This window comes from Chanos chanos, chromosome 8 (assembly GCF_902362185.1).
Source record: "Chanos chanos chromosome 8, fChaCha1.1, whole genome shotgun sequence".
NCBI classification, from domain to species: domain Eukaryota; kingdom Metazoa; phylum Chordata; class Actinopteri; order Gonorynchiformes; family Chanidae; genus Chanos; species Chanos chanos.
The window spans coordinates 31,316,861-31,388,019 of NC_044502.1; the positions used below are offsets into that span (position 1 = coordinate 31,316,861).

The window sequence follows — 71,159 nt, forward strand, 5'->3', positions numbered from 1 at the left end:
CGCTTATTAGGCTACCGTCTGTGCGGGAGGGGTTCGCGCACACATTGAATCTGGATGGAAACTGCAATTAATGCATTTGGCTGAATCTACAAGACGTTCGTTATACGAAGAAGGCAGTTTTCACTTTATTCTTTCTGACGTCTTCGAGGTAGCTGTTTGTTTTAATATAGATCTGTTATTGTTATTCTTGTACTTGAAATATTGTCGAGTGCTGTTTTACCTCTGACTTGACATATATTTCTAAGTGTATCGCCTGTTGGAATATTTGAAATATTCAGTGCCTGTCCTCTCCAAAAAAATCATTGGGACTCTGTTAGAATATTAATAATAATTCAAGTTCTAATGTTTGGGAGGAATGAATTTATAAGATCTTTTTTATTTAAAGTCAATTTCGTGCACTCTTTAAGCTATTTTTAAAGAATGGCCATCAATACAGATGCTGCGTTTCCAAAGGACGCCCTCAACGAAACTGGAGCCTCACATCCTTCTGATTTCAACGAAACGCATAAACTCCTATCCGTTGCGACGACGGAACCAACCGAAGGATACAAGCTTAAATCCTCTAACTCACCCAGAGGTAGTGTTAAGTCGCTCAACGTGGACCAAAAAGGACAAAAATCACCTTTGAGATCACCGTCTGCGAGTAACATCACAGTGCCCCCAGTCTCACCTTCTCTCTCCCAGACTCGTCTTAGTTTCAGCCGTCAATCCCCAGCACCGAACGCGCCCGAGCCGCCGAGTTTTCTGTGGCTCGCTGTACTCTCCTGTTTCTGTCCTTCCCCGATTAGCCTCTTTGCCCTTTATTTTGCGCACACGGTAAGTCTAAACGTAATTTTGCTGAAATATGGTAGTGTTAAAATACAACCCCAGATCCAGTGTTTGGGTGCAACTTTATCTTAAGTAACAGCCTAGATATGTTACCTATCTGTTTATGTTTTAGCTGCTTTTTATACTTTTCATAATACTTAAAACTCACAAAGTGTCATCAGTATTCTATTCTTGTGTATGTGTGTTTTACTCTCCATACAGTCCCGTTCCTTGGTGTTGGCAGGGGATCTTGATGGAGCAAAGAAGCTTGGACGTCGGGCTTTGTTTTTTAGCCTCCTCGCCATTGTAGTGGGCCTGGCTATTCTCCTCTATCTTGGGCTTTCAAGTACTAATACACATTTCCACAAATACATACAATGTTGTTTAATTCTTTCTTTGTATCCCCATAATGCTAGCTAACAACCTTAAACTAATCTCTCTCTCTCTCTCTCTCTCTCTCTCTCTACTATAGACAGTTGAGAGTCAGCATGCTTCGGTGTGTGGAAAGACATCATATCACTCTTTGGAACAGGGCAGAATACGTAACCTGTATTTGAACGCTCGTACAAAAGTGACCAGAGGAAGAGAAGAAAGACACGAATTACAACACAGTGAAATCTCAGAAGACATTTTGTGCTCAAAATCAGACAGTGACCAGTATAAAAACAGATGTACTATTGTATATGATTGTGGATATGCTATTTGTATTGTGCATCTATCTTAGTAACCACAAGAAAAAGTCTGCAGGGATAACCTGAACTGTTGCTATTTTACTGCTTGACTTTATAATGAGAAGTTCAGCAATACAGCTTGAAAAGCTTATCTGGCCTTTTTTGGTAAGTGGACATTTTTGATATGTGTGTAATCTCGATGGAATAATCTTTCGTTTGACTTGCTCTCTCTGTCATAAGACAAAGTTAAGGTTGTTTCAGAGGAATGCCATAAAATATCAGAACTGCATATGGCAGTTTCACTCCCTTGGCACTTTAATAATTCCCTTTTACTCTTCAACTGCAAGAATATGAAACAATGCTAATGTGTCAGAAAAATAAGGCGAGAGATTCTAAACTCCAAGGTATCATGGAGACAGCCACTCATATAATTATACATCAAATCCATTTTTAAGCCTGTAACGGTGCTATTGAAGATGGTGTAATGCATGAACCTTTTCATACACTCAGTTGTCAGCACATGCATGAGGCATGGGGTTGCCATTTCTCTGGTCATCTGATTCTCTCTCTGCACATCTCACTGTGTCACAACTTTGATCATGAAATAAATTATGATTGAAAATCAATTAATGATTGTACTGTGATTTATAAAACTATCTCAGAATTAAATGGGATGGGGTGAGTGGTAAATTGCACTGCTCCTCCACTCACCCCCCCCCCATCCCCCCACCCCCACCCCCACCCACATACACACACAATCTCATGGGTTTTGAGTTCAAATCTCATCACTAAGAATGCAACCGGCCATGTGTTGGGAGGGTGAGCTGGACAGGGTTCTCTCCCTGTCATCATGTATGGTAGCAGGCAGGTCTGGGGAAATACTATGGTCCTCTATGTGCAATGCATTTGAACAGTGGTGCCTTTACATGGAGTAGCTGTGGAACTAAACTGCAGTTGCTTATATTGGAGGATATGTGCCAGTCTTTGTTCTCTTGTATTGATGCAGAAGGAACTGATAGTTGAAAAATGGGGGGAAAAAGTTAAAATCCCAAAGAATAAAGGAAATCATGTGTGTAGTGAAAGCATATGGATATACAACTCCACCCACAATGCTTTTGTAAAAAGCATATACACTGTTGGTTATTATATGGGATAGTATAATACCATATACACTGTTGGTTATTATGAGGGATAGTATAATACCATATACACTTGGTTATTATGTGGGATAGTGTAATACCATATACACTGGTGGTTATTATGAGGGAAAGTATAATATTAGCAAATCCCCAAAGATTATGAGGTTAATTAATGGTCTTTGAACCCAGCCTTTTGCATTCTCAGAAATTAAACAATCAAACAATTATTTAGAAAAGAGAATGAAAACAGAAAAGAGCCTGTAATAGTTAATTATTTTCATGAGTGAGTTTGGATTCCAATAATATGTCATTCACATGGATGACCTTTCACTTTATCTTCAAATTGTAGGATCAATCACCAAAAACAGCTCAGAAAGAGGGGGTGACAGAGGAAGGGGATGGTTCTCTTAGTGTAATTTATCAACTCTGCCATCATAAAAACAGAGTCAAGCAGAACATTTTATCCACAGCACTCTTGATGTTACAACACAACAGCAAGGATGCTTATCTCTGGGCTTACTAAAGAGAATAACAGTGACCAGAACAACTGTCTGCATAACACCATGGTGCATCCTGGGCAGAGTCCCCTTCTCCCCAGTGCCGCTGCAATAGTTACACTGTATCATTATCTACAACCAACAATTAACTCTAAGGGCCTTTATGTATAAGTTTCCCAAGATATTCATTGTGCTCTCTGCGTGCATGCATCAGTCCCTAGCTCTGTAGTGCAAACTCTGTCATAGGGTTTGAGGCCAGAGAAAATATGTCCAAAATTTAAAATAGGACAAAACATTTCCTATAACAGGGTTGATTCCACATCTTTTGAACTTTTGGTGAGTCTAGCAGATCTTCATTAGTTATTAAGAAAGACAGGTGGAGAGTTTGCCTGATGTCATCTTACACGTGTATGAAGCTGGTCTGGTTGCCCCGATGGAATTATATGTTTTACCAAGGAAACATTTTTTTCATGACATGAATTTTGTAACTGCATGCTGTAACTGCACCAGTATTTGAACTATATGCCTACATTTGGTTTAACCACAGCTTTGGGGTAAATGTAAACTGTAATAAAACATTTCTCCTCTGTAGGATTGCTTTTGAAATTACAGTAATTTTACAAAGTAATGGATTTGTGAAAGAGAAATTTGGGGGGGAGCTGGAAAGATGTTTTATTCTTTAAAATAATGAATAAAATAACAAGTCAATATGTTGTTTTAAATGGTTTGTGTCAAACTGACACTCACAAATCAGTGGTTGATTCTTTGCACCAGCTGAGTTCTTATGCCATGGTCCCCTTTTTTGATGGTGCACCCACCTCCAGTTTGGCACACAAGGACCTACACTAAAAACCACACTTGTGTAACCCCTTGTTTTCCTGTATTTTGTGTATTATGTATTTTGTGGTGCTGTGTTGTCCTTGTGTTTTTTTCTCTGTTTCTTACTGTATGCATGTCCACACCTGTGCTCCAGTACTATTGGTGGCATGTGATGTGTCCTCTAGGGGGTGTGTCACATGATCTGTGGTGAGCATTCAACATTCTATATAATGGTGCCAGTTGACCTCTCTCTCTTTCTCTCTCTCTCTCTCTCTCTCTCTCCCCTACTCTCTCTTTATTTACATAATCAATAGCAGTTTATATGACCATTTCAGTTTTCATTCGTGTTATTTGTTATTTTGGCTGCAGCATGCAGGTGGTGTGTAATTTTGTTTACCTGGACATTTTCAGTAAGAGTAAACCGTTCACACAGTTTCTTTATGCTGGAGCCAGATGAGATCCATATTTAAGACCAGGTGAAATCTTAAGTATCTTGTGGTCCAACTCTGACAGTCATCATCTGCCGCCCCCCCCCCCCCCCCTTCTTCTTATGTTGCAGTTGCTTGTTTTTGTTTTGTTTTGTGTTGGGGTTGTTTTTTTTTTGTAAATAATAAATACTCACTCAGAGCTTGAGAACGTAAACTGGCATGATGAGGTTTTATATCTCAGGCCACTAGTTTAACCTCTGGCTACTATAATGCAGAGGGTTTGGGGCCATAATGCACATGAAAGTGTTTTTTTTTCCCTCTGTACTGTGGCTTTCTGCTCTGCAGCCCACCTACTTTGATTGATTTATTTGCCATTTACTGGACCATCAGATCAGTTGATTGGTTGCAAAGGTGAATTGGGGTAATAGCATTGATGGTAATTGCAGTAATAGTCTGAGTAGTGAATGCATGCACGGTACATTGTGAGCTTCTAACATGTAATGCCTGTGCCCTGTGCATGCAGTTGAAATAGTGTAACAATACAAATAGGGAATGGAGGAATGGAGACAGAAGGAAAATACTGAGAGGATGGGACTATATTTGTAAAAAGTGAGAGGAGTATGTGTACTCAGCAGTTTGCTTGATCTCGTCTGGCTATGGACTGAGTAATGTGGCCTTCGTGACTTCATCTGCTGCATTTGTTGAAATGTTTAAGCTTGAATTTTAAAGCAAACAGTATGGAGTATAGCCTGCAAAAGTAAAAATATATATTTTGCACCAGTGGTAAGTTCATGATCTGGTGGTTCTGGTTTAGAAGCTGCATGCATCAAGGAAATCCTGAGAAGAAGAGGAAGAAGAGGAAGAAGAAGAAGAAGAAGAAGCAGCAGAAAAAGAAAAAAAAACTAGAATGTTGTGTTAAAGAGAAAATAAACTTAACGATAAAAAATAATAGAATGTTCAGTTTTGGATTTCATAATAATAACTTAATGATAAACAAATAAATAAACACATAAATAAATAATTTCTGACTCAAAGCATATCTTTCCAGTTTTTTTTTTGTTTGTTTTTTTTTTGCCAAGACTGTGGGTGGGTGTACCTCAGCTCAAATATGTCCTCCAGGCTCACTCTATCATCGTTTGGCTGACTGAAGATGACACAGAAAACATGAGAAACAGAAAGGGTAGAAGAGATGGAGAGAGAACCCCAGCGATCGATACACTGTCTCCATAAGTGCATGGCTTTCATATATTTGCCCATCCAGTCATTAGCAACCTCACGTCGAGGTTAGCGACATGATGGAATGGAAATTTCTCGCTGAGAATCTTATCATTGCTCTGTTTGCCAAGGAATAGCCAGTATTAAGATGTATTCAATATAAGTACAGTAGCATAATAAATTTGGTAGAGAAATATATGAGATTATTATGAACAACATTTTCAGTATTTAATATTGCTTTTAATTCGTCATTCATTAAAAGTATTTGTTACATTACTAAATACCGCTGAGTAAGGACTGGGTCTTGGTAATTACTCCTCAGTATAGAGCCAAGAGAATGCGCTGACCAGTTATTTGAAAAATCACTGTGTTATAAATATTCATATAAAGTAACTGTACATATGTTTAAATCGTTACAGGCTGCGTTATTTTACCTCACTTTTATGTGTACCACTGAACACAAGCATTAAAGCTTTTCTCTGGGAAGACCAGCGTTATGCTGAGTGTCAGACTTTGAAACCACAGGGTTTCTGAATGACTCACGTCTATAAGTGATCTTCACTTCCACCCTCAGCATATACATTGGGCAGAGCTGTGATGCTAAGAGCATTGAGGGTTTTTTTGTTTCTTTTTTGCAATCATAATTACTATAGGAGCAGGAGGAGTGGGACAAACTTTTAAAACTTTTGTTTTTCTAAATCAAGCAAAGATGATTTAAGTTAGGTTAGTTATATTTTCGTATGATCGTCATACACTGGTACCATTAGACACAAACTATGCCCCACGTCCCAATCCCCAGCACCATCACCACCGCGTTACCATTTTTCTCATCCTATTCTCCTCTAACTAGTTGCACGATGCAGACAAGTTGCAGTCTGTTTTTTCCACATCTGAATGTGTTTTAATTACATTGTATTCAGAAGAACATAAACATTATGTAAGGGTTCCATTAGAATGAATGCTGACACTCCCTAAATTAAGCTTATGAGATATCAATGACATGCCAAGCATAGACATGGACAAATGTGTTTCCAATGCCACTGGAGGCTGACATCACAGTTTTCAGTCATTCACTTTCTATCGCTCATTCTGCGAATAGAAAGTCAATAAGAGATGCTGCTTGTCATTTTTTGTGATTTGTGGTTCAGTTGTGACACATTGAGAAGCAACTCATAGCATGTGTACAGACTTTGAGACAACATGACATCCATTCACCAGAAATAAACATTATGTATGTTTGGATTCCCCAATGTACAAACACAACACATCAAACACATCCAAACACACTTCCAGATAAGTTAGTTAAGGTATAAGCTGTAACTATTTTAACAAGATAGTTACAGCTCTTCAAGCAATTGTGATTAGCAAATATGTCTCCTGAATTTTATTTTATAGATTCATGTTATGTCATGCCTTAAATAGTGAGACCTCCCACACACACCAAGGCGTATGAATTCGACATGGTAGAGAACATGAAAAAGGAGGAAGAAAATATCTAAAATTCTTCTGAAGTCCAGAGTGTTTAAGTATAGCAGACATCCTGTTGTTTCAGACCAAGTTCTGAAATCAATAGCACTCTGCCTGGCAGGCTCATTCCTCGCAGGAAGAAAGCCCTAGAAGGCTCATGGGAAAATAACTGACTGCGTTCACTCCGCTGTACTCATTCGCACTCTCAGAGTGTATTCCTCTTGTGAGACGGGGATTTCACCCTAAGAGTAAAGATCACCAAAAAAAAAGCAATACGTTCTGGATGTTCAATTATAGATCTGGACAGGGATTAAATAAAGCATCACAGCAGTTTTGCACTTACAAACTTACCATATAACCTTCTCAAATTGAATTAGAAACATTTGCATTAAGTTTTTTTGTTTCTTTTTTAAACTGTCTGGTTTGAGGGTTTGAGTTATACAGTTTGGTTGTTGCACTATTTGCTGAGCTGTATGCTTCGGTCTTGTTCTTTATTGTTGTTTTTTGTTTGTTGGTTTGTTTGTTTTTTACCGTGAGACAGGCGAGTGTGAACCGGCCATCTGAAGAGAAAACAAAGCATGGTAGCGTTGTGGGTGTGAGGCAGTTACCCTTGATAAACCTGTGAAATCATTCACTGGTGAGTGAAATATGCTTTGATAGCTTTAGCAGCATATTTATGTGTTCTTTAAATAACATATAACCTTAAGCCTCTGACATGTGAGTCGTTAAATACAGCACAGAACCTTTTTGTGCCCCAATAATCATAACACAGCTTTACATATCTCGGTTAATGAAAACTGTACCTTATTTCAAACTATTAAACATCACACTGCTGAAGTTAAAAAAAAAAAAAAAACCTGAAAAAAAAAATGAAAAAAACCCACCTTACAGCATACATGGAATAATGAACAGATGAATCCCCCTCCCCCTTCACACACACACTTACTGGAAATGAACACTATTGGGACTTCCTGAATTACAGCCATAAGAGAACTACCCTGGTGCAGCCCATCCCTGCTCTTTATGATTTATCACGACAGAACAGCATGACTGAGGCTCTACATCACCAGTATTGTCCTAAGACTTCATATTTTATATTTCCTCTGATTTTTTTTTTTAAATAGCCACTGAGCAGCTAAACAGAAACGGCCTGGCTAAATCTAAAACAGGAAAGGAGAAGAATAACATTGACATTCACCTCATGCAAGAATTTATCAACCCACATTCCAGATAGAGTTAAGGGAAATAGATCATTTACTTATTAAAGAAATAATTTATTGTATTTATTACTGGACTGTTATATTTATAATAAGAGGTGGAGGTGATTATTATGGAACATTCATGAGGATTTCATTAACTGGGATGTCAGTAAGGACTGGAAACCAAATAGATTATCCATACTAAATAATATAAAAAAAATATAAAGATGACTGATATAAGTCAGCCCCTAACGCGTCGCTACGGAACAGAATTTTACATACAGTCACATGGAATCAGAACCTGTTACCTTCTGGTGTGTCTTTGCATAGTTTCATTTTGTTGGATGTGTTTTCTTATTTTTATTAAGCATGTCAAAGAAAACTCTGCATGTAGCAGGAAGTACAGTACTGACATTCCTCTCTGCCACTCCCTTCTTTCCTTTGTCTATTCATTCATTCTCACACACTGCTCACAAACTTCATGTGTTTCACCATTAATTATCGTATTACTACAGGACACCTATGTGGCAAGAAATTACCCTAGAGAGGTAGAGGAGGTAAGTGATGGGATTTAAAAAAAGAAAAAAAAACACAAAACAAAACAAGGCAATCACAAAGTTTAATCACATCATTTCAGTCTGATGCATTTTGAATAGCAGCTCTTTGCCAGTCTTATGCATGTAGGTTAGTGCCCTCTTTTGGTTGATATTAGCACAACACACAAAGGCACAACCAGATCCTAAAGACGACTGCCGTAAAAAGCTATGCTCACCACAATAGTCTTTATGAGTCATAATACAGTCCACAGGCCACATTTCAATAGGCTGGTTAACTTAGTGCGACAGGGATCATGAGCAAATTGTAACTAGACATCCTCATGGCCGTCCTCTTCATTTGAATTTGTTTGTCAACTGGTATTGACTTGAATGTAGCTATAGAGTGACAAAGGAAAAAATAAAAACTTCAGTTCTACACAGAAACGCTAAATGAAGTAAAGCATGGCAAAACAATTAAATACACAGACCAATAGTCACACATCCTTTCTCTGTTGTGTGTCAAACAACAGTAAAGTTATTCCAAAGTGGAGGCCCTGTGTGTATTTCATCTGAGCTCAGTTATGCAAATTAAAATAAACTTTCCCAAGGCTGATGTTTCAGGTTCAAATCTCAGTGTTATCCCCAATGTTGGTTTGACCTGGTCTCTCCGAGTTCCGATGAGTTTGCAAATTCTTTGCATCAACCCATGTAAATTAGTTAACAGACAGTGGTAAATATTAAAGGTACACTGACACTACCAAGACTACAATTCTGCAAACACGCACTCTAAGGAAGCAGCAAAATATCACGTGGTATCCCAGCTCTTCATCAAATCCTCTAGGGTTCTGGAAGATTGAGGAGAGATCATAGCTCTCTCTCTCTCTCTTTCTATCTCTCTCTCTCTCCCTCTCTCCCTCTCTAAGAGGCTCATCTTGATGTTACAAGTGTCTCCCTGTCATTAGCCAACAGGACCAGGGAGACCACCATTTCCAGCAAAATAAATCCTTACAGCACTGGGCATCTAATGAGATCACAGGAACAGGGAGCAAAAAAAGGAGGTGTTTTAGGTGATACTGCCATCTGCAGATTTCGAAGAACATTGTCCACTGTGATCACCTGCTAACTAAAGTCCTATCACTTAGGCATCTTTGGTGGTTACAGTGGACACAGAGCTGGGGGTATTCCAAGTGCGTGGTTTAGTGACTAACATGGATAAGTTAACTCAGAGTAAGTAGAAAACCTCCTAATAGAAGAGCCCTATGGTTTCATTGTCCTAGCAAAACAAAGCCATGGGGCTCTTCTATTAGGAGGTTTACTACTTACTCTGAGTTGACTTATCCAGGTTAGTCACTAAACAGCATACTTGGAACACCCCCTGAAAACTGTGGGCCATACCGGAGTTGGTTGCTCTCACTTTTATGAGTGATATTCCATCCCTTTTCCCCCTCCATTCATAATAGTACACTTTTTCATCTACTATACACCCTCACTTAATCTGTCCCACGATTGCCTGTTTTCTATAATTCCTTTCATTCATCCATCCCTACTACCTATCTGTGGAGCAACCATTGAATGAATCTATTACTATCACTGTAATGAATGCTTGAAAGAATATATTGGGAGCTATGAGCTTATATTTCTCAAGCCAACTTCAACTTCTGACCCTGCAACTTATTGTTAAGTTTTTTTTAGGTTTGTTTTTACTCTCCCTACAGTTTTGCAACCAGAGAAACAGGATGTAGCAAATAGCTTGAACTAATAGCAGATAGTCCTGCTGAAACAGAATATATGACCCCCATCCTTAGCGTTCATTTTAATCCTGCACTCCAAAAGTGGTGCAAGATTTGGTACGAGATGTTACTGCCTTTTGCCTTCAGTCATTTGTAGCTTCATTGCTTAGTGTAGTGGAATAGTTCTGTAGATATAGACTTACGCTGTTATTTAGAAAATTTCATAAACACAAAGTTATGGTTTTAAGACACACTACAGCCAACCGTTAGACACAGCTACTTGTTTCAACAAGCATAATGGGATGTATTTCACTTGTGGCATTTGACAGTGTCACCATAACAAAGTGGCCTCTGATCATCCTGAATCTCTCGTCCTGTGACGTCTCTGTCTTACTTTTCAATTATTTACCTATGATACTTGTTGATGTTGATCATATGAAATTACAAAAAAGTAATACAAACATTCTGGAATGGAAGTCTTCAAACAGTGGTATAACCAGAAACACAATTATTCATTCATTCATTCTTTCATTTTCCAAGCCACTTATCCTAATTAGGGTTGCGGGGGGTGCTGGAGCCTATCTCAGCGCTCATTGGGCAAAAGGCAGGGAAACACCCTGTACAGGTCCCTAGTCCATCGCAGGGCAGACACACAGACAAACACATTCACGCACACATTCACACCTAGGGGCAATTTTAGCAACAGGAAGCATTAGGAAATGCAGATCATGTACTTGTTTTTTTATGGCTACCCATCTTGCCCTTTATTCTATTCTATTCTGTTCTGTTCTATTCTATTCTATTCTATTCTGTTCTATTCCACTCTACTCATCCGTACATTCCTTTTTAGACTTTTGTTTCTTTGTCATGTATTAGCCATCAACTTTGCATTGGCTGATCTCAGACTGCAAAAAAGGGCAACCAGTTCTTTTTCTTGCCTCTTTGCCATTGGATGCAGTCAAATACATTAGAGTGTATCAGAATGCATGCAACCAAAATCTGTCTTTTTACTTTTATGATAATTTCACCCATAATTATCCAAAATGACAATGGTGTATGTGTGTGTGTGTGTGTGTGTGTGTGTGTGTGTGTGAAATCATATTTAACTGTGATACAATAATACACACACACACACACACACACACATATATATATATATATATATGTGTGTGTGTGTGTGTGTGTGTGTGTGTATAACATGACAGTGTAGTGTGAGAGTTATATCAACAAATTAAAGGACATGAACAACAGAACTAATTTTGACGGAAAAGTCAAATGGAAAAATTACTGAGCTATTCAGAGGTTCTTTGGAAATGATAAAATCAATTCTTGATCACCTGTTTAACAGATATCAGTGTATTAGTTTTGAAATTCTGTTTGCTTGTGCTAGTCAACCTTCTCTGTTATATCTGCCTGGCAATTTGTTGTCTATACGACATAACTTCATGGTGTTATCAGACTCCAGTAATTGGTTTGTTTTGCTTACTCAAGAGTTTTTTGTTTGCTTTGTTTTTGAGTTTCAAGAAAAAAAAACCTTAGTGAGTCCTGAGATATTGCTGCCTGAGGTTACCTATCCATATTGGAATAGAAAACGCGTAACACCAAACTGTTATTATGTGTCAGGACACTACACTGCAGTATGTGTACCAGCACACAACACTGCAGATTCACATATTCTCAAAATCAGTGTTCAGTCTATCCTAAAAATAACGAAAATCACTGATTACCCATTTATTACATCCAAGTTTCTCCCCATGTGGATGTTAAAAATGTTAGCACTACAACTTCTGAGAAAAATGATATGCACCTCAAAAGCTCCATTAATTAATATGGAGCAAATAAAGCACTGAGAAAACAAACATAAGAGTGAAGCAGAGAAAAACTCTGGATCTAAATGGGTTAATAGGTCCTCATGATTAACAAATTTAATTCTTTTCTATACCTTTCTCTAAATGATATGTTAATTAGTTTAATTGTTAAAGTCACATGGTATCAAGAATAGAGCTAATGTCACCTCTGTTTTGGAATTTGGAATGAACTGGTAGCAACACATACCTAATTCTAATATTGCTATGAGTAGCCCCATTATTGTGCTTTATGTGAGTCATGAAAGTAAACTCCTGTATTCATCTACTGGCTTGTGGTTTAGCATCCAACCTGACAAAGGATAGATAGATGTGTGTGCAAAACCTTGTTTTTACTGAAGTAAAACAGATTGTAGAGAATACCTCTTGGTCCTATATTCACGGGCCAGTGATTAGAAAAGACACCACACATGAAGTTCAAAGCGGTTATGCTGTTTTTTCTGTCTCTTTTTTTTTTTGCTCACTTTCTTTATTCAACAAACTTGTACAGATGGTGACCATAACAACTCTGCAATTGCTATGATCCCGATGATAGTGGCGACTAAAGACAAGCAATGTCCAAGGCCTCTCACCGCACTGCAGTTAATTACGTGACCGATTCTTACAAGATTTTTTTGTTTCTCTCTCTTTGTCGCGCCCTCTGTCTTTAGTTTGTCTTTCTTTCCTTGAGTGATGGGTAAAAAGTGCTGTGAACATGTTACAGCAGTGTAGCACCTGATGGTCAGCCCGCAGTCTGCGTGATTAAAACTGTTCCCGCAGGGCTGGGAGCAGAAGGAGAAAGGGAAAGGAAGATGAAAAGGGTTAAGAGGAAGAGGAAGAGAAGGGAGGGAGGAAGGGCAGGAGTTGTTCCGCTCAGTGCTGAATCCTACGGATGGACTGGATCTGGAAGGTCTGAGCATGGGAACCAAACTCCCTATAATGCTTGTACTCTCCTCCGTGACAGTCGCACTCCATGATGTACTGGTGACCACGGTATCCGGGGTACTGGTAGCACACCCAGCTGGTGGAGATGAAAACCAGAGAGAGCCAATTAGGCGTGGCATCACATATAATTGATGTAATGATAGCCAATCAAATTATATCTTAAAAAGGAGCACAAAACTACTGACGAGGCCCCAGTATTATTAAATGGCCTCTTCTAATTGCCCACAATAAAGACTGATTAAAGTGGACGAGTAAAAACTATACAACAAATTCAAACATTCAGAAGTTAACAGACACACTGTAGGTGAGGTTTTGGACTGATGACTTACGCTCCACTCTGGACCTGCATGGAGCCAACCTCATTGCAGAACCAGCCCATGGCCTGCAGGGAGGGGTAGTCATCACACAGCTCCCACTGTCGGCCCATGAAGAGTTCCCTCTCGTACACCATCATACGGGAGTCCTTGTGGCACTACACAGGCAGAAAACACAGGATCGGTGAGCCCAGCCCTTTTAACAGTGCTTTTTACAGCCAATAGCTGTTCAGTATATGTAAGCTCATGAATAATTAAACATCGCAGGAAAATAATGACACAATGAGAATTGTTCTGCTTGTTCTGAATTTACGGACAGGTTTTTTCTTTTTTTTGATATGTACAAACTGAATTAATTAAATGTTACTAATGTTTTGAATCTAAGAGTTTGTTTTATCTAGACACAGAAATGTTCATCAATACCAAATGTAAGCGTTATCCTAAAACCCTGAAATCATGCTGAAATATAAGAAATAGGACTGAAACTTTTGGTCTAATAAAGTTATTTTCATTGTGGAGAAATTTGAATGATTGATGTTATGCATGACTTTATGTTCTGAGTCTTTAGTGTCCAGGTGTTCCACACTTAATTAATGAAGGGCCTTAAAATCAACTGATGAGTTGAATAAGGCTTGACAGTACCATGTGTTTAGCCATAGTAGCTCTCAGTGTATGGTCTGGTTTGAGAAAGAACTGAATTGTAACTATATGAAATGTTTGAATGAAACACAAAGTAACTGACCACTTTTTAACTGATGAATAGTTTTTGACAGGAGACCATATGAGCTCTGCCTTTTTGACAGAAGCTCATATGGGCTCTGCCTTTGATTGCTGTGTGGAGTGTTCTAGAAGGATATAACTCACAGCAGAGTAGACGGGTCTGAAGGACATCAGTCTCTCGATGCGATAAGCGTTACTGCCGCTCCATGCCTCCCAACGAGGGTAGTCTCCTTTTTCCAGAACAAACTGCTGTCCACAGAAACTAGAGTGCTCATATCCCACCCAGCTAAAGACCAACCAGGAAAAAAGAGAAATAAAGTGATTCAGAAAGCAATAGAGGAGGGAAAACATACGAAGAATGAAAAGTAAGTGGTAACATAAGAGGGGAAATACTGAAGACAGGAATTTGGTATAGCTGTTTCTACAGTTCCTATAAATGAATGTCCATAAATAAATATCTGTTTTTTGTTAAGTTACATGTACAGATCAAATTTCTTCAGTAACTCAGTGTCTCAAGGAGAATCATTTGCTCTCATATATCCATATATACACACAATTGCCAAAAATCCCATGTATTCTAGTGCAGGAAAATCAAAGGACAACAGTGCAAGCAGCTTATTTATAAGTTCCTGAAGTTCTACAACCACTCAAATATTTTATTCATCATTTTTGTTACCAAATTGTGTCTATTTATGTGTGACATTTGCTGAAACCAGCCAACCTCAGAGATATTAATTTCCCGAGACAGAACGAGTGTAAGATCTCAAATAGCTCTCAGTAATCACTGGTGACTCCACTAAATACAATGTAAATGTGGACACGAGGTGGTCTCATCCAGTGTCTCCCATTACTGCTCTTGGAGGAGTACAGCACTGTACATTTTAGATCAACTAATAATCCAGCCCTTGACTAGCATTAACAGGCAACTCAGAGTATCAAGCAACCTAAAATGTATAGAGTTGGGGGACTTGTTTATTTGTTTGCTACTTGCTTGTTTAGCTACAATAATGGTAGTGGTAGTGGGTGTAGCATGATATTTTAGTAATAACTTACGCTCCACACTCCACCTTTAGGGAACGAACAGTTTCCATGCAAAAGTCATTGATATTCTGGCAACAGGCAGTGAACTCCATGCGTCTGCCCTGGAAGTACTCCTGGTCATAAACGGTAATCTGGAAAAACATATAATTACATTAATGTCTGTTTTTGGTTTTCCAGCCAAGGGAGGAGACAGATATACTTTGGGTGCTGTGTGGTCAGTCCTTGTTAGAGCAATACACTGGGTGCCAAAGATGAAATAGGTTTACCTTCCATGGTCCCATGGGCATGGAGTCTACAGGGTTTGTCAGAGCCATAATTTCCGATATCTAAGCGCTGACTGACCTGTAGACGAGAGAGACTGATGTGTCATGGCTACTAACACAAACACACACACACACAAACACCCTTTTCATATTGGTATATCTGACTATAACTGACAACACCTTCACACATGTTTGCACTGACCAAAACAGACTCATTCATGTATTTATATTTGAAACACATATGATAGATAGACTGTGTTAATATACAGCTGATGAGATCCTCTGTAATTTTCCGTAACCTCAGATTTTGTGCCTCACAACATTGGTATGATATGGTCTGGTTAATCTCTTTAAACTTTTTTTATTTGGTTATTTTAATCAATACTATTGTATAAAATGTTAATATACCAACATTTTATTTAATTAAACATCTGGTTTAATAGATGTAAAGCCAGTATAGATGGAATTGCTGTTTTTTCATGAACTGCTTCTAAAATGTAGTTACACATTGTAACCCCATGACCCTATTCTCATTTGCTCACCCACACCGTTAATATTCATTTTGTTCTCCACTTCTCTGTTTTATGTCATCGAATCCTCAGTGCATGGCGCAAACAGCAATACTATTCAGCAATAACTGTAATAATACTTATTAAGTTATTTGCTTTTATAAGCAATTGCAATAGAATTTGAAAAAGATGTTATGTTTGAATTACATTGACTTGACTGCTAAAGGGAGAATCCAGTGCAGTTAATGATTTTTTTTGTTTGTTTGTTTGTTTTTAATTAATGAAAAAGTGCTATATATCCAAAATCAAGAAAATCAGGCAGGGAACACAACAGACTTACCCAAAAGAATGAGCTGTGTGCGTTGAGGGATTTCCACCACGCAGTCTCCTGAGCAGGCGCGTGTGGGGCTATTTATACAGGTTAGGGGAGAATGGGCCTCCCTGATTCACAGACTGGGCTGCGGTCAGCACTTTGCTTTGGGTCCTTTTATCTCTGGCCTGAGCATTAGTGCTTTCATTCTCCCATCTCACACCTCACAATGAAGGCAGCTCTTCGCAGTGATGAGGGCTTGAGGTAGAACTTCTAACCACATCACTAGACCAGAGCTGGTGCAGTGATGTTACATTTAAATCTACTGTTTTTAGTTTAATTAGATGTGTGTGTGTGTGTGTGTGTGTGTGTGTGTGTGTGTGTGTGTGTGTGTGTGTTTTATCAAGATGTTACATATCTTTACAAATTCATGATTTGAAGGCAGAACGTTAGAAGCATAAAATATCCTGGAGAACATTTTAAACCCAGGCACATCGTCTATTTTAAATATACATAATACAAGCCTTAATTTATCCTTCATGCAGTACACATTCATGAAAAATGTGTAATATTAAAAATGAAATCACTTTACAGCTAAATACCATATATCTCGCTGACCCCTGTGGTGAATTATATCCTGTGTTAATGAAAACTTTCCTCACACCAAACTGACAGGCAGACACTATCACACAATAATATGTTAATCAAAACTGTCTTTTGGTTATACATATTGCACAAGAGCTTCAAAACTAACAGAGGAAATTAGATAAATAAACAAATATTCATCAGCTCCACCTTATTATTGGAATGGACCCTTTATTTGCATACTATATGACCGTTATATTCTTTTGGTACATATGAAGTGTTTCAAATGTCCCACAATATGGGGCAAGTAGTTTACCTCGTTAGCAAATACACCATCTCTCATTTCTGAGTGTTTCATATATATGTTATATGTGTGTGTGTGTGTGTGTGTGTGTGTGTGTGTATATATATATATATATATATATATATATATATAAATGACTCATGGTCTGAATAATAAATCGAACAAAATGGTGCATACTTTTTTCACTTAATGAGAAATTTTATGAAAAGTTACCCATGCTAATACATTTATAAATTAATTAAATGGGTTTATATTGAAGGAAATACACTCTAGTATAATATTCAGCAAACTGTCAAAATGAGGGAAATGCCAATGGAAAAGGTACATCCTATTTCAGGGTCAGTGGCCCATTGCCTTTGTCCTTCATAGTTAGCAGCCTTGTGAGACATCATAAAAACTGGGCTATGTCTCAAAAGGCAGTGCAGTTTGGACACCTTGGCTAAATACTATTGCATAGTACATGGCTATGAAGCACAAGACCGATGTTTAGAAACACAAGCTTCAGCTGATCAGCAATTACCAGTTGAATATTGTTCAAAGTTAACAGTCAGCTAACATTGTTTGTAGTCAGCTTTCACACAGTAAACAGCTATTGAGATACATCAGTTAGTTAGCTAACATTAGCAAGCTAAGTAGGTTACAGAAACCTTACTAACTCAATGACAATCAGATTTGTAACTTAGTGAAATTAGTTGTTCATAACCAAATTACACCCATTATCATTAACTTTAGCCATCATCTTTCTTACTTGGAAACTTTTTAGCTTATAAAGAACTGAGGATTCATGCAAAAAAAAAAAAAAAAGCTGCATTAATCGTAAAATGCTGCCTTAGAAGGTGGCATTTTGTGGTATTTTTGTAATGGGATATGTCTTAAACTTAACATGCTGCCTTTAAATGTACCCTTAGAAGGCAGCTGCAGCTGACATAGGACACAGCTTGAGTATATTAACAAGATGCTGGGACATTACAGGTTGCCAGAACAGCGTTGTCATCCTGAAATAGGCCACTGGTATTGGGACAGAAATTCTTCACCATGGGATGAAGGTGACCACACAGAATGACTTTGTATGTATTGGCATTTACAACACACCTAGACTACACCAGGCAAGTGGCCCCTTTACCATTACTGAGCCCCCATGATTTCATTAGAGGAAATAAGTACATGGCACTACATTCACTCATCCATTTACTGGAACCAGAGAGAAGAATAATTTTCCTTCCGATGATAGTTCTACAGCCCTTTATCACGCTACCTGTGATTTTGCAGTACTACTTGCAAACACACATTTTTAAGTGTGACACAGAATGATACCTTAGTATATTGTAACCTTTCTCTATGGACTGTTATTAACTAATGTATATTATCATTAAAATAAAGCTTATTCACCGCACCAGGCTAGTATTTACGGCCAACTCATTCAGAGATCTGTGTCTGTTTTGGCATGAATTCTGAACCAATGCCCAGGCACCATAGTCGGGGAGGTTCACCCACAGTTGACCATGGCTAATGAGATGTTTCCCTTTAGACTTCCATGCCAATGTCACCTCAGCTGCACTTTTTCTGTGTAAATAATATCAAGCTGAGGAGTCTTCCTCACTGCAGCTCCTCAACAAAGAGCCCAAGGAAGTGACACTGAGATATGACCTTCTAGCCATGGTAGCTAAAATAATGGGCAGCTGAGCGTGTCCAGCAATAACTACTAACTATGATTATATAGTAAATACTAGAACTACAACACTGTGCAGTCAGTCACTATAGTCATATAGTCCCTATAGTCCAGTCATATATATAATGATTTAGTGGTAGATGCACTCTTAATGGATCATGACAGCAATTCTTGAATTAGTATAATGACTTTTATACTCAGCACCATTTGTTGCTATCACAGACAAAATCAAGATCTCAGTCAAACAAACTGAATGATAGTGGCCTGTCATTAATCTTATTATATACTTAGCACATTGACCAGGGAAAGTGGTGAATTCATCTGATCTTATCTCAACTCTTCTGTTCAGACAAAGACAGAGCAGAGAGTATGCTGTGGTCAGCACATTACTCAGCCGACAACATATCCAGAGAGAAAAGGTGTCTGTATACCACTCTGTGTGTGAAGTGTGTGTGCATGAGTGTGCGGCCATGTTTGTGCAAGTTTGTGTATATGCGAGTGAGAGTGAGAGTGTGTGTGTGTGTGTGTGTGTGTGTGTGTGTGTGTGTGTGTGTGTGTGTGTTCAAATGAACTTCTGAATGACGGTGATTGTGCAGAAATGTCAGTAAGTGTGAGTGGTGTATGTGAATGTGTGTGTGTGTGTGTGTGTGTGTGTTTGCATTTCTGCTGATGAGAGCTGGTGTCCAGGAGGAACAAAGAGACAAGCCATGTCAGCAAGCTTGTGAAATGAACAAACCATGCAACACGAACGCAGGGACACACACACACTAGTATGCACCAAGCACACACACATACACACAGACATACATTTACCATCTGACCTCCAAATCAACACAAAAGTTAGTGAACTCTTAATTGACAAAATGAAATCCAGACATCAAGAATATGTTTTACAGATGTGGAACTTGACAAGGACTGGAAAGAGGCCATTTAAAATAAAATTTAGTCTAAAATTAGTATCAATCTTTGTATGGAAAAATGGCCCTTGCTATTTGTGCTGTTTGAGTTCTTCCTTGTTTGTGTCCTGTTTGTGCCTTGTTTGCTACTGCTACATTCAAAGTGATATTTGTGCAATGTTACATGAGCTGTTTTGTGTCTTCATTCTGTTACGTATTTGTTTCAGAAAGTTTGAATGGTTTTCAGAGTCAAGAAACTAATAAGTCATTCATACATACAAAATAAGATTTGATGTATTCTGGTTGAGCTCAAAGCACAGAAGTAGCACTTGTTGCAGCCTTGACTGAATACTGTAGTTGTGCCATGTAGCTAATTCGCCACAGCAGAAGGAACGCTTGCAGTCCTCCACCAACCTAATGGTGCCCTGTAAATGTTTGCATATTCGGTCATGTGTCATTCAGCGTTAATTTTTCTTTTCTAGTATTGTGGCTCCCCCTCGTGTTCAACACAGTCATGACTATTGATTGATGGCACTTGGGGTAACCGCGGTCAATCTTGTCCTATTTGGAGTCCACCTGCTGGGCTGGTGTCATCGTCTGTTGCAGGAGAGTCTGCTGCCAAAATGAAGTCAGAGTAATTTGGAAAGATCGAAGTGAGGTGTCGGTCTTACATTGTCATATACTCATAACCCAAGGGATCTGACGATCCTACATTTATTAATCATCATCGCCTGGGCCATCAGTCTGGACTTCAATCACTTTTTTATCAGTATTTTTTTATCATAGTGACTGAATAAGAAAAGTAATTAATAAAACTGTTGTACTTCTTGGGAAGTGCTGAACTTGGTGGAACTGAACTGTACAAGAAACTAACTGCAACGTAAACGTATTGTCTGTAACTCCTCGCAAACATATTTTATGACACTTGATTATAACACGGGAGATATCATCACTAAAATAAAAGGCAAGTATTGGGAGATAGGCTTCAGTCCGTTTAAAATGCCAAACCCTAAAATATCCTTTACAAAAGACCCTGCCAAGAATGTCAACTCAACTAAAAGTAAATAATGCTTAGCCATCTTGAAATGAGTGAATGAACTCTATGCAAAATTATCCTCAAGATATGCAGTACCGCAAATCTCCACTGGGGAGGGCATCTTTCTAAACTAAGAGGCAAATCCTGTCTCCCTGGCATATACACAGTATCAGTAGGCTGTTCAACACGCTCAACCATCAACGCAGCTAAACGGGTCATACCACAGGCGTGTGAGGGGTGGACACCAACAAATCCATTACAATTATTCCGTTTTATTGGATTGTTGAGTTATCATGTTTATGACTGAAAAGACTGTTATAGTTCACTATATGTGTAATTACAATAATTGGTTGCATTCGTGCATCAATTAATCACGTTTATTAAAAAAATAAAATCATTTGCCAAGAGGGAGCAAGTCAGCGAAATGCGTTGTAGCACGGACCGTCGATGGAGATTGCGTCAATTGAACTACAGGACGACCCCTTCCAACCCCCTTGCTCGACTGTGTCAGGGAAGTAGGTTTAGCTCCTTGCTGGAAGACTGTGCATCAGTGAGAGAGGCACGGGGTTCCAGGAGACAGTGAAGTACGGGGGATTTAAATTAAACTCTAAGCGGGCGACCTACTCAGCCCTTCGGGTGAGGGAGGGTGACCGCATTGTATCTTGCTTGACTGGAGGAGGAGGGACGGATAATGAGCTATTCTTGTACCAGCACAGGCAACAGCCAGGACCCAGCGAGCTCTAAGAAGTCCGGCGGCGTTAATCCCGGTAGTCGCAACAGCAGCGCTGACACAGGCAGCAGCAACAACAGCCATAGTACCCGCAGTAGCAAAGCAAACTCAAACCTAAATTTAACAGAGGCAATGAAAGTCAAAAAGGGCTGCAATACGACAGACGTGGGGGTCCCCGTCACCACAGAGGAGGAATTGCTTGCAAACACAATAATTACCCCCGAGGATGTACTGGGATTACAGAAGATCACTGAGAGTAAGTGCGCTGCTTCCTACCACTTGACATCAACTACTCGCCTACGAGAGCACACTGTAATGCCGATTGATTTTAGCGAACCGCGCAATATTTGTTGTTGTGTGGTTAAAGATTCTGTAATCGTTGCGGTTGTGGCGATTCTTTTTTCCTTTCACCGCACTTGTCACGATGACAAATATCACAGTCTCTAACTGACTCCTTTCCGTTTACAAATTAACATCATTTAGCATATCACAACTACTTTGTTAACTACGTTTGTTTCCAAAGCGAGGAAGAGAAGCAACTGATCACTGAAATTGCCTTGAGAGCCATGTAATCGCGCCATTATTTCGGGGAGGTTATGATGGTGACACCATGTGTAGCCTTGCAAATAAATCGTCGTCGTTTTAAATATTAATGATTACAAGAGGAAATACTTGTATTTGGTGGATATAATTACAGTGGTCTTGCCTTACAGGTTATCATAAGCATCGACTTTTACACAGGACAAATGGGCTTGATTAGAACAGAAATGTCAACACTGATCAAGAGCAACGGCTCTATATTGGTTTATTGGTGTAACAGGATGAGTAAATAGTATGCTAATGAGTGTGGTAATCTCTCAGTGGGTTTACAGAGTGAATCACTGTTCTAATCAAATATCCCTATTAGAACGTACATTATCATTGCCAGTATAGGAGGCAGAACACATACCTGAGTGCATAAGCCTTTTAAAATTCATTGGTACGGACCACATACGTGGCATGGGCATGACTATTCCTTGGGATCAGCTATATTTAACCTCCTAAGAATGATTAGGTAACAGGTGTCAAATGGGTCCTTCATCACCGTAGGCCTGCATAATAGGCCAACATAATGCTTTATACAACACCCACGCACCTTCCGTCCCCTTAGTAAAACTTGAATTGCCGTACGGACTTGAAACACACACCACAGTGAGCATTATATGGCTTTGGTCTCTCTAGGTTACAATGCAAGGCTCACTGTGTCACCTTTGTAAGTGTCCTATTTCAGTTCTAGCTGCTCTTTTGCCCTGTCTTTCTCAGGGTTTACCTCCCTGTCTCTCGTCTGAGTCATTCACTGAATGTGAAGTGAAGGTTTTGCATTGGAATTTTTCTTGCCTTGTATACCTCTAATTAGCCCTGTTTTCTGAACATGATGGTATTTCCCTTTGTCAAATTTCAATGTCTCTTTGTCTTTCAGTGTATCTAGATCTTTTTTCTTTATCTCACAACTTTGTGTAGTTCCTAACCCAGAAATGTTACTGGTTTTAGCTTAACAAGAGCGTATTCAAAAGAAAAAGACATCTGAAAACAAGACTACCCTGGCTTGTTGATCAGCTCTGACGTACGATCACTGAGAAGAACTCTGAGTCATAAACATCTGATTTAAAATCAGCTGAATAGCTGTGCATCTTATGAAGGCCAACACAATAAGTAGGTCCTTCAGGAAACCAACCGACTTAATGAGATAACTGTTTGCTCTGTATGCATACAACAAGTCTGCTTCATGAAGCTTAGCTACAGTTTTGTACTTCTCTTTAGCACTGCACTACTCTTTAGTACTGTACTACCTTTCATCCAGAGCTGTTGAATAAGTTGTTTGCATTCTTTTTTCACTACATTTGGACATTAGATCAAACTCTGTTTCTGTAAACTTGCCAAGGAAAACAGCATTCTGTTAAACTGAATGCAGTGCCTCTGTCTTCTTATAGAGTAAGCTTTTTTCCTCCATTTACTTAAATCTGTGGAAACTCTGGATTGTTAGGGGGTCGTGTATGGTGCCAGAACATCAAAGAATTTAACTTTGGTGATGTAATGTGTGTAGGTTCATTTTAGTCAATTTGTTAATGATTTTCTTTTTAGGGTGCAAACATAAACATTTTGATAGGTTGTTTCTTACAAGGGAGATGAATATGAAGACCTCCTATAGTCTTTTAGTCTTCAAGACCTGGGATGCCAGGTTTTCAGAACCAAGTACACTGTCATATCCACGAAAACGGTTCTCCGTCGACAAAGCAAAAGTGTTTCAGAAGTTTATTATTTGTGTGTGTGTGTGTGTGTTTTTTTACTTTTCATAATCTTCTTACACTGATGAGAAAAAACATCTTTGAGTTTGAAGTAAAAGTGAAAGACATTTGAGTAGATCCATATATGGCATTATGTATGTGATTTTTAATGCAGGTTCCAAAAGTCAGAGTATATGCATACACTGAACTCAGTCTTTTTTTTTCTTCTCCCTTTAAAATGCATTAGCGCACTCCAGTATATTTGCATATACCATATGCCGCATTTGTTCAAGAGAGCAGTCTGTCCACAAACACACACATACACATGCTCCTACACAAACAGACACGTGGTAGTCTAAAAGGGTCAGATTAAGTAGCAAGAGAGAGTGCAGTGTTTGATAGTAACCTCACCTCTAATACTCTAAGGCCACTGGAGTAGTTAGTTTTTCAAGGTGAGCTTTTCAGTTTTTCTGCTTCCTCATTGTATTCTTAGTAATTAGTTGCTCTAAGGCTTTGTTCTGTAAATATCATTTACGGCCCCCTAACACAAATCAGCAGAGGTGTGCTGTAATCAACACATGAAAGACAAACTGGAGTAGATTTCCCAGGATGGGAATACAGATTGTTTAATCATGACTTTCCTTAAGTAGAGTGTAAAAGTACCTTGTGTTATGTGAGGGTTTATTTTTTGTTTGTTTGGGTTTTTTTTATTTTTACTTATTTATTTTGGACATTCTTTTCCCATGGGCTCAGGATATGTCTGTTCTCTGATCAAGTTAAACAGAACAAGGCTACTTCTGCTCCTTTACTTTAAAAATTACAAAAGTCTGTCACACGCATGAAGGTACAGAGAGAATGACAAAGCAGCTCCATTTTGCGGGGGGACTCCATTAAACTCCTAGCAGGTAGTATTCAGCACCCTAAAATATGTTATTTGTATTTATTTATTTATTCATTCATTTATTATGCTAATTTACAGTATTTCATCCTGATGGAGGACACAACATCTGTTTGAGAAGTCACCTTGCTGTGTCTAAACTGTGTCTTTTGCATTAGGGTGATGAGTCTGTGGTAAACCTGCACTAATCCCCAGGGCTGCTGGAGTGCTTCTCGGTGGTTATTGTTGTGTTCTGTCCAAGCTTAGTCAGGGGGCTCAAGTGTCACCTCTCCGTTAATGAGTTTCTTTGGGAGCATGAAATCTTTAACGCGTTATCGCCGCTTTTATGTTTACAACGAGACCTTCAGGAAACCATCCCCTGTTCTGTGCTTACCCTAAATCCCTAAACAAACCATCACTACATTATACAGTATTCACTGTGACGCACTCTGTACTAATGCTGAGGTACCAAAGTGTTTTGTCTGTGTAGCTTTCTTTAAAACCCTCTTGGCATATCTCGCTGTGTCTCTTTCTGCTTTTATCAATAATGTTTGATTATTAGACCAGTGCTCACTTTTTCAGGAATATTTTTTTGTGTGTGATCCTGAGTTATGGCACTATCGGAAAGATAAGGGAATCCCTCAGTGCTACTCTTGTTTTAAATCAGCAATGCTTTGTGTATTGACTTGTTAGCACAAGCCTTTACTGGAATACTTGTATCTGAATATTTGTATCGTTCATAAGTTAGAGGTGCAAATATATCTGTATTAGAATTTTAAATTCATATCAAGTCTTCGTCAACTCCTAATGTCATTCTTGTACCCTGTGAAGGCCTGCAAACAAATAAGGTATTATTTCCTATGGCGTTAGCCTGTGTTAATGTCATACAAGATTGACTTAACCACTGAGACATTTCCAGAGGATGCAGAATGCTATTTTCTGCATCGTCCAACTGATGCACTTAACATTTTCATGCATCCGTATTTTAGTCACACTGCCGTGTCTTAAAATGTTATTATCTGCCAGCATGTTTATTGTCATACATATCAAACGCTGACGCTGCCTCTATCATAAACTCATTCTCCCTCACCATGCTTCATTATCGTCTAGAACTGTTAGTCAGAAAATTCAAATGGTAACAGTTCTGATACCATACACAGCGGGTCGGCATTCTCGTACCTCCATAAACTCATTCGTTCATGGATCATGTTAGGAGTGGAATTGTGCTACATTTTGCTCAAATGAAAATCGTCGCTCAAAATATTCTGTGGTGTTAGAACAGATGATTCATAGGCTGGAGAATTCCTCAGAAGGAGTGTAAAATGATTTCTATGTAAAACATTGTCTCTTCTTTGAGAAAGGTTTTCTGTGTTTAATGGACAGCTGAAAATATTAATTGTCTGATGGTTTGTTTTTGAATCATGTTTTATCATTATGTATAATAAAACTGTGATATCAGTCGTTGGCCGCTTTGTGTCACCTTGTGATGCCAGAAGGGCAGCTTGATAGTCCTTTGTCCTATTGTTGAGAGAAAATACAATCCTTGCTTTCCCATTACTATTCAAATTTATCAGGTCCTACAGAGATGACAAAAGATTTATCTGGGCGCACATAGAGAGCAAGGCACTTAATCTTTGATCTTTATTTCCGTGTTTTTCAGAGAATAAAAAGAGGAATATCACAGGCTTTTGGGATTGGCTGGCAAGAGTATGTTCACCTAGTTGATGAAAAAGAGAACATTAGAATCTGTTCCTTTTTATTTGGCTTCTTCTGCTCCAATGTCACTGTATAACTGATTTATCTTAGCAATGTGTTGGATATACAATTAATACTGTTCACAGAAGTGCTTTGTAATCGATCATTAGCGTGCAGTAACTGTCATTGACTCAATGAACAATGTATCAATTTGCTGCATCCATAATTAATGACATGCATAAAATCAATACAAGAAAAAAGGTAATTATATTAAGGCTGTGTAGTGAGAGCATAATTTAGTTTCTCTCTGTGTCACAGAGAGGCCTGTGAGAGAGAAATGATGAGTCTCAGGTATTATGAAGGGACAGTGAAGTTGCTGTCACTCTGAACACTTAGTGAAATTGCTAACAAAGCCAGGGCTTAATGCCATCACCTTTTGGTTTGACTCGTGTTCTTAGGCTTCTTTGAGACGAAACCGGATCACTCTGCGGTTAATTTATTCTGTAGGTCCTATACACTACAGCACTGATTCTTAGAGCATAAGGGGACATTTTTAAATTTGGTTCTTATCTACCGAAGCCAGAAAGTTCTGTATGAAGATAAATCAATGTCTGCCTAATATAGTTAGGTCTCCGCCAAAGAGCCAGTTATGCTCCAAATTTGCAAGAATCTCCACCCTCCCCCCAACCCGCCCCAACTATTGCCCCTTGTGCCAACTGGTCACATAGCCCCTCAGTCTTCCTTACTCCACGTTTGTTCAGGCTGTATGCACTGATTAGATGGATTTTCTCCTATGCAAATCACTAAACCTGATTAAAGATGCTGAGCTCCAATGGGTCGATATCCCCTCCTACCACTGCTCAGTTATACTGAGCATACACTATAAAGTGCTCTTCATCGTTTTCTCTTTGAGTCATACAGTCTATACAACTGTAAAGACTATGTTCGTGACCGTTAAAGGGTTTATGCTTATCGTCATTCGATCCCCTCACTGTGCTAAACACGGGTCAAGAGACAAGCCTTCACTGAGTGGAATTTTTCAAATAGGGTTTCACTGTTAGATGACCATTAGACAATAGAGAAAAAAAAAATGTGTAGTGTTTTGTGGATCACAAGATCAGTCATGCAGGACTGACAGATATTAGGGAAAAACAGAACGATATTCAGTTAGTAACATGAGCCATATGAATTTTATGGTCTTAACCCAGTGGACTGACAACACTGCGACATATTTTTACCAACCTGAGCATATTTTTACCAAGTTGTCATTTTACACAGCAATGTGCAATAAAGACAAATTTCTTTTTAGAAAGTTATTACTAGATACACATAGCATAGCAGCTGCATGCTTCTAATCTTAGACACGTTATTTTGGTATATTACATCCGCCTTTTTTATTTATTATCAACATAGACAGTTTATGAAGTGATAATTGATAATCGTGTGATAACTGGCTTCTTTTGGAATTGCAACAGGTGAGCACATTGCAAAACACGGTGAAAATTTGCACACATCCTTTTGCCGAATATTCAAGGACTCAGTGGTATTTGACGTGTCAGAAAGAGTATGGTATCATATGTGGCTTGTGTATGTGTCTTGTGTTTAAACAGAGTTACAGCTTCTCAGTGGACAGTGGCAATTAAAATAGCTTCAGGAAGTACAGTGGAGTCAGCAGTCATAATCTTAATGTCAAGAATGACAGTTTACTCTCTTTCTCTCTCTCTCTCTCTCTCTCTCTTTCTCTCTCTCTCTCTCTTTTTCTCTCCATTCTGTGTCCTCTCTGTCTTTGATCTAATGCCTACATCTGCACCACTTAACTCCAGAGAGCTTATCTACTGAGCTTAGGGTCTAAAAACAGACAGCACTCACTCTTTTGCAACATGGTGTCCTGATCAACTGTTACGAGTTCTTCCAAGTCATCATGTGGCTGTAGTTAAATGTGTTAATTGCTGTATTTTCAGTGATTGTTAATGTTTTGCTAATATAAAGAAATAAAGAACAAAAATCTTAGTGAGCATCCTTTTTTTTAAAACAGAAGAATTTCATGTGTACAATAGACAGGGATAAACCACAGTGGCCCTTATGAAGCAGGTTAATATTTTAAAATGCTTTCTTTTGTCTCTGTCAGTTTGTGCCCTTTTGAACCCCCTTACTGAGGTGTCTTGTCATAGTCTCCTACTTGTTTTACTTCAGAAATGGTTAGGGTGTTACTAAGAAGTTGAAATCTGTTCTGGAATGTTCCAATTAATTGCTACCTTAGGGAAAGACCTACAGCAGACACAGGAAAAGCAAACCAGTTATCACCTAAAAATGGGATGAAGTGGAATTTCTTTTGTGAGTCTGACTCAGCTAATTGCATTTGGTTGTATGTCCAACTGTTTTACTGTTTTAATTTCGAGCAAACTTGAAAGAGCAATTAGGGACTGTAAGAATAGGAATTACATTAAAAAGTGTTACACTGGGACGTGCAGACCATTTTCACAGGAATATTATCGCTTTAGTTTTTGTTATTTTGAAGTATAACCATCAAATACCTAAAAAATAATGATGTGAGATTATCTAGCATAATGATACTTAACACTAACCCTTATCAAATATGCAGCTACTTAACACATTATCATATATATAGTACTGTATGTCTCCTTAGTGCTGAGAAGATCTTTTTCATATTTCAGTTTTGATATGTCTATGTGTGTTGATATGTCTTATATCTACTACTAAGATGCTCATCAGTGCTGTCATTTACTGAATCAGGCTTATACTGCCCTAAATACAACAAATTCTTACTTATGGCACTTTCAGTACAGAAGCTGTCTCTCACAATGGAATCACTGTATGACCACATTAGAAACGGATTCCGGTGGCTCCCTTTTGTCAGATATCTCCTCAACCGGCAATCCTCACAGAATGAGCAATCTGAACCTTGCTCCAAATAACTCAGCAACCTATAAGAGAATACTTTGACTGGTTTAGTATTCGCAGCGAGATGTAGGCCTTCAAATGGGATTTGGTCATTCAGTAGAGCCGTGTTTAAAACTGACACTTGGGAGGGTGGGGGGTTGTTTCCACAGTATGTACAGTAGACCAGTGACGTTGCGGCAAGATTTGAATGGTTTAGCTGGTGACTTGGGGGGAAAGACTCAGGAAGAATTAAATGTTACCTTAGTCCTTACCTTATTTAGGTATTGGTTATGTTGTCTTAAATCTTTATATTTAAAGTGTGATATAAGAAGGTATGTACAACCTGTGTTGTATGGGCTTTGTTTTGTAATCTGCATAATCTTAAATTAATTTTGTTTCTTTGTCTGCAAAAATAAAAAATTGTTCAAGAAAAGAAAATTATCCATGTTATGAAATCCATTTGGAAGTGGTACAGCTCAGTCTCTTTTTTTCCAATTCTGTTTTTTAATCTTTACAGAGTTTAATTGATATTCTTTCACTCTAAGTTATTCTTACGTAATTAATCCGCAATTGGATTACATTTGTCAACAGTAGTTATTTAGATGTAGAAGTTTAATTTGGATGTACGAAGGATGAATGGTGTTTGGACAGTAGGAAATGTACTCTGAACTCTCACCTGGGAGTTATTTTAAGGCGTCTGTACAATTTCTTATCAGTAGTCATCTTATGTCTGCTGTTTATACTGAGAGACAATTGATCAGCGTTGAAAAATATTGTATGAAAAACAGATCATGTCAAGTACACTTTCACAGCATGTTTCATTATGGAATGCAATGTACTGGGTGCCAACACGTGGACATGAACAATATTGTATACTGTTTTAGTACTAAAACAATATTGTATACTGTTTTAGTACTAAAACAATATTACACAGTTTTAGTGTTCTTATATAATGCTTTTGATCATTTTTTTGTTTTGTGATGAAATACAGTGAGTGGGGACACATTCTCATATGAGGCTGAGTGAGTTGATGCTCACTGATATTTAAGGCTATTCAGAGTGTTATGGTTGGGTTATATTTGGTTTTGGACGAATTTACCGGAATATAACAGTTTGGAAAAGAGATTATTTTTTTTCCAACTTTATTATCCGGGATGCCCTGAAGCCAACTCTGTCTGCAGAGCCCTGTAAATCCCGGGGACAGACACATACATACTATTCTCTGCATGACTTCCCAGCCTGGGGCACATGGATTAGGATTACATAGCACCCTTACTTAACACGGTGCCACACACACACCCCCGTGCACAGGACTCTGTCAGACTCTTCAATGTAGTTTAAAAAAAAAAAGGAAAGTACACTACAGTTAGTGGTTGAAAATAAACACTGAAGCAGGTGAAACTGCAAAGTTTGGCCTGAAAACTTTCACTGAAGAACTTTATCTTTGGCACTTCTGTCAACACACTGTCAGGAGAATGGAAAATTCTAGCACTACATATTGGTGCTGCTGCTTTTGCAGTGGCTTAGCATTAAACATAGTTATGGCCGTTGTCTGCTTTGATTTTATCAGCACTATTTAGTCAAAGAACAGCTTTACTTGATATGTATGAAATCCCAAACATAACATAAATTTTTTTCCCTGTTTGCACCAGCACTGACTTAATCCTGTTGTACACGTATTTTGGGTGGGCTGTCTGAACTGAGAAGTTAATGAGGTCCCAGTGATCCCGTGAGGCTTACAGGACCAGAGAGGTTAATATTGGCATCATAATATGGCACAATGAATTGCCGTGTGAAGCGGTTGTATGAGTGCCAGGTCTGTTTTTCACAGAACATCTTATTTTTATCTTGGCACCTAATGCTAGGTTCTATGTGGAATGTGAGGGGGCGTTTTTCTTTTTTCTTTTTTAACAATCGAAATGGCCCCCAGCTGCATTATGGATACCCCTTACCAACTCATCTTCTCTGAAAATGTCATCTCTCCATAGGAAATGTGTGGTTAAAAACAAAAGTCAGAAAACATTTTCTCAAAAAAATATTTTAGATAAAATGCCAGTTTGTCTTAAGAAATGCTCTCAGTAAAGTGAGATTTAAAAGTATATATATTTTTGAAAATCTCCTTTTTTACTCTTCTTTAATGTCCTGAAATACATAACTCAAATGTCAGATTCAGTGACTATATGGTGAATATTTGCTGGGAGGTTGCAGGACAGTCAGTATCTTGTAATGTAGGTGTGTGAACTTTGCATCTGGTCCATTTCACAAGTCAACCAGCAAAGTTTTCAGATTTGTTAATATAATCCTGTCATTGCATTGGTCCACTATTGTCTCCATCACAATTATCTAGTTATAGATTTGGTCATTCAGGCGGTTGACTTGTTTCCATTTTTAATGTTAATATTCAATTGTCTGTATGACTGCTAGGGCTGTGTAAGCAAGGCAAGAATCTGGCAATACGATATGTATCATGATACAGGGGTTACAATTCAGTATATTGAGATATAGTGCGATACTGTAAGAAAGGCGATATATTGCGTTTTTTTTTTTTTATCTGATTCTAGGAACACTGTCATAGTATAAAGAACACACAGTGCATAAACTCTGAGTACATTCCTTTTTTATGCAATCAGAACACGGGGATCTGTCACAGTCCCTGTAACATCCAACATCATAGCACCAAGTTTGCAAACGGTATGACTCTTGACTATCTTCTTAGTGCCTTCTTTATTGTGGAAGCCAAAATGAGCCTACACTTCAGCTCTGTATGCCACGGGAGCCAGTCTAACTCTTTTGGATTCAGCCATCGGTGCTGACGTTACTAGTCTGCTAGGTTTGCTAATGCTAGCATTAGCGGCGTGCCCTTATGCCACTTCCTGTCTCAGTTTACGTTGTTACGTTTGTAAGTGCCAGATCTTTCGCGGCAGCACACGTAATTACGTAAACAGAAACACAACTTATTCCTGCCCGATTTGTACCACGCATGTGTGAACATTTTACGGCGTTGAACACTTGACGGCAGACAACGAGTTCCGTTCTGTACACGCAAGTAATTACGTAATCGGAAACAGCTTATTCCTGCCCGATTTGTACCACGCATGTGTGAACTTTTTAATGAGCTGCGTCCAAAATCACAGGCTGTGTCCGAAATGGCATACTAGCGTACTGCATACTAGCCTAGTATACACTCCGTACTGCACACTACTCCACACGCTAGTATACATTATGGTACACAATTATGAGAACTTTCGTGTAGTGTACTACACGTTTGCTATCGGTTGGGCTATCTGTTCTGTTAAAATCGAACAACACACAACTACCACAAATACGTATCAAAAGTAGCCCTATAAGAAAGTGTATGAAGACTTATCACACCAAAATATGCAACTGATACATTTATATTCGGAACTGCAGCTGATGTTGAAGTTGAAGCTGGTTCTGTCGCTGTCCGCCATGTTTTTAAAATTTTTTGACAGTTGGAAATCACCACGTTGCTTCATGGGATGCAGTACCCGACAAAGTGAGCTCCGGGTGTATACTGCAAATTTTCGCCAGAGTAGTACATCATCCGGGTAACTGTCGTGTACTGCAAAATTTTTATTTTTCACGTACTGCATACTACTTACTACTTTTACGTCAAAATTAGTATGCGAGTAGTACGTGGTATGCCATTTCGGACACAGCCACATACTACATACTGCACACTAATGTTGCATTGAAGTACGTACTGGAGCAGTACGCACTAAAGGATTGTAGACAGAAAGCACGCTAGAATTTGGACGCACTAATGAGATAATCAAATTGCGCCACATTTTTGCACGTGAGCATTATAATCGCGGTTTAATGACGATTACCTGTAAACAGACACAGCTGTACATTTAAAAACCCGACTGCTCCAACATGTTACTTACGGAAATTTTCCTCTCTTTTATTTATACTAAGACTTCTAACATTTAAATAACGGTTACAGAACGTTTGAAAGATTCCTGACAACTATTTATGTACACATAGACAAACATTTTTAGTAATTTTAACACAGCTTCTTAAGATCTGTACAGTGGTTTTCACTTACACTTACACCGCGTCAGAAACGCCCCCTTTTTCCATGTGGCCTTATGGGATTGAAAAGTGTCCAGCGCTTGCATACTTAGTTTTTCCAACAGAAGTAGTATGTCGTCCAGGTACTATTCACATACTACTCTATGCTTACTGTGTATTTGGACGTACTACTAATGGTGGCACACTGTTTTGACGTACTATTTAGTACGTTAGTATGCGGTTTTGGAAGTAGCAATGGTGTTGAAACTGAGCACTTGATGGCCGACAGAGAGCTTACGTAACTGGAAACAACTAGCAGTTCAAGATAGTTAATGCTTGTTTTAGCACAGATATTTTTTGGAAACGTTTCTATATCTATGTGTTATAGAGTGTGCAAGTGACACTCGTCATTTTGTATTGCGGATTAGCAGTTCTGCAAGTTCCGGTGTGTTAAAAAAATCCCATATGAGTAATGGGATTTCGGAAAATCAGCAACATTACGCACGTGTTAGTTGAATAACTGGTTGTCCCGCATTCGATTCTGTTCAATAAAATGCATATGTATGTTGTCTCTGCATAGACTTTAGACCCATTATATCTCTAAAATATGTCTGTTGCTATCCCTCTGCTAAAAGCGAAAATTAACAAGACTACAAGGCAAAACACTTAGCTAATGCGTCACCAGTTTCCACAAAGTGAGCAGAAGCTAACCATAGCTAGCTGTACCGCTTGGGGATCACAAGAACCTCACAAGAACCACACAGTTAACTAAATCAAACACATCGACTACCTAAGGATTTGATAGCGGCAAACAGTTGTATAGAATAAATCAGAGGTTTTAGTTGTATTTTCATACATTATCAAAAACAAATGTGATCATACACCAACACAGTGCTTAAAAGATTTATTGACACACAAAGTTATTGTTTATTAGATTAGAGTACATTAGCCTCAACGTAATTGTGCAGAGTACAAGTACACAGCCACACTTAACCAGTGTCCAGCCAAAAGGGAGTGTGAGGTAGAGTCAGTGTTAAAAAAAAAAGTCAAAGCGTTTAGTGTCATATGCACAGTTAAAACAGCTACGTAAAAAATCACACATGCATAAAATGGATATGGCAGTGTCGTAAAAGAGATTAAATTCCACACATGCACTGACTTTAGTGCATGTGCAGACCGGATCAGGCAGCCGGGATGGATCGGGCACTTACAACATTGGAGTCTGAGAATTTCTAAACAGGAGAGAACTTCCACTCTCAGAACTTCCTGTTTCATGGGGGGCGCTCGCGAGACAGTCCAGAATGAATGGGGGCCTATGAAGGTGTACCTCCGAAAATACAACTTTCATGGGCTAAAAAAAAAAGAATTCTTGCAATTTCCATTATATTTTAGACATAAGGGGTCGAGACAATAGATATAGATCCATTTTTAGATTTGTTTACGATTTTTCAATTGTAGTAAAATACCTCTCTGTAATTATTTGTGACGTCACGCACCACAAGCCACTTTATTGCATTTGCCATTTTGGTACTTTACCACCATGACTAGTTAGCATACCTTTACATTAACCTCTACATTTTGCTGTCAAACACGGAGATCTCCTGGTCTTCCTTTAGATTTTCATTCGACTTAATTTCAAAAACTTCCAAAGACTCCGGGTGCCATCAAGGGAGGATGTCCTGTCGCAATCAGTCGTAAATCCAATCAATCAGCATATGTTAGCAGAATGCTAGCATTTTTTGGGCAAAATCGCCTTCGGTGTAAGAAAAACAAAAGGGCATTAGTATTTTGTCATTTCAATTCTGATGTATAATTGATACTATTTATTCAGAAACTAAAATAAAATTTGGGCTTTTTTGTCTAGAAGCAGGTGTAAATAATTATTTTAGTCGTTTAGCTCCATTCAGTCCCATTCATTGAGTACTCTCTTGCTAGCACCCTCTAGGTGAATTACAGCCAATTTTGGTATAATGGCATTAGTAGGAAGTGGACAGGCTCTATGTAGATAGGCTCTGGTGGGAGTTAAAAAGTCAAATGGCTGAAGATAGATTACAACACTGCTATCTAGTGAACAGGAGTTTAAACACAACAAAAATGAACCACTGTCTGCCACGAATCTTTGCATGTAAACTATAAATTAAAAATTGATACAGTGATTTTGAGAATCAGTACAGTATCACAAAACATAACATTGTGATACTCAAGTGTATCGATATTTTCATACACCCCTAATAATTGCAGTGAGGTCCTGCCATGAAATATCATGAGTAGAGCTGAAGAAAGTTTTCTACTACTCTGTGGTTCTGTAATTCAAATTCTGTCATTTCAGCCACATCATCATAAAGGCAAAAGCTATCAGTGTTATATTTTTATCATAAACACACCATTGGTGAAATTTTTCAACCTGAAATCTCAAAGTGATCAGCTTGCCCGTGGTCCCTGGAGGAGATGCAGTTACATCAGTGTAGTCCTGGCAATGGGACAACTTCTCTAAATCCCCTGGTCGCCTTCCTCTCAAACCCTGCAGTTATGAGATGCTGTAAGCTGCTTAGGGACTAATCTATAGTGCAGTGATAGAATGAAGCACCAGGGGGTGCAAGAGCAGCACTTGCCTGAAGAAGTGCCCCAACTGAGTTTTGTAAAAAACCTCTCCCAACCTACACACAGGGCCACGAGCAGGGCTACTCTGATGAAAAACAAAAGGAAACTGGTTTTAGAAAAAAAAAAGAAGAATTAGCATGTGACACACATTCCTTAAATAAGTAGAATCATTTGCAAAATGAGTAGATGTATCACATGTCAGGAAATGTTATTTCAGAAGTCTTATATATGGACTCTCAAATGCATACCATTACTCAGTTCTTTAAATATTTTAATTTTAGCCTGAATGAGAGAAGTAGTCATGGAAGATTTCCATGAATATGTTTGTGTACGGAACAGACGGAGCTGAGTAGATTTTGAGTTGCATGTATTTCACTTGGGGCTTATGATCATGGAACATATCCTGTTGTTTTACAGCTGACATAATGGAATAAGAATGTGGACAATGAAAGATTCCATGAATTTTACAGTGTTCAGTAGCATTCATTAGGGCCCCATGGCTTCAGTGATAGAACAGAAACTTAAGTCAACCACCCTGTTTTCAATGAGAACTCCAAGAGTAAATCCATGTGCAGTTCAACTCAGTGGTTGGCAAGATCACTGTAGAGTCTACCTAAGGGTCTGTGGAGGCACTCACCCATGTAACGTGCCATGTAAACGTTAATTGGCAGTGTCACATCTTGTGGTGGCAGGAAGGGATTAGCGATGTATAAATAGGTTGGTGTGAGTATGTGAAAGCATTGAGTGAGTGGTTCAGGTATGTTCTTCACACCTGAGATTTATTTTGAGGTGTTGCTTAGGTATAACAGGAAAATTCACACAGTCTTGTGTAAAGTTATCAGCCTTTTTTTTTTATTATTATTTTGTTATTGCTTCTTCAATTAATGTATATGTAGATGTGTTATTTATGGCAATCTTTTATTTATCACGGACGCACTTTTTTTTTTTTTTTTTTCAGACTACTTGTGCAGCCCAGATGACAACGTGTACAACATTGACTTCACAAGGTTTAAAATCAGAGATATGGAGACAGGAACAGTGCTGTTTGAGATCACCAAGCCTCCATCCACTGGTGAGTGTGACAGAGAATGACTCATATCCTACAGCTGACACCATCCTGAGAGTTTTTTTACATAAAAAAACAAAAACAAAAACTGATTTCTGCATGAAGGGAAAGGTTCACTAATTCTTTCCACTGACTGTCTTAGCTGAGCTTTATGATAGCTTCCCCAGCTAGATCATGTGGGAGCACATTAGACCACCATTTGAGCAAACCCTTTATGTCATTACATATTGCACTGAGAGATAAAACAACAGCGTCATAGATTACACAGTGGTTGTCAAAACCGTCTGTCCATCTTCACCCTACTGAACTTTTTTCAGATTATGATACAGCATGGAATCATAATGTATAGAAGTAGCTTCTTTTAATCAACACAAAACACTCCATAATGAACTGAAAACACTATTCCATAGTTCTTCCGGAATCAAATCACTGCATAATTACTCAGTCGATATTTAGAAGAGGCACTTTTGACAGATACTACAGTTATGGGTCTTTTTTGTAAGTCTCCACCAGCTTTGCACATCTGGACACTTCACTTTTTACCCATTTATCTTTGCAAAATTGCTCAAGCTCCCTCAAGATTTATGGGAACTTTTCAGTGAACAGTCATATTCAAGCCCTGCTACAGATTCTTGAGGGCTGGGCTTTCTTTTTGCCAAGAGCATTGCCTTTATTTATCTTCTAGCAAATTCAGTGTTACTTTAGCTGGATGTTTTGGGTCATTTTCCAGCTGGAGGATATCTTCTTCCAGATGTCTAGCAGACCACAGCAGGTTTTCCCTCAGGATCTCTTTCTGCCTGGCTGCATCCACTTGCCTTCTATCGTCACAAATCTCCCAGGCCACCACCATTCTTCAGGCTAGAGCTGATGTTTTCAGAGTGATGTGTGGTATTGTGTCTCAGCTGAATGTACCATTTGGTATTTGGGTCAAAAAGGCCAATTTTGGCTTTATCAGATCACTTGGTCTCAGAGTCTCCTACTTGCCTTGCATCTGTAGTTCTTTTCAACAGTAGAATATTGTTTTCACTTTAACAATGCGGGATGTTTCATGTTGATCGATTGTAAAGTAATCAGTATTCTCAATTATATCCCAATTTAGCTACCTCATATACTCTCCTTGTGTTCAGCAGTAAGGGTTATAATCTTAGTAGGATGGAAATGTGTTCTCACATCACACCTTTCAGACCCCTGTCTGTGTCAAGGTAAAAACACAATGTTTAAACGATTAAAAATTGGTGCACCTTTTCTTAAATATCAGTCCCATTTTAAACTCACATGCACCCATGCGTCTACACTCACTGGCGACTTTAATAGAAACACCTACCTTGCAGGTACACCTTGTTGGTGTACAGTTAGAGACTATGGACCTTCTCTTACCATCCACAATTTGCATTAGCCATCATGTAGCCCTTCATCAATGTTCAGTTTCTGACCACAGGACCACTGTTGACTGGATATTTTGGGTGGTAGACCACTCTAAACTCAACTGTGATACTGGCATGGGTAACAACTCCAGTAACAGAGCTGTGTCTGGTGTGCTCATCAGTAAAGAGCAGTACTGTGGTCTGAAACTGACCACTGATGCATGAGGTACGGGCTGGCTGACAAATTATGCATGGGAACAGATGAGCTACAGTCTGTAATTATACATCTATGTTTTGTACCCATATGGTAGGTATACCTCATAAGTGGTTCATAAGCGCTGGGCGAAAGTAAGTGTTTCTAGTAGAGTGAACAGTGAGTGTATATTCCCTGAGCATAATTTCAGTATTGATCTTAGCTCCATTTCTGTTTTGATTTGTTTTTTTCACAGATAAAGGCGGAGAAAAGAGAGAAGTAGATCCCAATGCTGGCAGATTTGTTCGTTACCAGTTCACCCCAGCTTTCCTACGGTTACGTCAAGTCGGAGCCACGTAAGTCAAAGACAGCAATGATGGGCGTGATAAGGTAGAGTAAGATAGAGCCCCTAGTCAGTGAGAGTTCTGATAGTAGAGAATAAGGACGAATTCGGATCAGCATTGGTTCTGAAAGTAAGGAATGAGGAAAACCAAGATCGGTAAGCATTCTGATAATGGAGAATAAGACAGAATTCAGATTAATGGGAGTTCTGATCATGAAAATTGCAGCAAAAAAATGTAACAAAGACAGAGTGAAAAGTGGAGCAAATAGGGTTTTTTGGGGTTTTTTTTTACTGTACTCTGAGAGAAATGCCTGACTGACAGTATGTAGGATTCTTGATGTCAAACTGGATTCATCAAGCCTTTCTATATTTTTGGCCTCGTGTCTTACTCATCGTGTAATACTTCTTTCTCCATCTGTCTCTCTTAAGGGTTGAGTTCACAGTGGGTGACATTCCCATCAATAACTTCCGTATGATCGAGAGGCACTATTTCCGCGATAAGCTCCTGAAAAGCTTTGATTTTGAGTTTGGCTTCTGCATTCCCAGCAGCAAGAACACCTGCGAGCACATTTACGAGTTCCCACCTCTGTCTGAGGATATCAGTGAGTATCACACATGCACAACTTCTCACAGTGAGACAATAATGAGAGCTAGATGACAGCTTTCAGGATCCACAGTGCAATTTAATTGTGTTAAATTGCTAGATTCATTTGTTATTATTACTGAATTAAAGCAAAAAGTCCAGAGTGAATTCTTTAGTTGTTCATTTATAAGTAATAAGTTAGAATTAACGATATTGGCAATATTTACTTTGTTTCAGTGCGTGAGATGATCCTACATCCCTATGAGACGCAGTCCGACAGTTTCTACTTTGTGGACAACAAGCTGGTGATGCACAACAAAGCAGACTACTCCTATAGTGGGGGCCCATAGGACACAAGGGGAGTGACAAGCAGGCAGTTTAGTATGACGGACAGACCTGAGGACCACTTGATTTTTGTGTCCACAACCCATGTTCCTTCTTTAATCTATTACAGTGCAAAATTCCAGTTTATGTGAGTGGTTTCATCTCAGTGACTATTCACACACGCACGCACACACAAAACATTAATCAAATATCATCCTGCCCAGCTCCGCCATTCGATCACAATACACCAGCAAGTGTGGATGTTTAAAAAGGAAAACCCTTTGAGTGGTTAGCTTAAATCGGAAGACTCATCAAATTCCACTCGAATCAAATGGGTGACATATTGCACTGTCTGTGGTTCTTGGGTTAGGTCTAGCTCTGTGAGATTGACTGTTTCACTGTGTATGTTTGTGTGGTGGGGTGAATGAGTAAGTGAATGAGTGAGTGAGTAAATAAGTAATTGAGAGGGAAATTTGCGTGTATGGGGGTCTACAGTGACTGATTAAGGAAAGGCAGAGTAAATGAGCATATATTTAGACATAACAGATATCAGATATGCCAGTTATGTGAGTTCTCTGTCATATGTTGTACTTCAACAGTAAATTTTGCAAAAAGAAAAAATTACATTATAACATTGCTGGACATGACGAAAGAATTGAAATATTTGTGTGGTGTCCAGCATTAGTTGTATTTTTATATGTTTGAATAACTTGTCTTTTGACACATCAATGTTTTGTGTGGAAGCAGAAAAAAAAAGTCAGACAGACAAACGTGAAGCACAAGAACTGAGAATAAAAATATATGCAGTTGTAATGTTACGCAGAACCAATCAGTCATTCTTGTCCCGTTGTCAAAAGAGTCCAGGAAAATATCCTGCTTTCATATAAAAGAACACTTCCCAAAACAGCTTTCCCGCAAAAATTTCCTTTTCAGTGTCCTGACAGCATTTTGCATTGATCATCAATTGAGCGAACGCGTTTAGAAAATAAAATAACGTCTTAACGTAAAATGTAACGTCTAGAAAAAAAAAACCCCATCTGCTCACGGAAAATAAAAGGGAGGGTAACAAGCCTTGAGATCATTCATGGTGTAGTTTGTATGGTCTCTTTTCTATTTTTCAAAACAAGAGGTAAGATATTTACTGTTTTACAGTTTTCTAAGTATGGTAGATCAAGAGCAAATTTAAAGGTCGAGGGTTTTTTTTTTCCCACTTTCTTCTTCTTGTGTCTTGTCTTCTCCTCAGATTATTCCCTCTCTCATACATTCCAGTGTGTGTGTGTGTGATCCCTCGTGAGTGTTAGCGTAGACAGAAGAGGACTTACATTTTTATTCGAGTATGTGTTGTATCTATGAGCCATTCATTTGTAGTGTGTAGGATAATAACTGGAAAAAAACTTGTCCATTTTGGTTCAAAGAGTACAGGTTATGTTTTCAAGGACTCAAAGCACTGCAGTTTAAAATGGATGAACTTGAATATGTTTCTAGTCCGTTATTTAACAAAAATTTATTTATGATTGTGATTACTTGTTTACTGTAAATGATTTTGAGAAGATGTAAAAAAAAAAAAAAAAAGTAAAGTTTTGAACAGTTCAAATATTGGTCTGAAATAAAGGAGAAATAAATGTGTATGTGAAGTTTTGAAATCATTGAACATGTTGCATTTTTTTCCCTAATTATTTTTAAATTCAGATTTGATGTTTCACCCTTACAACATCTCTTAAATGAATACCAACAAGAATGAATTAAATTACAAAGTTTGTTTTTCCTTTTTTTGGTAACCCAAAGGGAGCTGCTACGCATGCTCACAGAGACATATACATTGTGATACCCTGGTGTTTTTAAGAACACAGAGAAGATATACTACATGTTACAGTATCAGTATTCAACCTCCCCCTGTTAGCCACACTCTGCTAATGGGGCACAATCCTGGTTTAAACCACTGTGGGGCAGCAAAGGTCCTATTCTTACAGAGTCTAGGGAAGCCTTAGAGCCAAAATGCCCTGAACTAGGGGCAGTTTCTGTTTTCATCCTTTATTGTTTTGAAATGAGAGGAGCTGTTTTAAAGTATATCCAGTGAATGAAGGGTTTAGGGGGTTTCATATGAGATTTCCTCCTTTATTATTATGCATGTTTCACACTCACTAGTGTGCTTTCTCTTTCTTCTCATTCAATCACCTCTATCACTGGGTATGGCTTTTCCTGGCTTATTCTGTGACTTCCCTGCGTGTTGCTGGCACACAAGGGCAGGGTGTCAACATGTAATATGGCCACTCACTGTGTGTAATACTGAGATTGATGGACAGAACATCAAAAATAATGAGCTCGAGACCAGCCTTTGCCTTTGGAGAGAGCAAAATTAGTAAACTGAAGCTAAACTGATTTCTAAACTGATCTTGTTGCCCAGTTGAACTTCATCTGCTTACCAAGTCTGGACAATTATAGTAAAATCATCAGAAACTTCTGAAGAACTTAACTTTAATTAATCTATGTAAGAAATCTATGTAAACATATTTGTTTAATCCAATGAGCATAGCATGCTACAAAATTATCACTACCTCAGCTGTTCCATGAGCTCAGTTTAAGCATTCTTCATCTTCCTCCTCAACCTGGCTGATCAAACCATGTCACTGGTGGATTGCTTCCTTCATCATATTTGACATCTGGGGGAGGTGGGATTTGAATGAACTTCATTTATGTTAATTTAAGTCTCCCGAATGCTTTCATAGAGCAAATTAGTCTGGGATAATAAGAGACAAAGTTTGGCCTGATAACAGTTGAGAGGCTTTGAAATGTACGTAGGTGCTGTACCAAACTGCAAAACCCAATACCACTCTGTGTTTAAAGTAAGACACTCTCCCTATACAACCAAACACTATGATTTAGTGAAACAAGCACAACAACACTTAAGTTGTTTATTACCTTACTGGAGAAGTCTTTGCTTTTATACTTGGGATAGGTTTGTTTATGTTTGGGTGGGAATTCAACTTCTAGGTCCTACCCTAATTACAGAACTAGAGGAAATAGGGCACTCTGTGGCAGCTCCACACATCAATATAATTAGACTGTGTGATTTCAGACAGCGTTATCACACACAGTAGACTGACCTGTCACAGCTGGTCATGTATACTGTGTGATAACTATTGGATTAAGTCAGAATTGACTGGGATGTCATTCTAAGGTCTTGTCACATCTTAAATAAATCTTTTCTTTGTTTTGGAATTCCTCAAGCACATTTGTCACATACATCTTTGATACACACAGCGATAGGATCATCATGAAAAAAGATTCATTTTTACCCTAATTCAAAGTAGAACAGAATTAATCCTTACTAATACAAATGAGTATTTTCCTGCAGTACATTTCTGGAAATGAATAAATGCAGGGAACTCATACAAATCGTGCTATAGCAGAACAATGAGGGATGCTCCTATGTTTCATTATATAGTCAGTGAAATGAGAAGTAACCACATGCATTATCTGACAAATTTATGTGATGAGTAAGATTTGATGTTCTTACTGAAGCATTCGGCTAGAAATGAACAAAAGCCGTGATGTAACGCTGTCCATCATTGTCTCTCACTCTCCTGCAATTCACACATTTACCTTTTCCACTCTGACCCACTTAGGGTAGTCAGGTCTTGTAAATGTTTAATAGATACAACCTTTGTCACTTTATCCGTCAAATGACTGGAGATGCCCTTAATATTCAGAGCATTCCACTACTCTAATAAAAACTTAGAGAAGAAAACAGATTTGGAAAAGTCTGTGAGATACAATGGGATATACTGGAACTTTTTTTTTTTTTTTTTTTTTGGAAAAAGGAAATAAAGAAAGAAAGAATTTTCATGCCTGGTGCAGGTTTGCTGTGTTCGGTTCCCCTGTATTGTGTTGCAATGACCTGTTTAAGTTCAAAGTTCAGGGACTCTCTTTAATGTTATAAAGTAAAACACACAAGCCAAGCCACTGAAACACCATTCAAAAGCGTTCAAATTATATTTTTTTAAGCTGCATATACATAGTGGGGATGAGTTGTAAAAATGTCAGCTTTTGAGATGCATTTCCTAATGTCTGGGTCCGTTTTAATGCTGCGAATGTGACAGTGATGCTGAAAAAATATTAGACTGAAGAAATCGCAAGTCTTTAGCTGTCTCTCAGCTAAAGCTGTGTCTTTCTTCTCCTCTCTCCCTTTTTCTGTGCAGTGTCGTGAAAAGTGAGCTGAAAAGACTCCCACTCAGCCATGACCACACAGAATGACTCAGTAAAGACTCGAAATATCTGTTTGGCTGCGTGTCTGGTTTGGATGAGTGCGCAAATGTGTGTGAGTGCATCTGTCTGTGTTTGTGAGTGTTTATGTGTTAATGCCTCTGCAAAACTACACCAAGACAGGCTTCTCATTTTCAGTTCATATGAGCCATTCTTTCCTTGACCAACTTAATTAGTCATTATATTAATACTGAATCACTGTTAATATTGATTTTGTTATGAAAATCAATAGTGTGAATAATGTTCCATTCCTGTTAGTGTGAGTCTTTCAAACGTCCTTACAGTAGAAATATATACAAAAATATACAAATTTACTGGGTAGACTGCATGAAATATGCAGCTCATTTCATATCTATTTTTAATAACTGTGTTATTATGAATATTCTGAAGTTTCTAAAGCTACTATGTGCAATTGTTTTCTGCTAAACAAATTAGCAGTTATGATAGCTAGGGCTGTCCAAGCAGAGCAGTCAATGACGCTGTTTTTTTCTGACACTCTGTTCAATATGTGCCCTATTTCCATCAGAGTCCCTCCCAATGCTCCCCACCCCCACCCCCCTCACTGCTCCACAGCAAAATAATCAAAAAACTTCAAACTGATTTGACAGTTATTTATCTTTCTTTTAAATATGACCGATATCTGCTTTTTGGATGGGTTACACCAGTTGCAAAAGATGATCAAATGATCTGTCTTAAAAAAAACCCCCAAAAAACCCAGATGTCTGGAACAGGACAGCTATGTGCACAATCAATGATTATTTTGGTCAGCGTACAAAACAAACACTGTGAGTTGAGTGACTTTTGCAGTCACTGATTAACAGTCCACAACATCCCCAACACAACCAGAACATCACAAGACAGTGATGTTCAGCCCTCCATGCGGAGGACTCGCACTGGAGGATTGCAGCAGTACTTGATCCACCAAGACAAGATGAAGTTCTTATTAATCTCACTGTCACTACTGTTGGTGACTGTATTTGCAGCTGAAGGTAAAACCACATGACCATGGGTGTGCGAAATGATATGTTTGTCTCCCTTTCCTTATCGAGTATCTGTTATAAGTGTATGTCCTGTATTTATCTGTTTGTTTGTTGTTGTTTTTTTCATTTCTTCAGAGTCCTGTGAGCACCGGTGTCAGAGTGGGTTTGACCCTAATAAGAAATGCCAGTGTGACATCATGTGCAAATACTATGGGAGCTGTTGTCAGGATTTTGATACCACATGTCGCAAGAAAAGTACGAATATCTTAAAATTCTTTATTACGACTTTTTTCTACCTCAAGGATCTCAGGTGTTGTGGTATTTGCTGCTTGTATGGCTGAGTGTTCATATTCTTAGGCTAAGGTCGGCCAGGGGAACTAAACTTTTTGCTTAATCCTCAATAGCACGTGGTGATACATTTGCGGATTCTGAGGTGGAAGAACAACAGTTTCTTACCATGAGCACAACAGAAAGCGCAACCACTGTTGCTCCAACGCAGAGAACAACAGCACCCGCCACAACCACTCACGGTCCTACCCCACCCCTGGACCCAGATGCAGTCACTTGCAGCGGACGGACCTTTGATGCATTCCTGCAACTAAAGAATGGCTCCATCTATGCCTTCAGAGGTGAGTGAGTAGACAGTGGTGTTTATCTCTGTTCTTTCACCCTTTACCCTACATTTTTATTTGTTTCTGTTCACAGCGAGTAGTTAAGAATTAGGACAAGGATATTTGTCTGCCCTGCACATCTGCAAATTCATGTTACTTAGATCAACAGCAAGTCCCCAATCCTATTCAGAAACTTTAGATGAACAGCAAGTCTCCAATCCTATTCAGAAACTTTGCACTGATAATGACTTTTAACAGCATTGTTTTGCATATGTATGTCTGTATATATATATATATATATACACACACACACACACACACACACACATATATAAGAAATCTATTGAAATTTTAAATAGCTGTTTCATGTGTTACATCAAAACATTATTATTGTTTTAGGAAGGTGGAAATATCATAAACCTATATATAAATATCTTTGTGTCAGAAAACCACAACTGAGGCAGGATGCAAGTGCACAACACAGGATTTAATTCACAAAAGGCAGAGAAGAACAAAGGATCTGGTTAAATCAACAGGGTTTGTCTCACAAAGTTCGTTTAAACAGGGTTCATCTCACAAAGTTCGTTTAAACAGGGTTTGTCTCACAAAAATAACTGGCAAAGGTTCGTGGTGGAAAACCAAGTGAAGACTTCGCAAAGAAGGTGCACAACTAAGGGGTTTAAATAAGGAAGAAAATTAATTAAATTAAAGTGCAAACAGGTGAAGGAGGTGAGTGGTGATCAGACCAGTGATCAGTAGACCGGCGACGCTGAACGCTGAGTGGCTGAAGCTGACAAGGGGGGGTCGGCGAGGTCGTTACACTTTGTGAACTGACTGATTCAAATTTTTTAACTGTCCATGACTATCACCTGAGGTGTGAGTCTGCTTGAACTCACAGCCTGAATTTATATGTGGCAAGTAGTCTCATTAGTGACTTTGTAGCAACTTAATCCTGAACCGTGTCATTTTTGAATCAGTTATTTATCACATTGGTTGAGATGAGTACTTTGAGAAAGTAAGAGGGTTTCATGAACAGCTGGTTAGAGAAAGAGAAACCTTGTGAATTTCTGCAGCCTGGCATTGACTGTGCAGTTGCTCTTCAGGTGAATACTTCTTTGAGATGGATGAGAGGTCTGTGGTACCAGGATACCCAAAACTCATCAAGGACGTATGGGGCATCCCAGGGCCCATCGATGCAGCCTTCACACGCATCAACTGCCAGGGAAAGACCTATATATTCAAGGTCTGGAAATACGTCATTCATACAGATTGTATAAGATTGTATAAACGATGAAAACGAACAAAATATAACCAGATCTGTATCTGTGAATCTCTCAGGGTAATAAATACTGGCGTTTTGACAATGATGTTCTGGATGAAGACTATCCCAGGGATATCTCAGTAGGATTTGAGAAGATGCCAGATGATATTGATGCAGCTTTTGCCATCCCTGCTCCAGGCCACCATGGAAAAGAGAAAGTTTATTTTTTCAAAGGTGTGTGCTAGTGTATTATATGAAAAGACATGTTGGAGTTCTATGAATGCAATTTTTGATCTTTTTTTTCTGATTCAATTCACACTAATTACATAAAGGCTTCATAGGTAGTGAAAACTCAGGTAAAGAGAATAAATACCCTATGTGAAAAATCCATAGATACGAAACATAGATTGTGGCTCACAAATAATGAAATTTTCAGAAAAAAACATCTAGCTCCAGCTGTGTTAAATACTGCATTATGAGCTTAATATTCTAGCTGTCATATTCATCAGTTTGAGAAACTCACCTACTGTTTCAAGAGAATATGTTTTAACTGATGTTGTCCTCTCAGGGGACCAGTACTACCAGTATGAGTTTAAACACCAGCCATCACACGAAGAATGCATCCAAATGACAAAGTCTGCCCCCTCTGTCCTCTTCAGCCGTTACACAGACACATACTGTGACTACGACTTGGGGGACCTGTTATCATCGCTCTTCTTCGACTGTAAGATAATGTAGTGTCTGTCTATCTATCCATCTATCTATCCATCTAGCAAGCTAGCCAGCTGGCTATCTGTCACTGTGAGTTCATACACGCTGTCAGATGTGAAAAACACTAATACTGTCCCAATGCTATACTCATATCATATTACTGACCTCATGTATTTTCCTCATGTTTCAGTTCAAGGACATCACAAAGGTCCCCGCTTTATCTCCAAAGACTGGGTGGGAATCAAACCGCCCGTGGATGCTGCAATGGTGGGCCGACTATACATGAGTCCCGTGCCCTCCCCTACACCTGAGACAGATTCTGGCCCAATCAGGCGACCGGCCAGAAGAAGGAGGAAAGGCAGAAGGAGAAAGAGTCGCTCTCCGTTTTGGGACTTTGTACTGGATTATGAGGACGGGTATAGACGGAGAAGACTTATAGAACTGATTTATGAAAATGAATCCAATTCACAAACTGTAAAACCAAACACACTGCATCGCAATCTATTTTTAATTACTGAACACACGTAATCACTAAGAGGTCTTGATTGCTCCAGACCGCATGAATATTCTTTTCTTTCCTGAACAATTTATAAATTAGAGTTCTGGTATGAAAGCCTGTATGGGTCTAAAATTCACCCCATCCAAGCCTTTGTACAGACAACGCATGACACTGAAATGAGAAATTGATTGTGACAGGTATCACGGAGCAAGGAGTCGTAAGAAAGGGCAGAAGAAAGGCCGCGGAAAACGCCCGGAGACGTTGTATGAGTATGACCTCTTCCCCGACTCTTTGGAGTACACAGACATGGATCTCCCCCAGGAGAAGGCCATGCCTGTGCAAAACGTCTACTTCTTTAAGAGAGGTACAGCATGTCATCATGCACAATGGGATTTTTGACATTTCACAAAAGTTACTATATGGCTGTAACATGGCTATAGTAGAAAAAAACTGCATTTCATCTCAGTTAATGTGAAAAGCTTGAACAGGACTAGTATATTTGTATAGGATTAGAGTAGAAGTGTTGTGAAAACATCTGCTAAAAATACTCCATAATTCCCATAATGTCTTAGAGTTATTAAAGATTAAGCTTAATAGCCTGACATGGTTTCGAGGCTGGTAGAACTGTACTGAATGAACCACTCCCCAGTAAACCTGAGGCTTGTAAACTCTAGGTTATACTTATATTTTAGAAAGTTGTTTGTTATGTTTCAAATGTGTTATTTAGAAATCAAACTAAACTGACAGCAACTGTATAAGATCTGCAAGTCCACTTTAATATTATGATAATATGGTCATGAACATATGTTTTTGTCTCTTTTTTAGATAAATATTACAGGGTGGACCTCCAGACCAAACGCATTGACTACGCCAACCCCCCATACCCAAGATCTATCGCCAAATACTGGCTGGGGTGTAAAGAGAAGGATCTGGCAGAAAAGAGATGAGATACAGATTTTTATGGATTAAAAAAAACAGTTTTTGAGGGCTGCATGCGTCTTTAAGTGCGTGCTGAGGTGAAAGTAATTAGCAACATGTAGTAAAAGTAATTAGTGATCCAATAATTAAACCCTTTTAAATGCTTTTGTTGATTAGTTAAGGGATGGTATACAAAATTAATGAAAACTCCAGAAGAATTGACTAAAATAGTTTCTGTGCATTGTAAGGTGTGTAATTACCATATTACGGTTATGTCACACAGTCAATAGTAATTAAAACAGACCTCCTGAACAGTTACTTATATGTGTTATGTTTGTGTTGCAGTGGATTCTTCACAATTTAAAAAACGCTGTTATTGCAGTTAAGCAGCTTTTAAGAGACATTTATTTTCATACACACACTCATACAAATAAACACTTCTTCAGACAATACACACATATAGACTCACACACGCACAAACACACACACCACACATGTGGAAGAATTTGTTTGTTCAACCTTTGGCCAAAGTCACAGTAGGCAAAAGGCAGACAGGAGCAAAGAGTGTCTTGCCGTCCCGCTAGAACCTGCCAGTCAACATTCATCACTTTATGTCTGTGTTTTTCTATGTACCTAGACTAGGGAAATGGATTCTTAGATAAATGATTAGGCATTAATGTAACAGTTTCACAACAGAGTATATACTGTATGTCTAAATCTGTTAGCACTTCATACTGATGTAACTCATCACCCAACTAAAAGGATTTTTCCTCAGTTTTATTGTGGTATTGCTTACCATTGTTGGTAGTTCATTAATTTGATTAATTAATATATAATAATTATATATATATATATTTCTATTAATCACAAATATAGCAAAAAAAATGTGGTAATAATTAAGATTTGAGGAACATGGTGAAATCTTTAACAGTAGTGGAGTTCACATGGGTCAAAAGAGAAGCAAGCAGATAGGTCCAGGACATAAAGTTCAGGCGTGAATGGTCTGTGCCTTTCAGTATCAAGGTGTCAAATATATTCCTTTTTTTTTTCTTTTGTGCTTTCTTTTTCCTCTGCTCTTTGACTGTTGTTTACTGGTGGACTGAGATAGTAAACTCTTTTAAAGAGAGGTCTGGATTTTTCTCAGAGAACTTACCACAAGATGGCGTCGTTTGCCTTAGAGCAATGGCCATTGGGTATAAAAGAATACCTTTTAAGTGTGAGATAGAGGTTATTAGATACCAATTTGCAACTCTAGAGGCAACTTCTCAAATACATGTACCAAATAAAAATTCAGTTGTGCCCTAAATGAGACCACACATTCGCTGTTAATTATATACAGTTTGAAGAGCTTAAAAACATTGAAATTCATGACTTCAATAACTTGCTGCAGTTTGTGTTTGCAAATCAAATCAAACGCAAACTGCAAGCAAATCAAATTGCTTTTTTCAGTTGTCTGGAAGTCCTATACAAAACAATTATGTATCTTTAACTCCAAATTATTCTCCAAATATTCTCTTTTGGTTAATACCATAAATTCATAATAACCTCATCACAGTGCAACAACACATGGGTGTGAGTTACTTTTAACCAGCGTGGATACATAGCAGTACAGATAAAGAGTAAATAAATAAATGATATAAATAAAGGATAAAAAATAAAAACATCAGGTAAGTCGCTCAAGCGGTGACTTTTGTGACTAGTTGGGGGGGGGAGGTTGCAGATTTCCACAACAATATTTCTTGCATATGTTTCTTGCGCATGTTTTGTTTTAAATGTCATCCGTATTCATTTCCATGCACAATTTTCTTTAAATCTCATTCTTCTGAAAAGGGAATAAAATAAAATTACGAAAATAAGCAGCATGCCACTGACCGTTCGTTCCCTCTTTCACTGGATAATTGATGGTGTGTATGCTCACCTGTGAATCTTTATTCACTGAAAATCCTCTCACCTCTTCCGTTCACGAGGCACAAGACTGACACACAGGTACCAATGACGTGTCATTCCCGCTGTGTACCTACCCTCTCCACGATAAGCAAACACTAATGCACTCCAAGCCGTTTGATGTGGAAACTCATAATATTTCTTGTCAGTGGAGAATTTTTTCAAGGAGTCATGCCAGTTCTTGAGCTTCAGAGAGTTAGCGCGAGTAAGAGGGCTTTTTGATTTCGACCCAAAACAATACAATGGAAATTCACATAGGAGAAGGATCTAAGAGCCATGACAGATTACAGACAAATCTGTGTCAAATATGCAAGAAAGTGTTAATATGTGCATAGAGTAATCTGAAGGATGAAAGAGGGGTCTACTTGTGTTGCCTGTTAAGACACGTACTCTCTTTTAAAATGTTATTGCCCCTTTATCGTCAAATCACCAATGAAACAAATTCTTTAGAAGATATTACGTAATTGTCCATCATCGCTTAAAAATAAAAACTGTTATTTAGTGGGACAATTAAAAAGTGAATTCTATACCACGCCTAATGACTTGCCAGCATCTTCTGCAACCATTTCTCTACATATAAGCATTCTACTGATCTAAGGATAGGAGTTAAGAATCACTTATTAGACTACTTTGGTGACAACGTGGTCGCAGAACAAATCATCAATGTCCAAACATGGCAGTTCCGCAGCTAAGATAAAAGCACTTTGGTCCAATAGGCAAAGTCGTGAAAATACATGGGAATGAGCTCAGGAAGCTTGCAGCGCACTTAAACTGTTTGTCTCTCTTCTTAAAGTATGGGCTGAAAGATTATGGGTAAAAATAGAAAACTGCTTAATATTGCCTGATAGGCAATAGTTGTGTTCACTGAATAAATGCACAGTTAAGACAAAATAAAGAAATCAACAAACAACAATAGAATATGTTGTAACTAGTACACCTTCAAAACTGTTCCTCTTGGAATTCTTTAATGCAGTTCCTGAATTTCCTGAATGTGATACCATAGCCTTCCTCAAGAGGGATATCCTCTAGTTCCTTGATGGATGGGGGGGGGGGGGGCTTCTGCCTTACACTGTAAGCTACAGGAATTCCCTTGCAGGTTCCATGATGTTTACATGTAGTGACTGGGGAAGTCATAGAAGGTGTCTGACTTCGTCTTGGTGTTAATGAAACTATTCCTGAATTATTCTGTGCCGGGATATTATCATTGTGGAGTACGGTTAAGATCTTAAGAAAACAATGTTTGCACAAATTGTGTGCACTTTCTTGCATAAAATGGTTTCATTTTCCTTTTGTGTTATTGTACCATGTTATGCATGTTTACACATTATGCATTTTACTCATTGGTCAAGTATATAGGTGGTTTCTGAATAGCAGCCGTACCTATCGGCTCTGTGAAACTCATCATGTGGAGTATTTATTGAGACAAAGTCACAAAGAGTGTACATTTTCCTCTGTGGTGATTTCTTAGTCCTTTTTGGCTACAGGCTTTGAATTGTAATTACTGTGTCTTTGGCACACGCTGTCATAATTTTTTGCACATGCTACTCTTGCCGCATTAAAGAATTTTCATCATTTTTTGACTGAGTTTTAAGCTGATTCCATTAGGCTTGAATTTGAATTAGCTATGAAATCCTGTTAGCTCTCCCTCGTTGCTTTGGAGACTCACATATTAAAGTACTGATTGTGAGAGCTCATTTATATATTGGCACATACTGGTAAATTAGCAATATGTCAGCAAAATGATTCACCTGCGTAGCTCCTTTTGTAACTGCGATTCAGTTACACCAAAACTTGAGTCCTTCTTCACTTAGCGTTTCCTTTAGTTTGTCAAAACCCGCATATTGATATGACTGTTGTAAAGTTTTCAAGATGTTTGCTGAGATTTGGAAGTCTCCCTAAAACTTCCTTAAACTTGCCCAGTGATTTTTCCTTCTCAGTGGTCAGAGAATAAGATTTCCATATATACTGTAGGTATAATGATGTGTAACCATGAGACCATAAGTACAGTACATTCTTCAGATGTGAGTATATGCATGCACACAAATCTATGGCAATAAATTATGACTGAACATAACAGACCATCATCTTAAGTTTTTTTTTTTTTTAATTTTAGCTGTGAAAAACATCGTCATGAAAACTGATGTGATCTAAGTAATAATAAAGTGGTAATTATTGCCGTTTATGATTATTACAGTTTTATTAGTGTGCCCTTGGTCAATTAGCTCACAATTGCAGCTGTCTTGTTAAAATTACAGCCATCGAGAGTCAGCAAAGATTCTGCTAAGATGTGTGTGTTGCACCTGATGTTAGGAGAGACACTGTCAGTAGCTAGGATGTGTGAGTACTGATGAGCCCAGAAGGACCAGTTATTGGACCAGTTATTAAACACACGTGCAAGAGAATAAATTCAGTTGAGAAAGATTCAGTGTCTGTACTTAGCAGAACTGTCTGGCAGATTCCAGGTTAACAGTATCATATATCTGAAGATGGTTCACTGCCACAGCACAGACTTTACTTTGTTCATTAATATTCTCCAGGTGTATTGGCAGCAAGTTATTCACATAGACATGAATGCTTACATACATTTTTCACTTAGACCTGTGAACTCTTTAGCTATCAGTTAGGACACAAATCATTAGGCTACTGACTAGTCATACATGCAGATAAACAGAGCAACACAGCGGAATGTTTCAGTAAAAGGATTTTCTAATTAACGTTGGGTATATCTCCACTACATCAGCAATTACCTTGCATGCTCTTGCACTTTGTAGGTTGAAGATTTTAGACTCATCAGCATTGTTTATCTGTTTATTCATTGTGTGCGTGTGTGTGTGTGTGTGTGTGTGTGTGTGTGTGTGTGTGTGTGTGTGCGCGTGCGCATATATGAAGTTAGATGGGGTGGAGATCAATTTATGTTCTTTTATAAATCCGTTATGTGTTTTCTATTAATCTGTCTCTCTGTCTCTCTCGCTCTTTCTCTCTCTCTCCTTCTGTGTGCCTTTCTCATATACTGTGTCTTGTAAGTGTTCCACTTGCCATACTGTGTTCCTTAGTGATTGAGATTAAAGCATCTGTTCTGACAGGGAAAAATCTGTGCTAGTTTCTCTCTCCATAAGGAGAATCTGTTCATGCAAAGATTTCTGTATCAAACCACATTCATGCATTATACAATTGGAGAAGGCCTTATCCCTCATTTTCTGTTGGCTTTGTGCATTGTATCATGCACAAATTCAAATTGTGTGAGAAGGACTTTTACCTCAGTTTAGGCATTTGCTATTCCTCTGTCTCTTTGGTGCACCACTTACTTGTGTCTAATAAAAGAATAATATTTTTAATAAATCTTCCTTTGGAATTTACCTTGTGTTAGCATCGCAGTGCATCAAGTCAATATTACCAATGTGTCTTTCCACAGTATCTCATTTCCTGCGTATGGGGTGTTTCTTATTCAAGTCATAAGCAGATTTAGGCTTACATAAAAATATTTTGTGGCTTGTAGGTGCAGAGCGTTTTCCGTCTGCACAAAACGCTAGACACATTACAGTCACAACTAATAGTTTAGTACACCCCATTGAGAAAGTCTGTTACACAAACCAGGTTTTGAATTAAAACAAAAATGTGCAGGCCTTTGGCTTTTGAGGTGGACATAAAGCTTCTGTGTACCCACATTAACAGCCTTTCACGGAACGGGGCACTTTATGCTGTAATCTTGCATAATGCTTGCAATTCATTCCTTGCCAGTGAATTCTGATTGGACCAAAGTACTCAAAACTGGCAACGCACTCTCTTTCTTGCACTGTCCATTCGGCTTGCCGTAGCCCACTGTTAACGGAACTACTGCTTTCACTGTAATGGCAAATATCAACCTGGTCGCTTAGTTGCTTGCGTATTAAGGGAAAAGGCGTTGCAGACAAAAACTGTCTAATTCTTCGAGAGGCAGAAGAGCGCAGGGCGGGACTTTGAAAGCAATCTAGGTGAGCTTCTCTACTGTGAATATTTTTCAGTGATTTGTCAAAGATTTACATGATTACCAATCGATTTCTCGTTTTTTTTCTCAAAATATTCTCATTTTGTTTCCTCAAGTTTTGCCTCGTACTTTCGCATTATAAACCAGCCTACGGGACGAATAGTGTAATGACAGCGTACTTAAACCTACCGTGGTTACATGTAAATGTTTAGTGCGTGTTTTGCTACCTGTATTCATTAATCCTTCACAGAACCGAAGGCGAAACATGAAACGTTGGCTGTGTCGTATGTTTGTCTTGCTGGCTCTATTTGTCTGTTTTGTCTCGTACTGCTTTTGGGACTAAGCCACATAAATCCGCTATTCATTATTGCATAACTGTCAGCTGAAGCCAAACTCGTTGCTCCAGTCCGACACAATGCAACGGTGCAAGGCAGCTGCCCCTGAAATGCTAAACTTAACAGACATCGAAGTAATTTGGTAGCTAGTTCTTCTTCCGTATTTTCAGAAATCATGCAAATATGCCAGCCTGCAAGTGTTCAATATGTCGCCCGTGCAAAGTTCATTCAGCAAGCATTTTTCCCCGATAAAACATAAAAGAGTTTCACTTAAGAAAAAGAAACAAAGCAAATATTCGTGACTTTGTGGTGTGAATGTAGCCTGTCTGTCGTCAAGGACTCTACTATGGTAACTAGACTTGTTTTAGCCACCTGACAAGTGGATGTGGTTTTTGTGAATGAGCTTGTCCATTTTAACAGATTAGGTTTTACCACACGTCATAAATATGCTGAGGCAGTTCTGAGATCCAGCTGTAGTTCCTCAAAGTTGAAGTTTATCAATAACTCGGCAAACACTTAAAAATAAATAAAACTATTGTACAACCATACAAAATCTTGCAGGAACTATCTTTTGGCTCTAGGATGTCTAAAGAAAAGCAGGCAGTGGACCGTGCCAGGAAGGCATTCCTCACAGGACGTACAAAACCACTGGAGTACCGCATTCGACAGCTCAAAGCTCTCCAGCGCTTCATAAATGAGAGGCAGAAGGAAATTGCAGATGCACTTAAAAAGGACCTCAGCAAGGTGAGAAGCACAGAGTTGGACAGCTGTGTTAGAGTCTCTGATCAACATATTAACTATTCCTTTGCAATCTGATATGACATCTGTATTGAAAAGGCACTCTGTATGTTTTGTGTCTGTCTGTTCATGAAATAACAATATAGACTTTTGTCAGGTGTTTAGAATATGCATAGGCATTTATTACACCGTACAATCAGAATGACTGTGGTTTGTGTGTCTTGTAATAGAGTGAGGCTGGTACACCTTTATATGAGACCTTGGGACTGGAAAGTGAGATCAACCTAGCAGTGAAAAAACTGGCTGAGTGGGCCGCCCCCCGGCCTGTGACCAAGAACCTGCTGACGCTGTCTGATCAGGTTTACATCCAGCCAGAACCCCTGGGTGTGGTGCTGATCATTGGAGCCTGGAACTACCCATGGGCTGTCACTATCCAGCCCCTCATTGGGGCCATCGCAGCAGGTATAGTTATTAAATCTCTAGCTCAGTTCTATGAAGAAGAGTACAGCATTTCCATGGAGGAACTAACTGTGACGGTCCCTGTGATTCTCCACGTGGCTATCTCATCTACCATCTGACAGTGTATTCTGTGATACTGAATGTCAGTGTACATGAATCTCACAGTGAATCAGTGAGATAACTATGTCTGTGGTTTGAACTTTGTGTGTGGTTCAGAGTGCAGTCACTTTCTTGTGCAATGGAATTTGTCTACTGACTGAGCATAAATTGACAGCTTTGTCTGTGGAGTGACTTGCATCACGGACATTTCTATGCATATAACATCTAAGAAATCACTTAAGAATGGTCTAAATAGTGAAAGAACGGCTTACAGTCCCCCGTATATTCCCTGCACTGTCTCTTCAGTGGGAGTATTCCCAGCCCTGTCACTGTGAGGCTGTGGCACTGTGGACCTTGTTCAACACCAGTGTAATACTTCTTTACCAATAGGTCAATGTTCAGAGTATGAACTCTGCCTAGATTTGCAATCAGTATGGACAGGGCTGGATTTGACCCGCTCCTGTCGTAGGCTTTATCCGCTCCTTGTTTTTGTCAAAACAGCTCCCACCTTTTTAGTGGTTGAGTTTATAGTTGTTCCATTCAACGAAAACCACTCTTGGCTGTTGACTTTACACCCTGGAGGGCGTTAGCAGCATTAGCATTTGTGAGATGGGAACACTTCACAGTTAGCCCTTAGCATTATAGGTGTTTTAACTGTATTGTTCTCCTTGAAATGATATGAGTGAATGGTCCCTTAATTGTGTGTGTGTGTGTGTGTGTGTGTTCTAGTGTTTATTGGTCTCTGCTATTGGTTATCTCATCTACTTTGTTCACTAGGCAAAAGATCTGTTATCATTCACTAGGCCAAAGGTCTTTTGAGGATAAATAAAGAGTCTTTGCCACTAATTTTTTTAGGCTAGCAGTATTTATTCAGGTGTGGTCAAGACTGTGGCAAACAAAACAAGAACCACATAAAATATCACAAAGAAAAAGATACTGAATCTTTTTCCCCCAAATACCAGCATATCCAGACACACCCTTTAAAGCAAGCTCTCACATTCATGTTTATTAAGGCATATGCATGTACAGTATTTATCATATGCTTATGTTTTTTGGGATTGTTAATGTGTTTTGTGGAGCTTTGAAAGGGTAATGTGTCCCATGTTTTTCTCTTTAGGGAATGCTGCCGTAATAAAACCATCAGAGGTCAGTGCCAACACTGCCAAAGTTATGGAAGAGCTGCTGCACCTCTACATTGACAAGGTAACATCATATTTATCTGTACACCACATTACATTCACCTGACCCCAAAACAGTCTAATAAGAAAAGAGTCTCTAGATACCTTAGTGGTCTATAACCTGAAAACCTGTTCTGCAGCTTTAGAGACTGCCTGATATCAAATGGCACTGTGGGATGTCATTGAAACTGTTTGGCCTATAGATATAACCAGACTCATCCCAACTGCACTCATATAACATCTAGATTTATTAATTCTCTTTTAAAACTAAAAAAGCACACCATACCTAAGCCTAGCACCTCCAAGAAAAGTGATGGCAAAGAGGGAATACACAGGGGTTGAGAGAGAGTGTGTGAGGTGCATCTGGGCAACACTCCTGACCTTCGTGGGGGGCAAGCTTTGAGAACCAACAAAAAAAGGAGTTCACATGACTGAAAAAGTAAACCTGTTGTTGATGGAAAACTTAATGATGAGGTTACACACAGGACAACAGGCAGACTCGTCTTAAGTCTACATGGATGTCAAGTTTGTAACTGCCAGTAGGAGGGCTTTGTTCTTTTGTCTGATTTGGAAAACCACTCATTAAATTGTAAGATTGTTCTCTCATCTTGCTTAGACATAGAGAAAGCTGGAAGTGCAAAGCTAGCACATTATAAACTCATTCAGTGAAGTCATAAATACTAATGAAGAGATTGTAGCTACAAAGAGTATCAGGGCCACAGAGTACACAGGGAAAGAGGTATAGAGTCCTACTCCTTCATGGGGGCTTAGTCATGTTTTATGCTCTACTCACAAAAGATAATATTAAATGGGATTGGGGTCTTAAATGCATGTTCACAAAAAGTGTAGGGACTAAAGGAATAAAAGAAGGTGTGTTGTCATGTAATACGGTTTATCTTCTCTTCCATTCTTCAAGGCTCAGAGGCAACCCCATAGTGAAAGAGATGTTTTATTGTGTATTAATCTTTGATACTGTTACTGGCTCCACATGGATAGATGGAGATGGATATCAAACTTGGCAGTGTTAAATTTTCATGGTTTTTTAATATATTTACCCAAATACATTTTTGCGCAAAAAGATCCCTAATTCTGAGTACTAACAAACTGAAAAGATGGTTAGATGGACCAAAAATAATTTGTTTTTTTACAATCCTACCTTTCATATTGTTTCGGGGGAAAAATCAGAGGAATGCACAACCCCCTTCCAGTTCTCCATCATCTTGGGCAGAGACGCTGATGATTTGAAAACATTTGAAACCATTTGAAAGTTGTGACAGCCCTTTGAAACTGCTGTGAAAATTGTGATCATTTCAGGAGATGTATCCAGTGGTCACGGGTGGGGTACCAGAGACACAGGAGTTGCTAAGGCAACGCTTCGATCACATCTTCTACACGGGGAACAGCACTGTGGGTAAAGTGATCATGGAGGCAGCAGCCAAAAACCTGACACCCGTGACGCTGGAGCTGGGCGGCAAGAGCCCCTGTTACATCGACAAAAACTGTGACCTCACCGTCGCCTGTCGGTCAGTCTCATACACGCTCTCCAAGAACGTGTTTGGAACAAGTCTTCAGTTTAACTGCAAAGTATACACAAAGTTGAATATGTTGTTTCTAAAATGTTCTTAGCTGAATATGTTGTTTCTAAAATCATGAGGCTCAACTTCAAGCTTTCCCCCTGTGAATGTTTCACTGATTTAGATGTTCCTGAAAGGCAGCTTGTGGTCTGATGTGTGATATATCATCTCAGTATCATAAGACCAATTATCCATTATTGCAGACTTTTTTGTTCACATTGTGTCATTATTGGTTGTTATTACTATGGTTTTATACCATGTGCTGTGTCTGTAAATCAGCAGCTCTTCTGAGGAAGTATAAAGCAGAAGTCTTACAGGTCTTGCAGACATCTGTCATCTTGTCTTGTCATTGCAGTCGTATCGCGTGGGGAAAGTACACTAACTGCGGCCAGACTTGCATTGCGCCCGACTACATTCTCTGTGACCCCAGCATCCAGGACAGAGTGATTGAGGAGATCAAAAAAAGTGTAAAGGTGTGTTTAACCAAACAACCGAAATGAAGATCTGTTGAATGCAAATTCTCAAAGCATTAGTATGGCTTTCAACTTCAGCAAAGCAGTCGGTCAGCTCAGTGTCTCTGAAATACGAACAATAGGTTTAGCATTAGCTTTAGCACAATTGTTCGCAATGATGTTGATGTTAACATCAACTTCAGCATGTCAAGAACAAGCATATCTAGTGTCTGTACTGAGATGTCTTCTTTACTGGATCTTCTGAAATTGCAATATGGGAATGATCCTAATAATTTACCCGCAATATAGGACTCCACAAAACTTTGTCGCTCAGAGTCATTCACTGATTTAAGTAGTTCTTGAATTTTTTTTATGGTCCTATATTTTTTTTTCTTTGTTCAACAGGTAAACATTTTAGGACGTTCAATCTGACAGATGACAAATAACTACATTTTTACATTGTTTACTGTTTGTGTGCTTAACAGGAGTTCTACACAGAGGACCCAAAGACTTGCCCAGACTATGGTCGCATCATCAATCAGCGCCACTTTAAGAGAGTGATGGCATTGTTAGAAGGCAGCAAGGTGGCTATGGGAGGAGAAAATGACGAATCCCAGTGCTACATTGGTACAGTAATACTTCTCTATTCTATTCTATTCTATTCTATTCTGTTATAATACATCTCATTCATTTATGCTGGATGTTGATCATATGATCATCATATTTGCATACAGTTTTGCTGGAGACACCTAAAGTTTTCAGATGATGAGTAGTATCAGCTGAAGGTAACTGAGTTGACGGTTTATGACTGAAGCAGCTTGTGCTCGCAGCTCCCACGGTCCTGAGGGACGTAAATCCCGACGCCAAGGTTATGCAGGAGGAGATCTTTGGGCCCCTGCTGCCCATCCTGACTGTCGACAGTGTCGACGAGGCCATCGAGTTCGTCAACCAGAGAGAGAAACCGCTCGCCCTCTACATCTTCTCCACTGACAGCAAGGTAAAGTCCAGGTCAAGAGAGACGCTCCAGCTCACACACAGCACACACTCCTTATGGATTCTCAGTGAAGACCCACATCAACAGATCTGACAGACTCCAGACCATCAGCAGTAGACTCTCACATTAAAGTATCCAGCAAGTACAGCTGCTGCGGCACGATGATATCTTTGAATTGTTGCATCTGTTAATGGACCTGATTCTAGACTCGCAGAAACATGCTTATTGTACTGTAGTGAAATGCAAAAGGGATGTAGAACTTTTGACAGCACATTTTTATTAGTCAGAGGTCATAGCGGGGACAGACATTAGGTATATTTGTATGATTGATTATATATATATATATATGTATATGTATGAATACAATGCACCACCAGTCATATCATTTGATCAGTATCTCTCCAGTGTACTGTCTAACTATTGTTCTCACAGATCCTCTCTTTGTCATTCTTCCCTCTTTTCCTGTTCATCCCTTTACCATGTCCTTCTCTTATATCGTTTTAGCTGATCAAGAAAATGATTGATGAGACGTCCAGTGGAGGAGTGCTGGCCAATGACTGCTTGGTCCATTTCTCCGTCAGCTCTCTCCCGTTCGGCGGCGTGGGTGAGTGATCATCCTGTGACATGCATTTGCACCCTGAGTCTCATCCTCAGTGCTCTCTTTTGCAGGTTATTTGTCCAGTGCTTTGTCTCCCCTCTGAAAAGCTGAATGTACTTCAGTTTCTTCATTTTTGGGTACAATAGGCTGATTATTGGTGAAAATATTTTGAAATATGATACCTATGTTCAACTATATGATTTTGTTGTAAGATCTTTCAGCACTGAAGTCTAAAACATGTCATTGAAGTCACTCTTCTCTTTGAAGCTTGTCCATGTTTGACTTGCCCCCACTCACCTACCTGAAGTGAGTGGAGTATGTACTGTAAACCCAAAGCTCTTGGGCTCCCCCTACAGGTAACAGCGGCATGGGCTGCTATCACGGCAGGCACAGCTTCGACCAGCTGAGTCACCTGCGTGGCTGTCTGATAAAACAACTGAAGATGGAGGGGATGAATAGCATGCGTTACCCGCCTCACACGGCAAAGAAGCTGGATTGGGCCCGTTTCTTCCTCCTCAAAGAAGTAGACCTCGCTCGACTGTGGCGCATGGCGCTCTTCACCGTCTTCACTGTTATCACAGCTGTGGTCCTACAGGTAAAAGAGCATGACACAGAGAGAAGAAGAGGGAGAAAAGAGAGAGAGAGAGAGACAAAATGAATGAGTTCCTACAGTAAAATGAAGTACAGGTGGGAAGGCACAGAGGGGGAATAGGCTGAAAAGAAAACACGAGATGGGAAAAGAGAGTGGAGGAAAAAATGCTTGACAGAGTTTTGTGGTTTTCAGTACTGGTCCACGTAAGCAGCATATGTCTTTTTTATATTTTTGATACATACATGTGTTTACTTCTAAACATCTTTCTAAAACAACGATAGCAACAAAAAATATTTAGAGGAGTGCCTTTTGGTTAGTACAGGTTTTTGTGGGGGGCAGGGTTGTAAGCTTAGCTTTAATCTTATTTGTCTGTCATCTCATTGTAATATCAGTATACATTATTCCTTATATTTCCTGCCTGTTTGGTGTGGTTTTTCAGTTTGTCTGCACTGGTAGGCTGTGATTATTTTTGGTGCCATACAGTGTGGTTACTAGTAAGTTTATGTTGTTCTGTGTGGGGTTTTTTTACAGAGGTATCTACTGTAAGACTGCAGAATCACAGGGAGTAGGCCTCTCTGTTTGGAGGTAAAGGACCAGACAGCCCAGGGACCTGCTCACTTAGAAACTAATGCCCCTGCTTATGTGCAGCTTTAGTCTGTTCTCCAGTCAAGCCTTAAATGTGACAGCAAGAGCCTTAATACAGATGGACTGATACTGGCCCAAATGAAGAGACACATACCTGGTTAACTGAAGGAATGCTGATCATTAAAGTAGCTAATTACAGAAATAGATTTGAATCCTACTCATGGCACTTTAACTAGTGTTTTGCTTGCTAACACTTCCATTCTGGCTCATGTCTTTTTGAAGTACCTTGTCAATTCATTTTATATAGACGATTTTTGTGGTGTCATTACATTGTGTAATCATATTACATATCATGTATAATCATATTATTTCCTAACGCTGTACTCTACCGTATACTAATAAGTCTATTTAAGATTTAACATGAACTGAAGTATGTTTCCAGACATTTCAAATCCTTGTTTTGAAGGACACTTCCGATTTAAAGCCAGCTGTTTTTCTTGTACGCTGTGTTTTTTTCTGAACTTATGAACAGGAAGTGATTCAACCCTGTTAGGTTTAAATGAAGGTATACTTAAGATCATTGTAGCAATGCCGTTATGTCATTTTACTTTGATATTCACTGTTTCTGATAAAGGACCTCTGTGTAGTGTTAGAAAATGATGTCAGGTTTGATGTGGACTGTAACTCAAATCTGACATTCAACATTCACATTATATACAGCTATATCATTGTCACAGGAAAGATGGTACTAAGTTTCTGGAGAATATTAAGGTTATGTATTGTCCCTCCATTTCATTGTTTTAACTTTTTTTAAGTTTAATTTTACCACATAATGAATAATTGAAAGATTAAGATCATTTGTATCTGAAGAATAAATAGTTACTTCCTTGTGGATCAGTTTGTTTATCTTTTTTTTTTTTAAATCAAACTGTATAATTCTGTTACTGTGTTTAACAGATAATCAGCAACTCCTGAGACAATAATTCAACTTTTTAATCACAAAACAATTTCCAAATTCATAAGACCCTGATCTAAAAGCTTATATGATTAATTTATAAAGCATATTTTTATTGAAAGTTTGCTAAGTTTATGTTTCTACCACAACCCTCTAGAGCTCAAGACTACACTTTAAAAAAAAAAAGCCCAAGACTGCCCCCATGTGGTCATGATGATAACAATGTGATGAAATTGCAAATATTACAAATTTGCTTCGTGGGAGTTTACACCTTGTAAGGTATGTACTGGGATCCTGTCCCTCAGATTCTGCCAATCTTTGATGGACTGAGTTTTGATTAAATATATATATATATTAAATATATATATACATAATCTGTGCTCTTTAAGACATGATGATTTGCTTTTTAAAAACAAAGGTCCCTTGAAACAATACCCCAAGTTGCTTTTGGTCTTGATGCTCAGTCATTTACCTAACTAAAGCATTTTTTCTAAGAAAAATTCAAAATAGGAGCCGAGACACTATAGGAATTAAAAAGCTTTTGTCTGAAAAAAGTAAATCAATTACTGATATTAGGCTAACAAAGGCTTGGTTTTTTAAAAATCCAAAAACAAGGGGCAGACCTTAATATTGTGGTAAACCAAAGAAAATGTATTTTCTAATGTAGTTTCAAATTTATTTCTGAAACTGAGATTTTGCTGTTCCAATGAGTCATCCAAGAGGTCCATAAACTCTTATGGGTGCATTTCAGGAAATGTGATGCAGGTTGAACCACATTTTTGGAATTGCAGTTTACATGTTTCAGAAAACAGTAACTCTTAAAAGTGAAACCTTCCTGATACAGGTGAAACAGGTTCTAGCCGGTCGTGCACTCACTGCCATGTGTTGTTAGCTTAAAATAAAGGCTTCTATTTAGATCATCTTGCTTCCAGCTATTCTAGATAAACACTTTCCTGTGGTTACAAATTCCCTCGCAACTCCTAAAGATCCACATGGGAAAGGGCACAGTTCACATGCCAACTGCTTCTCAGCACTTACAATAGTGTGTGTAAGGGAGTGTGATCCCTTTGAGGCCATTTGTTGCACATGTTGTGACAGTTTTGCTGCTTATTTGAATCTACCTGCTTTTGCGTTTCCTGTAAAACAACCAGGCAAAGAGGAATATTTGAAATTAAAGATGAGATGCAAAAGAGGTTCACCCACACATTGAAGATTTATAAGGAAGACTGGTTTATGGTCATCTATTTTTCATGTCATCACACAAAGTTGCATAGTACCATTTTCTGTTTTTAATTTTCACTTAGTGCGTTCACATCGGTCTAATCCTACATCAGTTTATATTTTGTTTCATAAAGTGTGGTATCCGTCTTTGTCATGCTAAGTGTTTTCCTTTGTAAAGGTGCTATCCTCAAACTCTTAATATGTCTTCTAATCTTATTATGTCTTAGTTATGAGATGGAGACATACTACTGAACAGGTCTGTGTGTGTGTGTGTGTGTGTGTGTGTGTGTGTGTGTGTGTGTGTGTGTGAGGGGTCCAGTGTTAGATCTGTGAATGAGTGATTCATCCTCCAGGCAGAAAAATGCTGGTATGAAGAATGAGGAAGTTAAACTGGTTCTGCAGGATGTAACTTGTCTATGCCTCCTGATAGCGTCCTGTAGGCTGGTTAGTTCGTTCCAAATAACCATTGTTAACTTAAATCAGCCGTTGTTAACTTAAGTAAACATGTAATAATTCCATTGTTAACTTGAATACATGTGTAATAATAATAATAATCATCATCATCATCATTATCATCATCATAAGAAAGCCTTCTATTTATCAAAGATGTGTAGGGTCTACTGCAATGTAGAAGAAAGACGAGTACAGAGGTGGGATCAGGAGTATTTTAAGTCTCGGAAGTTTCACTGACCAGCTAAGCTTGGCAACAGTTGGATTTGAGTATTTGGATCATTTCCACCGAAACGATAAACATTTGTAACAATTATAGTGGATGTTTTTTTGTTTGTTTGTTTTGTTTTGTTTTGTTTTTGTTTGTTTTTTATAAACTAAATAGGTTTCGAATAAATTCGGAGATTGAAGCTCCTCCCCTTGATGCGAGCGGACGGAGGTTCGTAAATTCGGTGCAATCGTATGCCGGCAATGAACACAGGTGGATCTTAAAGGAAACTGGCCTGTTCCTTTGCGCGTTTTATTCGTTGTTGTGAATTGATATACCTGAAATGAGAGAACAAAGGATATTCATCATTTCACCAGTATTGTAGAAATTCGACAGGCGTCACGATTAAAGCTTTATTGGTCTCCGAGGAACTTGACACTCGACGTTTATATAGATTTTGGGAACACAGACAAAATGCCAGGTCTAGATTTTAAGTTTCTGGAGAGACCTAAGAGACGATTCCACTGCCCTTTGTGTAACAGAATAATGAGAGACCCCGTGCAGGTATCCACCTGTGGTCACAGATTCTGTGACACCTGTTTACAGGAATTTTTAAGGTAAGATATTTATTTTTTAAACTAAGCTCTCTCACACACTCTTACTCGCTCTTTTTCTATGTGTTTGTAAGCTTGATACTTTTTATTTGTCCATATGTCCCATCCCACAATCACCAGGTGAAAAACAGTTTATAATTTTTGACGGAAATCATTTCAAAACACATGTGTTTCACCTTCACATTTCGATTCACATTACGGTTTCGTTTTGATTCAGGTATGACATGGCTTATACAGACCTTTAGGTTGCACAAGATATTGTTCGGTTTTTAGTCATTCAGACGCTGATGACTCGCCTTAAAAAACTAGTCTAAAAGCTAGTCAAAACACTGTACATTACCAACAGTAGCAGAGGCAGCAATAATAGGAGTTGTAGAAGTGATAGTAGTAGTTGTTGTTTTTGTTATTGTTATTGTAGTAGTGGTAGTACCAGTAGTAGTAACAGTATCAGTGACGGTAGTAATAGTAGCAGTGCTTGTATAGATTTGATGGCTGATTTTTGACTGCTTTGTGACTGATTATTATTGGAGCAACTGATCATATTTTTCTTTATTTTGTTGTTATCTCTTTTCGTTACACGTACTTTTGTTACACGTGCACAGTTATACGTCATGCATCTGTGGAAATATGTGTTGCCTCAAGTGATCGACAATTACTTGTCAGTCTAAACTGTTGGTTCAGCTCATCTCGAGCTCCACATGCAAGTACTTTATCACGTGGTGCAAGAGTATACTGTGACTAAACAAGCTAAACTAGATGTCATCAAATGTCAAGCAGGTGTATGTTTCAGTCGAAGTTTCAGTCGAGGTATACCTGAAAGAACATTGCTAATCCTGGAGCACAGAAGTGCACCGTGACTATGACAGAAAATATGTATTTATGTGACATTTTCAATGTTGTGGGTGTGTAATGGACTGTGACTTTCTGTTAGCATTTCAAGAGCCTCCTATTCCTGATCTTCAGTTTCACAAAGTATGGTCACTTATTTTGAGCCATGCTCAAAGGGATGAATGAAACAGCCTTTGTGTCTGGACGCTTATTTTGTCTGCTCATGCAACATAGAAGATAGATGCTCATATTTAAAGCTTCTGATATATTCCTCACTTGGAACTCATACGTAAGGGCCAGAGAAGAACCCAGACAGAATATGACCGTAGTGATTTTACATCAATTCTCTTTTCCACGCGAATCACAGCACATAGAGGACCAGGTTTACTAAGAGCACCACTAATAGTAGTTGATTTGTTTGTGCAGATTTTTTTTTAATGGTATTTGCATCCGGTACCTTGGGTATAGATTGCTAATTGAAGCCCGGCAAACCTCTGTGTGTCAGGTTAGTAGGCCTAAATCAGTGCTTGTGGTATTTGGTTGTGCTTTAGATGTACGAAACCACAAGTAAATCTTTAGTAGATCGGGCCATGAGAAAAGGCTATTAATCACATGCGTTTGTTGCAACAGTACTTTCCCTCCCGTGTATGTTTTTACTGACAGAGTCGCATTTTAAAAGCATATTTCACATTTTTTGTTCGGAGTGATCCTGTCTGACAGTAACTGCCATTGTTCCCGCTCACGAGTGAGTGATATCACTGTGACGGTTGACTACCAGTTTCAGTCACAGTATCTATCGTGTTGGTGTCGATCTTAATCAGTGACTTATTTACGCGAGAGAGGCAAGGCTTGTTTGGTCTGTGACTTACAAAAGATAACAGAAGAACGACAAAAAACTATTGAAAAAAGTGCTATTATGTCCATGGTGCAATTCGTTGGTTAAGAACAAGCTAAACTTTGGTTAAATGTTTTGGTTATTTTACATGCTTTATGTATATAAGTATCATATTTATCATGTTATGAATGAAAGAATTTCAGTTTAACATGTGACTTTTATAACCATTATACAAACAGAGGGTGATTCAAAGGAATGGGTCTGGATTCATTTTCAATGGATTTGTTTGCAGGTCAAGCAACCTGCTTACTTCGCTGCTGACCTAGCTGGGTGAGGCTTGCGCTCTTTTGTGAAAGAAAATTCAAATATGGCTTTGTGTTCTTGTCAGTGTTGCAGATGACAAGAGACAAAAAGCTTTTTTTTTTTTTTTTGGACACAAGCACATAACCTGCCAGGTTGGAGTCCTGCTATTTTAGTGTGTGCTCGGTTGCTCATTTTTAAGGTGTTCTCTGAACCGGACCATTTTGTTGCACTAGAGAAGTATCCAGAGCCGTATACAGCTCTGGTTACAGTGTGGCTTGATTCCCCGCCCAGTCTACTCTTGTATAATCTGTTTTCTGATTGATAGTTTTTGCTGGAGTTTCAAACGATTTAAAAAACTTGTGAAACTGCAAAAAGTTAATTATAGATTCAGATTCAGATGTATCAGTTTAATAAATTCAGTATTAGGCTGTGAGTGTAATGCATTTTAATAAAAAAGAAAAAAACATTGACTGTTTTTTTTTTTTTTTTATTGTCCATCAGCCTCTGAAGTCTACAGTTAAATAGAATAGCTTGTTGAGCTACTCCAGGAGTGGCCTCCCTAACATCGTTATCTGAATGTTATGCTGGAAACTGGTATTTTAAACTTCATGTTTCAGAGCGTAAACTACATACAGCCTGAAAATAGCAAAAAGCTGTCTTGATTTTATCCAAAGAGCCATCCTGGCAGGGTTTCTATGTGTGAAACTCTCTATTTATCTCAGCAGGAGCTGATGGCTCACACAATTATCTAGCCATCTAACAGGAATGGAGTGTACTTCAGAAAATCCTGTTCCATCTGTATTCTGACACCCATTTGGGTAGTCTAGTGTCTCTATGTCTGTACATATATCTAAGAAAGTATATGTACACATGAATGTATGTGTGTGTGTTATTACATGCATATTCATATACACAAATGTTTTTTTCTTTTTTAAAAAACACAAGTGTTACAAAGGATTGTCATATTTGTTGTTCCAATATTCATCAGTGGAATTTTGTTGGAGTTGAACAGTGGTACAATAGGATTTAAGCCAAAAGAATGAATGTATATATATGCAACAGAATAAGGCCTCATCTTACGTCTTATGCCTTATATGGATGCCAGCTGGTATAAATTGCATCTAATGTCGCTACTGACATATTATGAACAAACACTGTACTAACACTTTAACTACTTTTCTCAGCCTAATAGGATAGAATCTCTCAAGCAGTTCCCAGAACCCACTTGTTCTGTCAGATAGTTGCATAAAAGAGAGTGTTACTTTGTTTCAATCACACATGCGCCGCCATACACGCATGTTCACACTCACATTTGTTCATGTTCTTAAATCATGCATGATCAGAAACACGTTTGTGTTTATTTAAACTGCTGATGCGTGACCCTCAGTAAACTTAAACTAATCACTGACACAGTGATATGCTGATAATATGTTGCTTGTCCTGTTAGAGAGTGTGTTTGTGTTTGAGAAAAAAAATACATAGCTATGATCTATGGGTAATGACGTCTCTGCTCTTCTCTGATATAAGATAAAAAGCCAACTCAACAAATACAAGGGCTTTCAAAGGCTCTTCACAATGACTGAAAATGACAGTCAATACAAAATTTTAGAATAAAAGTGTACAAAGATTGTGTGTTGTTTAAATCTACTCTCTTCTTCTACTGTTTCTTTCCAGTGAGGGAGTGTTTAAGTGCCCTGAAGATCAGCTTCCACTGGACTATGCCAAAGTAAGGCCACCACCTCACAAGACGACAACAAATGCTTTTTGGTGATTTTTCAAGTGCTCACTTCATAATGTTTTCTGAGACAAAAAATGACAAGAAGATAAAAGGAATGAAAGAGTGGTCAATTTGACTGGAAATGTACAGACAGTCTATTTCAGGATCAATAGTCTTACCCTATCCTGATTTTCACATTGATTTTGGCTTTTGGGAGAATTGATTTCAGGAGAATCTGGTTGGTAATGGAACATTTACCCAGACAGACTGTGACAATGACCCATTAGAGGAATATTGAGGGTAAACACTGACCTTGATTTGTTCCTGTGCCCTGGATATTAACTTAACAGTAACGTTAATGTCAGTTTGTATTAATCCACTGTATACTTTTCAGCTTAATACTGAATACACAGATTTTAGACAAAGACTTCTGCTCATCAGATTCTAAAGTACCCTTCAAGTCTAATTTCATATGTGAGGTGTGCGTCCAACTCACGCACATCTGAATTCTGTATTTCCGCTTCAGGAATTTTTATCATTTGAAAGTAAGTTAGTATACGTGTCTCATGTTCTATGCGCATTACAGATTTTCCCTGATGCTGATCTAGAGCAGCAGATTCTGTCTCTGCCTATTCGCTGCATCCACAGTGAGGAGGGCTGCCGTTGGACCGGCCAAACCAAACAGCTTAAGGTGAATCAGACGCTACCGCGCAAACATCCTATTTACCAACATCACTCACTGTAGATCTAGGCAAGTGCGTAAGCCTTCGTACCAGATTTCGACAGGTTAACACATTTAAAAATATGTCTTTCTCTCTCTCTCTCTCTCTCTCTCAGGCCCATCTCTCCGTCTGTTCCTATAACGTAGTGCCTTGTCCTAACCGCTGTCCGGAGAAGCTGGCCCGGCGGGATCTGCCCGAGCACCTGCAGCACGACTGCCCTAAGAGGAGACTACGCTGTGACTTCTGTGAAAAGGAGTTCACAGGGGAGGCTTATGAGGTTAGTCCGCAGGCCTGCTCAGGATTTCTGCACAACTTTTGGAAATGAGCTCAAAAAACATAAAAGTTGTTGTTTGTGTCAAATAGCGAAGTTTTGTGGTACACACACAGCCACATCTTTTTTCAGAGTTTAAAGCAAAGGGAATCTACAATGATCAGTGAGATGATAATAATAAGCAGCTCAAAATTGAACATTTAAGTATCAGGTAGAGGCAATAGTGAGCTTGCCTTAAAAATGTTAGCAGGCTATGTGCGCACTAAGGTCTGTGTGTGCATGTCCGCATTTTCACACCAAACTCAGATTCTGTTAAAAAAAAACAACAACAACAACAACTGTATTTGAGCAAAAAAATAT

General features: G+C 38.7%; 6 protein-coding genes across 8 annotated transcripts in view; 5 read left to right on the top strand and 1 right to left on the bottom strand.

Annotated features, from left to right (window-relative positions):
* The first annotated feature begins 420 nt into the window (after positions 1–420).
* Positions 421–1,560, top strand: trarg1b (trafficking regulator of GLUT4 (SLC2A4) 1b). The gene is made up of 3 exons (XM_030783081.1): positions 421–816; positions 1,030–1,153; positions 1,532–1,560. The coding sequence occupies exons 1-3, from the start codon at positions 421–423 to the stop codon at positions 1,558–1,560; spliced, it is 549 nt and encodes a 182-aa protein (XP_030638941.1).
* An 11,665-nt stretch (positions 1,561–13,225) lies between these two features.
* cryba1b (crystallin, beta A1b) lies at positions 13,226–15,689 on the bottom strand. Its single transcript, XM_030782014.1, has 5 exons — positions 15,639–15,689; positions 15,385–15,503; positions 14,476–14,617; positions 13,627–13,769; positions 13,226–13,373 (listed from the first exon to the last, which is right to left on the bottom strand). Exons 1-5 carry the CDS (start codon positions 15,684–15,686, stop codon positions 13,226–13,228), a joined length of 600 nt encoding a protein of 199 aa, XP_030637874.1. The 5' UTR covers positions 15,687–15,689.
* A 5,946-nt stretch (positions 15,690–21,635) lies between these two features.
* On the top strand, positions 21,636–39,946 carry unc119a2 (unc-119 lipid binding chaperone a2). The gene is made up of 5 exons (XM_030782585.1): positions 21,636–21,930; positions 37,006–37,119; positions 38,939–39,026; positions 39,443–39,615; positions 39,834–39,946. The coding sequence occupies exons 1-5, from the start codon at positions 21,636–21,638 to the stop codon at positions 39,944–39,946; spliced, it is 783 nt and encodes a 260-aa protein (XP_030638445.1).
* Positions 39,947–45,001: 5,055 nt separating this feature from the next.
* Positions 45,002–49,481, top strand: vtnb (vitronectin b). Of its 2 annotated transcripts, none has more exons than XM_030783331.1 (9): positions 45,002–45,172; positions 45,299–45,418; positions 45,568–45,792; positions 46,878–47,017; positions 47,113–47,269; positions 47,604–47,759; positions 47,937–48,162; positions 48,443–48,609; positions 49,071–49,481. In XM_030783331.1, exons 1-9 carry the CDS (start codon positions 45,061–45,063, stop codon positions 49,190–49,192), a joined length of 1,425 nt encoding a protein of 474 aa, XP_030639191.1. In that variant the 5' UTR covers positions 45,002–45,060; the 3' UTR covers positions 49,193–49,481. The 2 variants fall into 2 exon arrangements, with proteins under 2 accessions (XP_030639191.1, XP_030639192.1); XM_030783332.1 differs by having other exon boundaries at positions 45,299–45,412; positions 45,559–45,792.
* A 5,452-nt stretch (positions 49,482–54,933) lies between these two features.
* On the top strand, positions 54,934–63,567 carry aldh3a2b (aldehyde dehydrogenase 3 family, member A2b). Of its 2 annotated transcripts, none has more exons than XM_030780982.1 (11): positions 54,934–55,078; positions 55,968–56,150; positions 56,375–56,606; positions 57,820–57,905; positions 59,195–59,403; positions 59,810–59,927; positions 60,392–60,533; positions 60,737–60,903; positions 61,405–61,504; positions 61,855–62,093; positions 62,622–63,567. In XM_030780982.1, exons 2-11 carry the CDS (start codon positions 55,989–55,991, stop codon positions 62,634–62,636), a joined length of 1,470 nt encoding a protein of 489 aa, XP_030636842.1. In that variant the 5' UTR covers positions 54,934–55,078; positions 55,968–55,988; the 3' UTR covers positions 62,637–63,567. The 2 variants fall into 2 exon arrangements, with proteins under 2 accessions (XP_030636842.1, XP_030636843.1); XM_030780983.1 differs by having other exon boundaries at positions 55,988–56,150.
* A 2,372-nt stretch (positions 63,568–65,939) lies between these two features.
* traf4b (tnf receptor-associated factor 4b) overlaps positions 65,940–71,159 on the top strand; it is an 8,253-nt gene continuing 3,033 nt past the window's right edge. The window contains exons 1-4 of the mRNA XM_030780984.1: positions 65,940–66,126; positions 69,764–69,815; positions 70,393–70,497; positions 70,644–70,805. Of these exons, the coding sequence (XP_030636844.1) occupies positions 65,984–66,126; positions 69,764–69,815; positions 70,393–70,497; positions 70,644–70,805 (462 nt within the window). The 5' untranslated portion in view covers positions 65,940–65,983. The remainder of the gene's footprint in view (positions 66,127–69,763; positions 69,816–70,392; positions 70,498–70,643; positions 70,806–71,159) is intronic.

Excerpts from the sequence above, each read along its gene's own strand:
- trarg1b (XM_030783081.1), top strand. The coding sequence starts at position 421 with ATGGCCATCAATACAGATGCTGCGTTTCCAAAGGACGCCCTCAACGAA. Across the intron at positions 817-1,029 it reads CCCTTTATTTTGCGCACACG|TCCCGTTCCTTGGTGTTGGC; the intron begins GTAAGTCTAAAC and ends CTCTCCATACAG. Across the intron at positions 1,154-1,531 it reads CCTCTATCTTGGGCTTTCAA|TAACCACAAGAAAAAGTCTG; the intron begins GTACTAATACAC and ends CATCTATCTTAG.
- cryba1b (XM_030782014.1), bottom strand. The coding sequence starts at position 15,686 with ATGGCTCTGACAAACCCTGTAGACTCCATGCCCATGGGACCATGGAAG. Across the intron at positions 15,504-15,638 it reads TGCCCATGGGACCATGGAAG|ATTACCGTTTATGACCAGGA; the intron begins GTAAACCTATTT and ends ATGTTTTTCCAG. Across the intron at positions 13,770-14,475 it reads TCAGACCCGTCTACTCTGCT|TGCCACAAGGACTCCCGTAT; the intron begins GTGAGTTATATC and ends CTGCCTGTGTAG.
- unc119a2 (XM_030782585.1), top strand. The coding sequence starts at position 21,636 with ATGAGCTATTCTTGTACCAGCACAGGCAACAGCCAGGACCCAGCGAGC. Across the intron at positions 37,120-38,938 it reads CACCAAGCCTCCATCCACTG|AAAAGAGAGAAGTAGATCCC; the intron begins GTGAGTGTGACA and ends ATAAAGGCGGAG. Across the intron at positions 39,027-39,442 it reads TTACGTCAAGTCGGAGCCAC|GGTTGAGTTCACAGTGGGTG; the intron begins GTAAGTCAAAGA and ends GTCTCTCTTAAG.
- vtnb (XM_030783332.1), top strand. The coding sequence starts at position 45,061 with ATGCGGAGGACTCGCACTGGAGGATTGCAGCAGTACTTGATCCACCAA. Across the intron at positions 45,173-45,298 it reads GACTGTATTTGCAGCTGAAG|AGTCCTGTGAGCACCGGTGT; the intron begins GTAAAACCACAT and ends TCATTTCTTCAG. Across the intron at positions 47,270-47,603 it reads GAAAGTTTATTTTTTCAAAG|GGGACCAGTACTACCAGTAT; the intron begins GTGTGTGCTAGT and ends TTGTCCTCTCAG.
- aldh3a2b (XM_030780982.1), top strand. The coding sequence starts at position 55,989 with ATGTCTAAAGAAAAGCAGGCAGTGGACCGTGCCAGGAAGGCATTCCTC. Across the intron at positions 56,151-56,374 it reads TTAAAAAGGACCTCAGCAAG|AGTGAGGCTGGTACACCTTT; the intron begins GTGAGAAGCACA and ends GTCTTGTAATAG. Across the intron at positions 59,928-60,391 it reads AGATCAAAAAAAGTGTAAAG|GAGTTCTACACAGAGGACCC; the intron begins GTGTGTTTAACC and ends TGTGCTTAACAG.